Raw genomic sequence first — 72,089 nt, 5'->3', positions numbered from 1 at the left:
ATTTTTAGGAGTACAAACTATCCAGGTTCCAACAAGGAAAAATACACAATGTCTACCAGCCAACCAAAAATTACCTGGTACGCAGGAAAACACATCATGTAATGAGGAGACAAATCAGTCAACTGATACTGACCACAAATAGCTCCACATGTTCAAGAAGTTAGAGACAAGACTGACAATGCAGGGGGTCGGGAGTGGGTGAAATAGGTGAGAGGATAAGAGGTACAAACTTCCAGTCATAAAATGAATAAGTCATGGGGATGGAATTACATCATGGGGAACATAGTCAATAATATTGTCATAACTTTGTATGGTGACAGATGGAACTAGATTTATCACGGTGATCACTTTATAATGTATATAAATGTCAAATCACTATGTTGTGCCCCTGAAACTATCATAATATTGTATGTCAATACTTCAGTAAAAAAAAGAAAAGGCTGATGATGTTAAGTAGAAATATGGAAGATATGAAAAAGACCCAAAAACTTTTAGAGATGAAATGTCTGTAACTAAACATCTGTAATGAAAAACTTACTAGATGATATTAAGAGCAAATTAGTCAAAAGCTTAATGAACTTGAAGACATATAATAAAAACCATTCAAAATAAAATACAGAGAGAAAATAGACCAAAGAAAATGAGCAGAAAGTTAACTGCAGGACAACTTCAAATGATCTAAAATATGTGTAATCAGAAAGAGAAAGAGAAGAAAACAGAAAAAACAATTTGAGGAAATAATGACTGAAAATTTTCCATATTTTATTAAAAAAAAACTATAAACCCACTTATCCAAGACACTTAATGAACCCCAAGTCTAAGAAGTATGAAGACGGCACATCATAATTAAATTGCTTAAATAGGGTGATAACAAGATAATCATGAAATCAGACAGGAGATAAAAAGACCTGCTGAGTGCAGAGAAACAAAGGTTAGGATGAAGGCAGATCTCTTACTGGAACTGAGGGCAGAGCAGAGTAGAGCAAGGTCTTCAGAGAATTGCGAGAAAAATCTGCTAATTTATGATTCTATGCCTGGCAGCAAAGGGTACAAATAAGATAAAATATCAACTTTCTCAGACACACAAGAGCTGAGATAATTCATGGTCACCAGCAGATCAGCGCTGAGAGATGCTGAAGGAAAATGACACAATATGGAAACATTATGTGAAGAAAGGGATAGAGAGCACTTTCTGTGGGGTATGTAACACGTCAAATAAAACGTGTGACAAAGTGGACACGGAGGCTGCAGTGGGGGTGGGAGAGCACTGTTGTGATGTTGTTCAGACGTCATGAAGTGGTCTGATATTATTTGAAGATAAACTGTGATAAGTTAAAGATGTGTGCTGTAAACACTAAGGCATGCACACACACACACACATACAGCAAAGACTTATTCAGAATAAGCCAAAAAAGATGATTAAATGGAATCATAAAAAATACTTAAATTATCCAAAAAAAAAGCAGTCTAAGAGGAAAAAGGAAACAAAAAACAGATTGGTCAAATAAGAAACAAATCGCAGGATAGATTCAAATCTAACTATTATCAGCAGTAACATTATATGACAGTGGTCTAAAAACCCCATTTAAAAGGCATAATTTGTCAGATTGAATAAGAAAGCAAACTCAACTATATGCTGCCTACCCCAAACCCACTTTAAATATAAAAACACAAATAAATTTAAAATAAAGAGATTGAAAAAACATGCCATGCTAACACTAGTTGAAAGAAAGCTGGAGAAGCTATACTAATACTAGATAAAGCAGATTTCAGGCGCAGTGAATATGACCAGGAATAAAGGAGGTCATTGTGAAATCCAAAAGGATCCGTTATCACGAAGACATAATATAAACTGTTTATGCACCTAATAACCGAGCTTCATGGCACATGAAGAAAAATCCTTATCTGCCAGTTCCAACACCTGGGCCATCTTGGGTCTACCTCAGTTGATCCTCTTTTATATGTTTTATATTATCCTCTTAATAATGTGTTCCATTTACTTGATTTTTGGATGTTGGGTGATTTTGCACTGTGTCCTGGACATTAGGAATGTGGTGTGGTGGAACTTCTGGATTCTGTTATTTTCCACCAATAACTGTGTCTCTTGGTTCAGCAGGTAGTGATCTCAGCTGGTCTTGAACCGCAAACTGGCTCCTAGCTGCAGCTCCAGCCTCAGTTCAGATCTTCTGTTGTTAGCGGGTGGCTTGCGCATGTGTGGTTCAGTCCGTCAGAAAGGTGGGGGCAGAGTCTGAAGTTTCCCCTGCACATTTCTTCCCCTCCTGCAATCCCTCTCCCTCTTCAGTGACTATGTCCGGGACTAGGTGCCTGGAGAAACTCAAAGGTGGGTTTGGAAGCAATTAACTGTTTTTCCAAGCTGTTTCATTTCCTTTTGTAGGTTAAGGAGATGTAACCACCAGCCATCCTGAAACTGACTAAATGAGGCACTCAAGGGAGATGTAACCACCAGCCATCCTGAAACTGAACAAGCCACACAACAAGAGCTATGCCCATGACCTTTGCTTTATTTTTAATGCAAAGATCTCTCCAGGAGGAGCTTAGGCCTCATTATGTGGAAGCATGTTCTCGAACTGAGCTTGTGGAAGTGAATACCCACCTCTCCCTTTTGAATATTATTCTCCAACTGAAATAAAATTTCCTGCTTCCCTTAGTTCTGGGACGCCATGACTTTGGAAATGATTCCTCATGGCCTCCTATTTTCTGCAAATACAGTTTACTTTGTGAGACAACTTCCACTGGTATAGTCTTATTTAACTCACCAGGAGGTGAGCCCACTTGGTTTGGTAACAAGCCCACTTGGTTCGGTAACAACCACAGCCCCCCAGTTTCATTTTTCTCGTTCTTGGGCTGTGAAGACTGTGGTTTTCCCAGAGCCATTGCCTCCCATGCCCTGCTCTGACTGCACATGGCCCCAGACTGGAAGCCACAGGAATTCACTTCAAACTACTCCCCAGGAATCTGTCTGCTGCTGTTCACTCCCCAATGCCATCAAGCGGCTCCTGGTTGCATTATGTACAGATTTTCTAGTTGTTCTCTGCGGGGGAGGCAGTGTGGCATGATCTTACAAAATCATTACAGGACGCAGAACCAGCAATTACCTGTCCACTTTTAGAACTGCCTTGTGCACGAACCTCACATCCTTTGAGTCCCAGTTGGAAAAAGCGTACGTTTCATCTGTTTCAAAGGTCGAGATAGCTTCACTGCAGGGGACTTGAGGAACAGATTACCATCTTCCAGAGGACATGAGTGCAGCATAGTGAATGGAACCCTTGAATAGCCACGGGTGCACTAGACGAGGGTTGTGGCTGGCTACCACAGGAGGGAAGAGGAGAGGACAGCTGGAGCCTATTCTGTTTTCAGAGTCCCCATCTCAGCACAGCTGTCTGCTCCTGCCCAGAAGCCACCTCCCCTCCTTCTTTCTATGTCCTTAGAGAAAAATAAAGCCAACCTCCTTTTTTCCCCCCCATCCCCACCAACCCACCAGTCATTCAGTGTCAGCCTGACACCATGCCCACTGGTCAGAGTGGGGCCAGGATCCAAGGACACACCACTGAGCAATCTGGTCTCTGCCTCACAGCTCAGCAGAGATAGTCATGCTAACAGACGCCAGGTGAGAGGGAGATGGGTGAGGGTCAAGACAGAGGAGGTTACATCTGAGGGAAGTTGGGGGGCCCCCTTGTGCCACGGAAGGAGGGTGATCCTCACTCTGCAGGCAGCAGGAGCTGGGGCACCGAGGAGTGTTGTGCCAGGAGCGTTGTGATCCGACTGCATTTCACTCAACATTAACAAGTTCCCATCCAGCTTCGGCCCCTGACACGCCCAGTGCGTCTCCAGAAAGGGGTAGACGTGAGCCAGAAGGATCCTGGCAGCAGTATTTCCCCACCGAGTGCTGGGGGAAGGGCTGTGGTCCTGAGTTTGGAGCTGAGAGGAGGTGGAGAGATCCAGCATGGGAGGGCGGGGGTAAGCAGGGAATTGACGGGGAGCCCAGCCAGGGACATTACCAGGACAGGAAAGCGGGTGCAGGTCATGGTCCTGGGGGGCTCGGTGTTCAGGTGATGGTCTAAGGGCTAGAGGTCTCACCTGCACACTCAGTTCCTGTGGATGGGGTGGCAGGGCCCCAGAACCCGGACACACTGTTGTTAAGACAGTAAATCTTGTAACAGCAGCCACCGTGCATCGAGCGCATGCTCCTGCCGTGCTTCACCTGCACCACCTCCCCTTCTGACCACCTCCCGGAAGTGGGGATTCCTCTCCGTTTTTGATGCAGGGCAGCCATCAAGGTCCAGCTTGAGATGAACACATGGGGCCCACGGGAAGCCTAGATGCAGAGCCACCTCCGCCATCCCTGGCCTCAGAGGGTCAGCTTCCCCGTCTCCAACAAAGGGTTGACAGTACTGTGACCCTGTAGACCCCATGGGGTTGTCTGATGGTCCTGGTGAGCTGACAGGGTGACACGGTGGGAGGAGATGAGGGGGATGCTGCTGGCTCTGCTGGCCACGCCACAGCCGGGACTCAGGGCCAGGACATGAGCTTCGGGGGGGTGCTTGCCCCCCATACAGATGTGATGCCGTGACTGGAGCCGCTCAAGAACTTGGTCCAGCCATGTGGTTCCTGAGTGGGGAGCAGCCAGACTGGCCAGACTCGGGAGCTCCTGGAACATGCGTGCGGAGACTCTCCTCCAATTGTCTGCATCCTGGTCCCCTCGAGAGCAGCTATGGGAATCAAGTGCTCTCTCCTTCTTGAAGGATGACTGCACTTGTCTGAAGCTGGCGGACACAGTCAAGACGGTGGGAAACGCTGGGCATCGTGAGGGGGACTGGGCCCACCCTCAGAATGAGCACGTGTGTGTGTTGTGTGCCACTGCTGGATTAGACATGCTTATAAGTGACATACATATGCGCACATGCACACACACACACGCGCACGCACACTCACAGCTCCCTTTCACCGAAAGTGTTTCCCAGGGAACACCAGCCCAGCCATGGCGTGTGTCCAGGTCTCTGTCACCGAGGACATGCAGCTGGAGGGCGTGAGCTGAGACAAGGAGAGAGAAGAGGACAGAACCAGGAGAGGATAAACTGCCTGTTCCAGGATGTGTCAAGGAGAACAGCGCCCCATCTCTGAGGAAGAAGCTGGAGCCCTCTTGGGTACTCTGAGGTCTTGGCCAAGTCACTTTCTACAGAGGATTTGGGGTATCCACAGCCTGTCCAGGGCCCCCTCCCTAGCTCTACTGAGAAAATACAGACTACTCTGGACGGCAACGACAAGGACCATGGTGAGACATATGTGCGGGGCAGCAGCCTGGAACATGGCCTGTTCAGAGGGGCAAGGAGACATCACCATGCTGTTAGGGGGATGGTCTGGGAGGCTCAGAGCAGGATGTCACAGGGGTTCCATGCAACAGGTGCCCGAGGGAGAGGGAGAGAGAGAGAGAGAGACAGAGACAGAGACAGAGAAGAGAGACAGAGAGAGAGAGAAGGAGAGAGAGAGAGAGATCCCTGACCTCTGAGTCTCTGCCTCCACCACTGGCTGGTGCCACCTCACACGCCATCCCACTTCCAGCCATCACCCCCACGCCTGCCCCAGGGCCAGCCCCACCACAGAGAGGCCGGTTCCCGGTCACCTCTGTGCCGTCCCTTCCCGACCTGACCCCAGTGCAGGGGATAAGCTTCAGACAAGTCTTTCCATGTCCCTCTGCATGACAATAGACTTCCTCCCCTCTCCCATTCCACAGGCCCACCCGGGACATCCACCTTTGTCATTAGCTCAGGAGAGGATGCAAGATGAGAATCTCTGCTATTGTGTGGGGAGACTCAGTTTCCCGGGTTTCCTCCATGGACACATGTTCTTGAGCTGGGTCTGATTTTCTCCAGACAACCTGTCTTGTTAAGGATTTGGCCAGCCCTAAGAACCTGAAGGGAAAGGGCGGAGGGGGGTTCTTTCTCTGCCCCCGACAGCCCCGAGCTGGGTCGGTCCCTCAGACCTGGCCAGGGGCAGCCCGTCCCCCGGCGCCCTTCCCCGGGGCATCCAAGGGCAGGCTGGGCGCCAGCCTCACCCCGCTCGCCACTGCCACGACCATCGCCCTCCCTCGGGGGACCTGGGCAGGACAGGGACCCGGGTGTGGGAGGCCTCCAGATCTCAGGTCTGGCACACCGTTTACCAGGCTGCTTCCTCCTCTGACGGGGGCCCAGCACACGCCCCAGGAGACTTGGCAGCCGCCCCAGGGCTCTTGCCTCTGGAATTCGTCCCCTTGGAACGGGCCTGGCCCAGGTGCCAGGTTCGGCTTGTCGGCCAGCCTCCTCTGGAGAAAGCAGGCAAGCCGAGCCAGGCTTGCAGTGGCCCTGGCGTGACACCTGCGACCTCAGGCAGAGGGCCTCACGCGTGCCCTCCATGGCGGATTTCTCCCCGGAGCCGTGGCCTGGGCACTAGGAAGGCCGGGCCTCCCCGACTCCCGGGAGGAGGGGCTAGCCCAGTTCCGCCCTGGCCCCCAAACCCTGCGGTGCCCTCTGCCTGTCTCGGCACTTCTGACTCCACAGAGCCTTTCCTACACTTGGGCTGGTTGCAGTGGCAAAGTGCAGGCGTGGGGTGAGGCCATGGCTTTTTCTTTCCAGGAAGAAATGAGCCCCTGGCCGAAGCAGCTGGCCCAGGCAGAGCCTTGAGCTTGAAGCCCAGTACGTCTGTGGCCATCAGGGCCAGAGCAATGCTTCCAAGGCAGGGAAGCGGCCTCCAAGCCGCTTGGGAGTGGGGAATGGGAGGGAGACAACAGCTGAAGCCGAGTCCAGAAGGGCGGCGATGGAACAGCTGCAGCTGGGTCAGAGCCTGGAGGGAGGGCGGGGCCTTCACTGAGGACCCCCGAGGCCAGCCCTAGGCCCCGGCGGTGGCGCATGCGCCCTTGGCCTGTGCGGTGTGTGGGGCTTTGAACCCAAGCCCGCAGGGCTCCCAGAGTGGCCAGAGAAAGAAGGGCCCATGGAGAGGTAGGCGAGGTGGGCAGGGGGCGCCACCTGTGACCCCCGGCTGAGGGTCTCACGTGTGCCCTCCATGGTGGATTTCTCCCTGGGGCCTTGGCCTGAGCACTAGGAAGGCCATGCCTCCCCGACTCCCTAGAGGAGGGGCTTACCCATTTTGGCCATTGTCACACTGGCCAAATTTCTGACCTTCCCTAGTCAAACTCACTTCTTCCTGTGAGTCTCTGCACCAGGGCGCCTTCTCCTTGTCACATTAACTGTTCCCAGACCTTGGCAGGGGTGCTAACACTTATCATTCTGGTGACAGCAAAGTTCTGAAATGCCTCAGGGAGACCTTTCAGAAGAACCTAGCAAAGTCTGTACCATCACCGATCTCACATCAGAAGAGCATTACATGATTTCCGCATCCTTCCTCCCATAGAGATAAAATGAGTGCATGAGGAAGAGCTGTCTGCTTTGTCTGAAGCAGAGGCAACTCCTTCTGGTAATACCAGCCACACGACTGTCTCTTCCAGGCCAAATTTTTCCCACCACGAGTCCATTGTTTAAGGAAACTGTCATTCCCTCTCTTTCATGGGTCTGGTTTCCCCCAAGAACACAGTGAACCATCGCCTCTCCCTGTGCTGCATCACCATAATCCCACAGCCAGAAGATATGCACAAGGTTAAATCACCACCATATCCTGAATTCAGGCACTGCTGAGACCTTCCCATCAATGCTGTCATTCAATGGTGACTCCTGAGGACACCTTTCCCCTGAGACCCACTCCCAACCTGTCCTCAGCTTCTTACAGTAACACCGAAATTTCCTCAGAGTTCTCCCAACCTGGGCAAGAAACATTCTGAATTGTTCTCTGTATTAATTTTCAGGGACTGGGGACATTGGTAGACGTAATTTGAGTGTGTATGTGCAGTAGTTTCTACGCAGGTATCCTGTTTTTCAGACACATATAAAATAGTGTGGCTACTCAATGCACCAAGAAAATGGATAACTGATCAAATATTTTCATGATGTGAAGTCTTTAGAGAGTAAATGTCACGGTTAAGAGCGCAGACTATGGAGCGAACTCCTCATGTCCAAATTCCAGCTGCATCCCTTACTAGGTATTTGTATTGGCAGAGTTATTTACCTGATTGGTGCCTCAGTTTCTTCATCTCTCAGTTAGCAATAATGATCAGCATACCTACTTTGTAGGTTTATGGAGAGTATTAAAGGAGTTAATGTTTGAAAAATGCTTGGAACACCTAGTGTATTGCCAGTGCTGTACCTATATATTAGAAATAAAATTTAGAAATTCTTCTGACACTGCCTGTGTGCCCCAGAGGGTGAGACTGTTGCCTGGATGTATGTAGAAAGCACTCCATGACATACGATGACTAAATGAGTGAACAACATTGGCGAATGCATTACCAATATCACCTATGTCACCCTACAGGCATTCCCAAGGTGAACCACATGCAGACATTCCTGCTCTGTCCTACATCACATTCCCTGGAGGAATCACTGGGGCTTCTTAGACCCTGGTAACCGTGCCCACTAAAGGTTCTTTTCTGTCAGCAAACCCCAGTCTTTTTCCAATTGCTGCAGTTCACAGGGTCTGCACTCTGATCCTTGTCTTCACTCGAGGGAGAAGTGCCATCCCCAGAGCTGGGCACACGCAGAGGCTGAGCCTTGGATAAAATGATTCCCTGGCCCTGGGGCAGGTAGAAGAGCGCAGGGACAGAGTGGGATTTGGGGAAAATCCTCCAGGTGTTTTCAGAAGGGATGGAGGCAGGGGATGTGTCAGCAGGGACTGGTCTGGTTGGTGGGCCTTGGTGGTTAAATAGTAGGGGAGCTGGGAAATTTCATAGGTTCTAGCATAATACAATCAATATAATGGTCATGAAATCAGAATCAGCCTAATTAAGGCCAAGTTAACCCAATGTCAGCTGTTCCTTGACTCTCTAATCCAGTAGTGATTAATAATAAGGGTATTAGTGTTCTATCATCTCCTTTTCATTGATTGGCTAGAGTAATTATTCTTTACATAGCCTGTCTGTTTTTACATAGTAAAGAAAAAGTGAGTTTTAAAACAACTCTCCTTGGAAAAGTCTCCCTAACATATTGAATTAATAACAGAAGCCACGACAGGAAATTCACCACATATCTTGAGCTTTAGTCTCTGATTTTAGATCTTCCTAACTGGTAAATTACTTTGACTTCTGCCTTCTTTCTTGAGATTAGTACATTTAGGACTAAGTAGGAGTGCAACCTCATGCCATGTGAGAAGTGGTGACTCTAGGAAGAGGTTTGTTTCTTTCCGTCAGTGTGTGTGTGTGTGTGTGTGTGTGTGTGACAGTTTTTGCTGCATGTTGCAGTGTGGGCCAGTGTAGACTCCTTTTCTAGGGAAAAAATTTCGCTAACCACTTTCTCCGGACTTTCTTTTCACTGGTGGCTTCCTCGGCACTGTCCAATAGTAACATTAAGCACTCTATATTATAGAATTTAATTTTTTTCTTAGTAGCCACATTTTAAAAAATGAAAGCAAACAGTTGAAACTAATTTTAATAGTATATTTTAACCCACTAGAACCAAGATATCATCAATGTGGGTGCAGTCTATACAAAAATTAATAATGAGAAACTTTACCTTTTTTTCCTGGGTTTCATAAATCCAGTGTGTACTTCCCACTCCCAGCACAATCTCCATTTGGAAGTTGAGTTTTTTCATACATTCTCTGTACTGAGATTTAATGTTCACAGTCGTCAAATAAGAGTCACTAGGAGTGGGGTGGATGATAATTTCACTACTGATTTAAGCTCTAATGGAGCTATGAACACCAACTGGTCAGTGGGTTAATCAAATGAATAGTCATATAGTACAGAAGAATGGTACGATTTGGGATTTAGAAAAAGACTGGGGACCGTGTGTCCTGACAGGGAGCACCAGGTATTTTCTTGTTGAGAGTGACAAGGACAAAAAGAGAATAAAGTCATACTCATAAGTGTCTAACAACATGGGGGAGAAGAAATGACCTGCCGTAGTCCTGAGTTTTGACCTCGAGCTTTCTGTTCTTGACCCAAATCTCTTTGATGATGTCCCAGGACACAGGTCAGATTAATCCCCACAGGGAAAGAGGGAGGGTAGAAGTACAAGGCATCTGACATAATTGTCCTGGGAAAGCAGGCTTCATTTATCACTCTGATCCACATTCACAATTTATTTTTATAGGGTAAGAGGAAAAGAAGTATGGTGGTCAAATCATCACAGAGGAAGCGACATGATTGTGGAAACCAATCCAACCCAAAGCCTGGTTTGAGCATCTCCATCCCTTTGAGGATGTCCAGTTACATATACAAGAGGCCAGTTACTAGAATCACATCCTATCCTGGCAATGAGGTCAGATGTCATCAATGGGAGGAAACGTTGGAGCAGCCCCAACAACTCTGTTGGCAGAAGAGACTGCAAGGTCTCCAGGCCTGCAGAGTGCAGGAGAACTGTTAAGTCCTTTGGACCTTGCCAAAGCCCTGCTGAGTCTTGCACCTAGTTGCACAGATGCATCCCTGCCAGGTGTGTTCACAGGTGGTATGAACTCCAGCCCCATGCCCACCCCTGCCTGGTCTTCAGATTCAGCAGAGACGATCCCAGGAACTGGTCTGTACATCCCACAGCTCCTTTGCAAACAACTTCTGGTGACTGAGGAGGATATCAGTAAACAGGAAAAAAAAGGGAAGACGGCAAGAGAGAGACTGGCGGTAGCACTGAGGCAGAGAGACTCGCTAGCGAGGCAGGGAGAGTGAGGGGCCAAGAAGGACGTCCCGACAAACACGATGAAGAAAAGACAAGACGGTGCAGATGACATGGAGCTCACACTACATTAATGCCTCTGCAGGGCTCCTGATGTCTTCTTGCTTTGAGCTCTTGAGACTTTAGTATATACCAATAGTTTTCTTTTCTTTGATTCCTTTGCATGACAGAGAAGATACAGACAGTGAACCTTCTGAGGTGAGAGATTGGGTTTCAGGTGAGGAGAGAAAGGAGATATTTTCTTCTCATTTTGTTCTCTCATTTTCCTTTCCTGAGTGTTATGCATTTGTATTTTAAGATCAACAGAGAGTTATTACAGTCAGGGGATTCTTTAGAGTTTTGCCCTCACAGTCACAGAGAAATCCTAGCTAGTCGAAATGGATTGTCCTTTTTGTGTAATATTCCAATAGATTCCAACATATTTCACTAAAGAGCTGTTATATCTGTCTTCTCAAAAAAGACACCTACTTCTGGGTCTCTATTTTTCTGGTATTTGTTGCATGTTGAATCACAGTTGCATATAATGAAATACTGGATTGTCCCTTTTTTTAGATTCATATGTGTTGGAAATTTGATTCATGAAAATTGATATGCCATTGTGGTATCATGCTCTCAGGAGAATGACTGTTTTCAGCATCACAAGTCTCACAATAAGCCAGTGTGTTGGGATTTGTCTATTTGCCTGATCGAGTACGTTGCACTCTTCAAATCCTCTTTATCATTACTTACTTTTGTCCCACAGATTTATCAGTTTCTGAGAGCAATGTGTTAAACAATAATAGAATATCTTAGTACTTATATCTTCCCTAAAAAATGAGTTATTTTTTAGCTAAATCTTCTCTCCTCTATTCTTCCATGTGGTAATCATCTCGAATTTTGGTTCGAATGTGTTTTTAATGTCTTATTTTAAAACTAATACTAAATTAGACAGACTGTTTTTTCCTTTCCTCGTGACTCCTGTTATGTTTTCCTGGGTTCACATTTCTTCTTCCTGATGTACATTCTTTACCAGTTCTTTCACTGCAGGCCTGTGGGAGGTCAACTTTGAGTCTGTTTGTAGGTCAGATAACGTCTTTCTTTCTTTGACACATAGTTTGAATAGGTATTTAATTTAGCTTTGGAGTAATTTTTTTCCTTCTTTGTCAAGTTATTTAATATATCTGAGCCTCCATATCTTTAGCTTAAAATGGGAATAAAACCCTAAAAATGGTGACTGTAACTGAGATAATACACGCAGAGCATGCCAGTCATGTTGCTTAGCAGAAATTAAATAATCAATAATGATTATTATTAATCATTATAATGATATTACTATAATAATGTAATATATAATAATATATTAATGTATAATAATAATTATACGTTAATTTATAATTATAAAGTACAGTGTATAATGTATGCAATGTATAATAATAATATATTAATATTATTAATCATTATAATCCTCAGATTGTGCATTCTCAGAGAATCACTGCTTAAGATTGAGAATATGAAGCTCACACACAAATAGTCTGAGAGAGTGGCATGACCATGACTTTAATTCTCAGCCCTTGGGTATCTTCAGCTGTGGTCATCTGCACAGTGTGTACAGATAATGTAATCTGTTCCCACAGACCCACAGCAGAACAGCGCAGCCTGCCTCATGCTTGGGATGCTCTGGGCTGCTTTTTGGGGAGCCTCTGCTGTGAGGCTAGTTGTACTCTGTACAGAGAAAGATGAAAAAAGACTCTTTCTTTTCCCTCAGATTTCTCCCCCCGAGTTTTATTCACTTTTACATCCAGAGCAGATACTCTCTTCCCAGAGCCTTGGTGTTACTCTGGGATTCAGGCTTCCCAGACACCTAGTCATTTCAGCTCCCAAGGCCCAAGGTGACTGCAGAGTCATGTCTCACCCACTCCTCCCATCTTGGCCTGTTTCACGTCATGGAGGACTCATGAGTGGGGAGAGGAGCCATCGAGGGAGATTGATCTGGAAGTCCTGGTGAATCTGAGCTTCAGAGAATGAAGCAGAAAAGGGGAACTTGAGACTGACAGGCCTTCAGTGGGGGAGGAATATGGAGGAACCGAGAGGGGTGTGATGGCTGCACAGAGTCAAGGGGAGGGATGTTCCAAATTTTCCTAAGAGAAGGGAAACCTTGCACTGAAGTGGAGATTCGATTTTACATGATGGCAATGTCTGTGCTGGTTTCACCAATTCTGGTGTCCCTGAGGGATGAACTGGTGTGACACCACAGGACAGAAGTTGCAGTCACTTTCAGGACTTAAAGAAGGTGAAATCTTTCAGCTTAGGCCCCTGTGAGCCAGTCAGGGGCCAAGTCTAGAAAGGCTTCGAGCCTGAGTCCATCCAATGTGGTTTCGTTCTGTTCCAGCCAAGCTCCTCTGGACCCAAGCTGGGAAAAGGGGACCTCAGATCTAGTCAGATCTAGTCATCGCAGCTTCCATAGGTCGCCATGAGGCAGGTAATAGCCCAGGCGCCGTCACTGGACTCATAGTCGCCCTCCTTCTTCTGCTGGCAGACAGTGACTTGTGAGGTGAGGAGAGCACATCAGAATGTTCCAGTCAGTTGTCCAGTATGGGAGACTCCAGGGGAAGGAGATGTCAAAGCCACAGAGACCCGATGTCTCCTGTGTCTCCCTCTTCCTTTTGTCCACTTAATTTTCACCCTCAGTCCTTCTTTTCCTTCCCTTTTCCCTCTCTTGGCTCTCTCTTCCTCTCTTTCCCCTACATGTTCTAACTTAATTGAGGTATTAACGACATACAATTAACTGCATACATTTAAAGTGAACAATTTGATACATTTTGATTATAACTTATTCAACCAACACCACAATCAAGAAAAGGAATGCCCATCCTCCCCAAATTTCCTCATGCTCATTTTAATTCCTCCTTTCCTGCCGTTTGCAAACACATTCTCATTCCCAGGCAACCAGTGATCCGGTATATGTCCCTATAGATTTTCCTGTATTTCCCAAGGATTTTTATAAATGGGATCATATACTATGTACTCATTTTTTACTGGCTTCTTTCACTCAGCATAATTATTCTGAGATTTATGCTTGTCACTGCATGTACTATGAATTCATTCCTATCCCCATCCCTTCCCTGGCAGCACTGTGCACACACCCGAGCACTTCCCAGGTTGGCATGAGAGCCAATAGTACTGCTGCATCCCCAAAAGTAGGAAGGCGCCTTGGTGCAACACTGGGAGGGGTTGGCAGCAGCCCTGGACCCACGCATGAATGCTTTCCTGGATGGTTGGAAAGCCCACCGTGCCACTGGAGTCCCAATGATTGGCCAATGCTCAGAACCCTTGAAGAAGACCCACCCACCAAGCACAGAGGCTGGCATGAGCATAAGAAAAGGCAGCAGCAGATATATGTGCACATGCAAATGCTTTCCCAGATGGCACAAATACCCATAGTAGTGCTGTGGTCACACAACTGGGTACGTGCCTCTGTGTGGCGGCAACTCTGAGCCCAGTGTGAATGCTTTCTCAGCGGGTGGGAACACCCACGGTACCCATGCAACTTCCAGCATATGGGGTGGGATCAGAAACACAGCTCATGCTTCCCCCACAGTGGTAGCAGGTGGAATCTGTGACCTGATACTACCACAAATATGCAGGCAAAAGATTAGTTCATCAAACACCATAAGAAATTACAGTAAAAATTCAGAGCAGAAGGAAATGACAAGTCTCCAGAAACCAACCTTGAAGTCACAGAAATTTACAATCTAAATGACAGAGAATTCAAAATAACTGTCATAAAGAAACTCATCAAGTTACAAGAATGTTCAGACAGTTCGATGAACTCAAAATAAACTTAATGAGGAAAAGGAATACTTCAGCAAAGAGAATGAAGCTATTAAAAAAAAAGCAGAAATTCTGGATATGAAGAACATAATTAATGACATAAAAAAGAATCTAGAATCCTTAAAAAATAGATCTGATGTTATGGATGAAAGAATTAGTCATTTAGAGGATAGAAATATAGAAATGTTTCCAGTGGACGAGGGGAGAGGACTCAGATTTTTAAAAAATGAAGGAATTCTTGGAGAAATATATGACTCAATTATAAAAGCAGCCTAAGAATTATACGTATTCCAGAGGGAGAAAAGAGGGAGAAAGGAGCAGAGAGCTTGTTCAAAGAATAATAGCTGAGAACTTCCCAAATCTGGGGAAGAACCGGACTTACAAATACATGAAGCCAACAGAATGCCTAATTACATCAATGCTAAAAGACTTTCTCCAAGGCATATAATAATAAAATTGGCAAAAGCCAATGACAAAGAAAAAATATTAAGGGAAGCGAGACAGAAGAAAATAACCTAAAAATGAACCCCTATCAGGCTTTCAGCATATTTCTTGGCAGAACCTTTACAGGAAAGGAAAGAATGGAATGATATATTAAAAATACTGAAAGACAAAAACTTTCAGCCAAGAATACTCTATCCAGTGAAACGATCCTTATGATACAATGGAGAAATAAAAGTTTTCCCAGATAAACAAAGGCTGAGGGAGTTCATCGCCACTAGATCTCCCATACAAGCAATGATCAAGAACGCCCTCATACCTGAAACAAAAAGAAGGCAAATGTCTACAAAGCTTTGAGCAAAGAGATAAATAGACAGACAAAATCAGAAAGCTACAGCTCTGCTTCACAACAGGGTAGCAAATACTTAATTATAACTTAAAAGAAGCAGGGAAGGAAAGCATCAAAAGTAACTATAAACACTTCAGCTTAGTCACAAATGCACAACACAACAATAAATAACTTGTGACAACAATAACTCAGAAGGAGAAAAGGAAAGGGATGGAACCTGCTTAGACTAATGGAGATAAGAGTCTCTCAGAAGATGGACTATGTCATCTATGAGATCGTCATACAAACCTCACAGTAACCAGCAAACAAAAAGTCAGAGCAGAGCCATAGATCATAAAAAAAGATAAAACCTCCACAGAAAACCCCCAAAATGAAATGGTAGTCAGAAAAACAAAGGAAGAGAAACAATGGAAATATACATTAGGTGGGATTAAGCCCTCATGTATCAATAATCACTCTAAATTTAAATCGATTGAATTCTCCAATCAACAGACACAGAGTGGTGAGGTGGATTAGAAAACAAGACCCAACAATACGCTGCCTCCAGGAAACACATCTGAGCACAAAAAAACAAACAGGCTCAGAATGAATGGATGGGAGACAATACTGCAAGCAAATGGCAAATAAAAGAAAGTAGGTGTTTCCATACTTATATCAGACAAAGCAGACTTCAAGATAAAAAAAGACTATGAGAGACAAAGAGGGGCAGTATATAATGATAGAGGGGACTTTCCACCAAGAGGACATAACACTTATAAAGATATATGCACCTAACACAGCAGCACAAAAGAACGTAAAGCAACTATCAATAGACCTAAAGGGAGAAATTAACAGCAACACAATAATAGCAGGGGACCTGAACAACCCACTTACATCTATGGATACATCATGCAGAGAAAGGCAACAAGTAAATAGTGGAATTAAATGAAACATATGATCAGATAAACTTAATTGATATATAGAGAGCATACCCTCCCAAAACAGCAGAATACACATTCTTCTTAAGTGCACATGGAACCTTCTCAAAGATATACCATATGTTGTGAAACAAGGCAAGCCTGAATAAATTTAAGATTGAAATCATATCAAGCTTCTTTTCTGACCATAATGCTATGACACTAGAAATCAACTACAAGAAAAAAGATGGGGAAGTCACAAATATGTGGAGACTAAAGAACACACGACTGAAGAACCATTGGATCAATGAACAAATCAAAGGAGAAATCAAAAAATACCTGAAGACAAAGGAAAATGAAAAGACAACCAAACAACTCTTATGGGATGCAGCAAAAGCATTTCTAAGACGGAAATTCATAGCAATGCAAGCGCACCTCAACAAACAAGAAAAATACCAAATAAGTAACCTTAAAGTACACCTAATAGAACCAAAAAATGAAGAATAAATGAAGCCCAAAGTCAGCAGAATGAAGGAAATAATAAAAATTAGAGCAGAAATAAATGAATTAGAGATTAAAAAAACAGTAGAAAGGATCAATGAAACAAAGAGCTGGTTCTTTGAGAAGACTGAAACAAAATTGACAGACCCTTAGCCAGACTCACTAAGAAAAAAAGAGAGAAGCCTCAAAGACCTAAAATTAGAAATTAAAGAGGAGAAATTACAACAGATACCACAGAAATCAAAAGGAAAATAAGAGATGGGCCGGCCCCGTGGCTTGGTGGTTAAGTGCGTGCGCTCCGATGCTGGCGGCCCGGGTTCGGATCCCGGGCACGCACCGAGGCACCACTTCTCCGTCCACCCTGAGGCTGAGTCCCGCATACAGCAACTAGAAGGATGTGCAGCTATGACATACGACTATCTACTGGGGCTTTGGGGGAAAAAATAAATAAATAAAATCTTTAAAAAAAAAAAAATTGTTTGGGCCGGCCCCATGGCTGAGCGGTTAAGTGCGTGCGCTCCGCTGCTGGTGGCCAGGGTTCGGATCCCGGGCACGCACCGATGCACCGCTGCTGAGGCAGTGTCCCACATACAGCAACTAGATGGATGTGCAGTTATGACATAAAACTATCTACTGGGGCTTTGGGGGGAAAAATAAATAAATAAAATCTTTATTAAAAAAATAATAAAATAAAAAGGACAATAAGAGAATACACTGAACATTTTATATGCCACCAATTTCGATAACCTAAAAGAAATAGATAAATTCTTAGATTCCTACAACCTCCCAAAACTGAATCAAGAAGAAATAGAGAAAATGAACAGACCAATCACAAGTAAAGAGATCAAAATGGTCATCAAAACCCTCCCAAAAAAACAGAAGTCCAGGACCGGATGGCTTCTCTGGAGAATTCTACCAAATATTCAAACAAGATTTAATACCTATGCTTCTCAAACTATTCCAAACAGTTGAAGAAGATGGAACACTTCCTAATTCATTCTGTGAGGCCAACATCACTCTGACAGCAAAAGCAGGCAAGGACAGCACAAAGAAGGAATATTACAGGCCAATATCGCTGATGAACACAGATGCAAAAATCCTCAACTAAATATCACCAAATGGAACACAGGAATATATTAAAAGGATCATATACCATGATCAAGTGGAATTTATACCAGAGATGCAGGGATGGTTCAACATCCTCAAATCAATCAATGTGATACACCATATTAAGAAAATGAGGAATAAAAATCACATGATCCTCTCCACAGATGCAGAGAAAGGATTTGACAAGATCCAACATCCATTTATGATAAAAACTCTCAATAAAATAGGTATAGAAGGAACGTACCTCAACACAATAAAGACCATATATCACAAACCCACAGCCAACATCATACTTAATGGCGAAAAACTTAAAGCCATTCCTCTGAGAACAGGAAGAAGACAAAGGTGCCCACTCTCGCCACTCGCATTCAACATAGTACTGGAGGCTTTGGCCAGAGCAATTAGGCTGGAAAAAGAAATAAAAGGAATCCCAATTGGAAAAGAAAAAATGAAACTCTTGCTGTTTGCAGATGACATGATTGTAAATATAGAAAACCCTAAAGAATCCATCAGAAAACTATTAGAAATAATCAACAACTACAGCAAAGTTGCAGCGTACAAAATCAACTTACAAAAAGCAGTTGCATTTCTATACCCTAACAATGAACTAACAGAAAGAGAACTCAAGAATACAATCCCATTTACAATTGCAACAAAAAGAAAAAAGTGTCTAGGGATAAATTTAACCAAAGAGGTTAAAGACCTATACAATGAAAACTATAAAACATTATTGAAAGAAATCAATGATGACCTGAAGTAATGGGAAGATATTCCATGCACATGGATTGGAAGAATAAACACAGTTAAAATGTCCATATTACCTAAAGTAATCTACAGATTCAAAGCAATCTCAATCAGAATCCCAATGACATTCTTCGTAGAAACAGAACACAGTATCCTAAAATATATATGGAATAACAAAAGACCTCAAATAGACAAAGAAATCCTGAGAAGAAAGAACAAAGCTGGAGGCATCACAATCCTAACTTGAAAATATATTATATAGCTATAGTAATCAAAATGGCACAGTACTGGCACAAAAACAGACTCATAGATCAATGGAGCAGAACTGAAAGCCCAGAAAAAAAACCACACATCTGTGGTCAGTTAATCTCTGACAAAGGAGCCAAGATCATACAATGGAGAAAGGAAAGTCTCTTCAATAAATGCTGTTGGGAAAACTGGACAGCCACATGTAAATGAATGAAAGTAGATCATTATCTTCCACCATACACAAAAATTAACTCGAAATGGATAAAAGACTTGAATCTAACACTTGAAACCATAAAACTCCTAGAAGCAAATATACGCAGTACAGTCTTTGACATCGGTCTTAGCAGCATCTTTTCCAATACCATGTCTACTCAGGCAAGGGAAAGAAAAGAAAAAATATACAAATGGGACTACATGAGACTAAAAGCCTTCTGCAAGGCAAAGGAAATGATGAACAAAACGAAAAGACAGGGCTGGCCCCGTGGCTTAGTGGTTAAGTGTGCGTGCTCCGCTACTGGCGGCCCAGGTTCGGTTCCCAGATGCGCATAGATGCACCTCTTGTCCGGCCATTCTGAGGCCGCGTCCCACATACATCAACTACAAGGATCTGCAACTATGACATACAACCATCAACTGGGACTTTGGGGAAAAAAAAAGGAGGAGGATTGGCAATAGATGTTAGCTCAGAGCCGGTCTTCCTCAGAAAAAAAGTGGAGGATTAGCACGGATGTTAGCTCAGGGCTGATCTTCCTCAAAAAAAAAAAAAAGGAAAAGACAACCCACCAACTGGGATAAAATATTTGCAAATCATATATCTGACAAGGGGTTAATCTCCAAAATATATAAACAACTCATACAACCCAACAACAAAAAAACAGATAATCCAATCTAAAAATGGGCAGAGGATATGAACAGACATTTTTCCAAAGAAGATATACAAAAGGTCAACAGACACATGAAAAGATGTATAACATCACTAATTGTTAGGGATATTCAAATCAAAACTACAATGAAAGATCACCTTACACCTGTCAGAATGGCTATAATTCCCAAGACAAAAAATAACAAATGTTGGAGAGGATAAGGAGAAAAAGGCACCCTCACATACTGCTGGTGGGAATGCAAACTGGTGCAGCCACCAGGGAACACAGTATGGAGATTTCTCAAAAACTTAAATATAGAAATAGCATACCTTTCAGCTATCCCACTACTGGGTATTTATCCAAAGAAATTGAAATCAACAATTCAAAGAGATTTATGCACCCCTGTGTTCACTGCGGCATTATTTACAATAGCCAAGACATGGAAGCAACCCAAGTGCCCTGCTACAGATGAATAGATAAAGAAGATGTGGTATGTATTATATACAATGGAATACTACTAAGCCAGAAAAAAAAGACAAGATCATCCTGTATGCAACACCCTGGATGGACCTTGAGGGTATGAAGTTAAATGAAATAAGCCAGACAAAGACAAATATGCCTGATTTCACTCATATGTAGAAGATAAACATACACAGGGATAAAGAGAACAGATTAGTGCTTACCAGAGGGGCTGGGGGCTGGGGCTGGGGGTTGTGTGAAAGAGTTAAAGGGGCACATATGCATGGTGATGGATAAAAGTTAGACTACTGGTGGTGAGCAGGATGCAGTCTATACAGAAATTCACAGATAATAATGAACACCCGAAATTACACAATGTTAAAACCCTTTATAATTTCAATAAAATAATTAAAAAAGAAAAAAAATAATTCATTCTTTTTTATGGTTGAATAGTATTCCACTGTGGGGATATACCACACTTTGTGTATCCATTCACCAGTAGATGGACATTTGGGTTGTTTTCCGTTTTTGTCTACTATAAATTGGTTGTTATCAACATGTGTGTACAAGTCTGTGTATAAACATACGGGTTTATTTCCCTTGGATGGATTCCTAGGGGAGGAATGGCTGGGTAGACGTATATAATTATTAAAGATGCATCCAAGATATTTTTCACCAGCGCTCGATGAGAGTTTCAGTGACTTGACATCTTCAACAACACTTGCTATAGTCAGTTTTTTTAATTATAGCCATTCTCAACTATGGTGGAATCTCATGATGACTGTCACTTACATTTCCCCAATGACTCATGTAGTGAAGGAGAAGGCAAGCCACACACAGACTGGGAGAAAACATCTGCAAAACATATCCCTAGAAAAGGATGTGTATTTTTAATATATAAAGAGGTCTTACAACCCAATAGTAAGAAGACAAGCAACACGTCATGGCTTACCAGGAGACAGCAGATCAGGCCTGTGATGAGCACCAGGATTCCCGCCAAACAGCTGAGGATGAGGGCCCAGACAGGGTGGTCTGGGGAGACATGTGCTGGGGTGAGCCACCTCCTGTCATCGCCCCAAGGCTCCTGCTGACCCCACTGTGCCTCAACCATCCTTGACAAGGGTTGGCCAACTCTCCTCATCATCCAAGACGCTGTGCGCATGGTTCTGTTAGATGAGGCACAGCATCAAGATACTCGCCCCATACCATGGGCTGAGGCTTCCTGCAGGTTTACCAGGCTTATCAGTCAAGGTGTCATCTCTATTGGGAGAATATTCTGGAAATGAATGAAATGGAGAAGGCATGTGAATGTGTTTCACTCTTTTTAATTAAACTTTTTAGACGCAGAAAAATAAAGGGAACAGTCTCATAAACATCCATCATCTAATTTAATCATGTATATTCCATCTAATTAAAACAATATTTCATCAATGTATAAATTATTAACACTTGCCACCCTTGATTCATCCCATGTTTTCAATGAAATATTAAAGTCAAGCAGACATCATGATGTTTCACCCCATTTTAGTTTCCATCTCTAAAAAGTGAGCACACTTTGCTACAAAATCCAAGACCATTATCACAGAACAAAAGTGTAATAAATTAAACCAAATTCATACCTCTGGGCACAGAGGACTGAATTTGGGCTGGACTTTCTTATGACGGCCGGGGGGAGAATGGGTCATCACAGTTGGCAAGCCTATGGGATCTCTCTAAATTTGTAAATTCCCACTCAAAAGTGTTCTTCCATGCCTAGAAACACATTCATCCCCTTCTCCTTTATCTATTTGCTTAATATTAATTTTCTAGGATTAAGCTACAATGTAATATCCTGCAGGAAGTCTTCTCTGATTTCCACCTGCAAGTATGAGTTTGTTCACATCAAATAATTGATAAATTTCAATTCTCTATTCTTGTTATTGCCAGCTACAACATAAACTCCAGGAGGGTAGGACACACAGCACCCAGTGGGCATGGGGGAAGGGGTGCAGGTCCCCCTACTTGTACCTCTATCCAGACAACCTCTTAGAGGTGTGCTGTCTGATATGCAGCAGCAACAGGTCTCTTTTTTTTTTTTTTTTTGGTGAGGAGATCAGCCCTGAGCTAACATCCGCCAATCCTCCTGTTTTTTGCTGAGGAAGACGGCCCTGGGCTAACATCGGTGCCTATCTTCCTCCACTTTATATGGGACGTCGCCGCAGCATGGCTTACCAAGCAGTGCGTCGGTGCGCGCCCGGAATCTGAACCAGCGAACCCCGGGCCGCCGCAGCAGAGCGCGCGCACTTAACCGCTTGCGCCACCGGGCCGGCCCCAGCAACAAGTCTCTTTTTAAATTAACATTAATTTTAGTTACATAAAATACAAATTCTAGTACCTCAGTAACATTAAATATCAGTAACAATAAAGACCAGTCACAATACCATCCTTCGAGGACTCAACAGCCACATGCAGCTATGCACTGGACAGCACAGATAGAACATTCCACCACTGCAGAAAGTTCCAGCGCCTTGGTGCTCATCTAGAGTGGGACTTGGCAAACTATATCCTGTGGATCAGGAACCACATGACCCCCAAACCAGTAAGTCTGCTTCACACACAGCTGGAGTCCCTCACTGACCATCTGGCCCAGTGGCTCTCAGTGCAGAGATAAGGAAACAAAAGTCCAGAGAGGGGAGGTGATTAGTTTGAGGTCACAGAGATGTCTAGGAGAAGGTGAGGGCCTCCTATACTACACTGGTGTCCTTTTCTCTCTCTCAATGGTGGGTAAAGACTGGGGGACTATGCCACCTCCTGCCAGCCTGAGAAAGTTCAATGATCTCTCAGCCCCAGGCATCCAGAGTCCCCAGAAAAGCCTCACTTCCTTTTCCAATGACCAGGGAGCCTTACCATCCCCAAGGACACTCTTCCTGTCCAGAGTCAAGTTCTGCAGCTGGGTACCATTCTGGGTCAGCCGCAGGAATTCCTCATAGATGGCAACTCTGTCCAGTCTCTGTACCAAGGCGGCAAGGTACACAGGGAGTCCACTCCAGTGTGGTTACTGTGGGGGACAGACCTGGAAGGGCACAAAGGATGAACAAGGGTGCCTGGAATTCTACCCTGATTCTAGATTCCCTGCTTCTGGGTCCTTTCCAAGAGAACTTTTTGCAATAATGTAAACACTTGTCTGCACTACCAAATACACTCATTATTAGCCCCATGTTGTTATCGAGCACTTAAAATGTGGCTAGTGTGTGTGAGTGAGGAACTGAATTTCTCATGTAATTTCATTTCAAGTAATTAATTTATAAATAAATAACTACAGGGAGAACATTTTTGAAACTTTGGAGTAAGGACTTCTGCAAATGCATAAAAACAATGAGAACACTGGTAAAAATGGTCGAAATCAACTTTTCAGAAGTCTAGAAATTAATCAAAGTCTTGTAAGAATCTGAGGAGGGTTTAGTGAAGACACATGGTGGAATCTTGATAAAAGGAGCAAACTTTGTGGCATTATAACTTGCACTATTCCCATCTTGCTCTCACAATATCCTCCATAACTTTGAAAGCCATCAGTCTCAGAACCATGGTAGCTGAGACATCCAGCAGCCCAGCAGCCATAATGGGTTTGGAGCTCTGAAAAGACCCGTCCCCATCGAACTCTCACTAGCTGACCTGCCTGGCAGCTCCCCGAACAAGTCCCATGTTCAGGGCTTGTCGTTACTTCACTCAGAGCTTGCCCAGGGTGGAAAGTCTGTCCCCAGGACACTTGCAAAAAACAATCAGTGCTAATTGTTTTCTACTGTAGTTGCCTGAGGGAGTGATACCAGCCGAGGCAGGCAAGAGGTGAGCCAAAAACTTAGAAGAAAAATTGAGGGAATGAGATGTCCACAGGTGGCTTTGAAAAGCTCCAGTGTATTTGTGGGCATCTAGAAGGCCACAAGGGCTCAGTGATGTGGCATGCCCAAGACAGACTTGAGAACGTCTGAATCTCTCACCTCTAGTTGGAGGGGTGGCTTAATATCTGAAAACTAGATTATGTAATACACCATATTAATAGAATAAGGGCCAATACCACGTAATCTCGACCATATATATAGAAAAGAATTTCACAAAATACAAAGCCCTTCATGCCTAAAAAACAAAACACTCAATAAATTAGGAATAGAAAAAACTTTCTCAACCTATAAACAGCATCGATGAAAAACCCACGGCTAACACCATATTCAATGGTGAAAGACTCAAAATTTCCTCCTAAGACCAGGGACAAGACAATGATGTCTTCCCTCATCTCATATGTTAATCACAGGTACTAGAGGTTCTAATGAGGGCAATTAGGCAAGAAAAAGAAATAAAAGAAACCCAGATTGGAAGGGAAGAGGTAAAACTATTTGTTTTGCGGAGGAGAAGATATTGTATATAGAAAACCCTAAAAAATACACGCCCCCACACGCACAATATGTGAATCGTATCCCAACAGGTGTATAAAAAATTTAAATTGCCCCATGTGGTTAGTGGCTCCACTATTGGAGAGCACTGTTAGACCGCTTATATTTGTTGAAAGTCTCCAGAAGAGGAGGAGGAGGAGGATGCTGGATCTTGGTGGCCCCAAATGTTAATGCTTTTCTCAACCCCTGAAAACCTATGGAAGGAGATGGTAGGATTAGCTGACAGGGATGTGGGGGAGAATGGGCACCATGTCAGTGACTTCCAGATCAAGGATGTGTCACAGGAGCTCAGAGCCATCAGCCACCAACTCAGCCAATGCTTCCAATCTCCTCAACCTACATCAAGTTGGTGACAAGGCAGGAGTGGAATATGTCTCACAGCTGGCTGCCTCTGTAGAGCTTGGTGACCTAGAACAAATGCAAGGGACAGTGGGTGAGGTGGAGGTCTCCTGGGGATGCAGGGGGCCACTGGAGCCAGGGAAAGATCTCAGACCTTGGGGCAAGGGAGACCTGACTTCAAATCCTGGCTCTGCTCCTAACTCATTGTGTGATTTATGCACAATACTCCCCTTTCTGAGCTTCAGTTTACCCACGTGAGAAATGGGGAAGGCAGCTAGGACATCACCTCTGGAAAGTGAGAGAACCTAGACATGCAGGGAAAGTGAAGGATTGAAACAATATTGTAACAGATGTAAGTCAGGGGGAGGAATGAGGGTGCCCTCAGGGCAAGGAGAGATGGGGGAGGGGAGACCCCACCTGGTCCTGCGTGTCTCTCTGCAGGGCGGTGTACTCCGAGCATCTGGGCTCCGGGTTACTGAGGTTCGAGCTGATGCTGCGGAAATGCAGCTGGTGCTCTCTCTGCATGCATAAACTCCAGGGTGCAGAGCCTGGAGCCACCCATAGGAAGAGCAGACAGGTGGAGACTCTCAGCTCCCAGCACAGAGGCATGGAGGCCCACGGGATCAGGATGGTAGGTGCAGACAGTGTCCACACCAGTGGCTCCCCCATCCTTCTCAGGCCTGGGGAGAGAGGGACGTGGGGACTCTAGAGAGAGGTCCTGAAACCTCTGGGGGGGGGCAGAACAGGAAGGAGGAAATGGGAGGTCAGTAGGGAGACTGAGAGAGGGGTGGTCACAAAAGTGGTCATTTGGGGCAAATGCTCAGGGGAGGGTCTTACCTCAGGGAGACCAGTCTGCAACTCAAGGAGAAGAGGCCCAGGCTGCTCTTCTTGAACAAGGATCCAGCTGGGGAGGAAGAAGGAGGAGGATGAGAGGAGAGACAGGGGTTGGGGGAGGGGCTGGGTGGGATTTAACCCACCAGGAGCTGCTGGGACCAGGGTCTCACCAGGCTCTGCAGGACCCTCTCAGTGGAGTAGAATGTGGCTGAGCTGTTGCTCCTGTCTGATGAATACCAGAGGGTGGAGATGGGGAAGGTGACTGTGAGGGTCTTCAGGTTGGGCCCAAAAGCTGCAAGACGAGAGGGAGAGAGATGGCCATCACTGAGAGCTGGTCTGAGACCACACCAGAGTCCTGCACTCATTATCATCTGTCGTCTTCTCTCCCAGTGGCACCACCACCCACCCGTGTGGTCACACAAGTCAGAACCAACATATCTGCTCAGCTTCTCCTCCCTCCCAGTAACACCAATTCACCTTGCACACTGGTCTTCACATACACACCATCCCTGTCAAAGCTCAGGTCTTAATTTCCTTCACCCGGAAAAACACCCCAGCAGGCTCACGGCATGCTCTGTCTAAAGGATGTTCTACATGGACTTCTAGAAGTATCTTTCTGAAATGAATACCTCACTAGGGCCACAACTGCTCTGGTACCACCCATGGATCCCTATGGCCTTCAGTGTTTAGTTCAACCTTCTTGACCTGGCACTCAAGGCTCTACTCAATCTGGCTCCTTCTGACATTTCAGTCTCATTTTATCCATCTACTGCGGGATAAATATTATGCTTCTTGCAACCCACATTCGTTTCAATTCTCCCCATACGGCATGTTGTTTCTGGCCGGAGCCTTTGCTCATGGAATCCTCTCTGCCAGGAAAACCCTTCATCCTCTATTTGCCAGGGTCTCTCCTACTCATTCTTAAAGACTCCATCCTGGTGAAAATTTCTCTAGTAAGCTCTTCCCCTCCAAATTATTCCAGGTGCCTCTCCCCGAAATATCCCACATTGTATTATAATGGTGTGTTAATTTCACAAGACTAAGGGCTCTCTGAGGGCTGGCCTTAGACTGAATCGTTGGTATAATCTTTGTGATCAGCATGATTGCCATAAAACCAGAATTTCACACCCTGGATTCCCAGCTCCTGGATCACAACTGGCTCGTGGGGGAGTGGGGCCAGAGAGCTTCTCTTGGGAAGGAAAAGGGGCCCCCAGATACCTGTGGTGGCTTCTGGTGGCACAGGTGATGATCAAGTATGCAGGGACGTGGTGGCCGGCTCGGGAGTTGTGGAGAGGGCTGTCATCAGGGAGGGACAGAGTGGGAGGAGCCCCCAGGCTCACACGGGCTCCATCACTGGCTGTCTCAGGACCACCATTCACAGGTGAAGCATAAATGAGAGTGAGGGGACGGGTGACTGTGTGAGCAGAGGGATGAGCAAGCCTGTGGATGAGAGGAGCCTAAGAGAGAGAGATAGGTGAACAAGAGAGACTGAACATGGAGGAGAGACAGATAGACAGGCAGAAAAATGGGCAGATGGATGGGATACCTGGAAAAGGAGGACCAAGGGCGGGGCTTTAGCAGAATTAAAGTGAAAACCGCGTGTGGTCAGAATGTGGTGGAGAACATGTCTGTGTCTAAGGCTTTCTCACACTGGGCTGGGACTCTCCACCAGAACCTGGGATAAAGAGAAGAGATGAGTTAGGGCGCTTCCAGGTGGTTCCCTCACCAAGGACAGCAGGTGAAGGAGGACAAGTGCTCCCCAACCCCAAATGCAGATGGGACACAGGAGATCAGGGCCAGGAATACTCACTGGTGGTAGTCGGGGCCACGGCTCCATAGGTGTAACCTGTGGAGAGAAGGCGAGAGGAGCTGAGCAAGAGTTGGGGTGAACATAAAGAATTAAGGGAGAAGAAGGATGTAAGGACATTTGTGGGAAGAGCAGAGGGGAAAGCAGCGGGGACGAGTGGAGGGGTGTTCAGGGGGAAGGCAACTAGATGGAAGGTGGCTGGACCCAGTGATCACACAGTGATGAGAAGACTGAACCCAGACCAGGAGGATAGAGAGATGGATCATAGCACACTTTAGAGCAACGGAGGGAACACAGAACTCCGACTGGGAGAGAGAGTGTGGCTGTAGCACAGCCCCTCACCACTGACGTAGAGGCTGTCCCCGTCCAGGGTAAAGGAGCCCAGGTGGGTGATGCGCTAGGTCTAATGGCTTAGCTCCCAGTAGAGTCACTCTCTGTCCAGCCTGGGACCTGCGGAGGTCAGAGTGGAAGGTGCAGATGATGTCCACCCCAGTGGCTGCCCCACCCTTCTCAAGCCTTGGTAAGGAAGATCATGGGGATGTGGAATACTGAGCAGGGTCGTTCTGGGTGTGGAAAGCGAGAGAGGGGAAGGGAGGAGGCTGAGGGAGATGCTGAAGGGGCTACTCTGATGTCTGGAGGGGCTCTCCTCGGTGTCTCCCATGTGAGACAACCCCCTCACAAGTAAAGCCTGACTTATTTTAGGATGTGGAGGGGGTCCTGTGAGTGGCAAAGAGGGGTGAACACACAGACCTGGATGAGGGGGCGCCTGCAGGTCTGCACAGACAGCAGCGAGAACAGTCAGTGCCCTGTGCCATCTGACACATGCAGGCAAGAAAGTACCGTTATGTTCTCTCAGTTCTACACTTCAAGGTCTTTTCTTTCTACTTCTTTCCTACTCCACAGCCATCACCCAGGCCTAGGGAACAATCATCTTATTCCTAATCTTATTCCCAGCACCTCCCATCTTGCCTATTAAGTCTTCATTCTTAACCATGAAGTCCATTTTAACCCACGTGCTTAGACCAAACGCTAATCACATCATCCTTCTACTCGCATCTCTCCAGAGTCTTCCCACTGGTCTTAGAACAGAGTCGCAAGTCACCCCTGATCTGGTCCTGCCTGTCCTCCCCTCGCAAGTGTGGCTCACACCGTTCCCCCTGAGTTGACTCGGCTCGGCCATCCCTGTTCTCAGTTCATGGACACACCAGGCTCTCTGCTTCAGGGGTGTCCTCATGCGGGTCCCTCTGCCTGAAACGTTCTCTTGAACACACTCCCACACCCTCACTCCAGTCTAACCCTCCGACCAGCTAAATCCAGTCCCAACTCCAGCTCTGAAGCTAAATATCAGTCCTTCTCAAGAGGGCTTCTCTGCCCCCTCAGGTTGATTCCCCTTGTGCCAAACTCCCACATCACTCTCATCATTAACTTTTCAAAATCCAAATTCCCAAATACAATATATATTCCATGGAGGTGGGACAAGGTCTCTCTGGTTCTCCAGGTCCCCGTGCATGTGTCCCAGGGCCTGGCTCATGAGATGAGGAACCATCCCGGTTTGTCTAGGACTGCCCTGGTTTGAACACTAAACGTCCTGTGTCCTGGAAAACCCCACTGTCCTGAATAAACGAGGATGGTTGGTCACCATAAATTATACACTCAAAGACTATCTATTGCATGACAAGCACACATTCCCCTCAAGAACTTCACAGGAAAGCTAGAATGAAAAAGGCACACACACATACACACACAATTAGTAGAGGCCAACAACTAAATACAAAATTACTTAACAAGATTCTCTGCAACGTGAATCACCAGACCGTTATTTCAGAAAAGTTTCAGAAACAAAGTTAATTCCCTTTAGAAGACAAGGTGGAGAGGACAGTCTTTTTGGAGACTAGCGCCCTTCCCTGCAATCTACAGTGTTTCTTAGTACTCCTCCAAATGATTTGAAATGTCATAAAGAAAAAAATGCTCAAAATAAATCTGGCTACTGGCAAATTCAATTTTAAATTTGTTATTAATACAAAGAAGTTCCAATCATCTTTTTCCCTGAATGCTCCTTTATTTCAAATTTTTGTGGAGGATTTATAGGACTTTAGAAGTCAATTGAATGGTTCTAAGGAACGTTGCTGAGTATCGCTGCTAATATTTCATGGGATGTCTTCTAATACTACATACACACGCAAAACATTTCTGTTATTATACTATATATAAATCCTGACTTTTGAGTATTATGCAATGCAAGTAAATTTATATTTTCTACTATAATACACATTTGCAGTTATTTACATTTGTTTCATGTGTTTTTATTTGCATATAACTGTGCTTACTGAAATATTTACCATACAGAACCACACACAGCTTACCATCTTTCCATCCATCAAACATCAATAATATCTCTCAAGATACCCTCATTCTCAATGACTCCATGTGGTTAACAACCTGAGCCCAGGAAAGCCCACTGGCAGGTCTTCTGCACAGCAGAGGCTGCCGGAACCTGTTGGTACCAGGTCCACAGGGTACTCACCTGGTCACACAGAAATCCATGGATCAGCGAGGACAGGTGGACCCTGAGCCTGGTTTCACCTCAAACTTGATCTCCACGGATGCTTCTCGTGTCTGAGGGGGGAAAAAAAGGCGCAAACAAGCTTTTGAGGCCTTTTATAGGATGTTGGATGGAAAGTTCACCCCATTCACTTTTCTTTTTCGTATTTACTGATTTAACTGTAACCGTTGGTTGTGACTGGATTTTCCCGATTCCTACCCAGCCACCTGCTGCTCCCAGAGATGGGAGCAAGCAGCTTCGTGCTGTGTGCACTTGAGTCGCTCAACTCACTTGGCTGGACAGAGACTTTTTGGTGACTCCGGACCCTTTAAACAAGCTTGTCATTTAGGGACCCTGTAAGTGACTCGCTGACTTGTCAACAATTTCCACACTTCATTCAGGGCTCGGGAGATTTTCAGGCCCTGGAGCAGGTTTCCCAACGTCGGCACCACTGACATTTGGGGCCGGATAATTCTCTGTTGGGCCGTCCTGGGCCCTGGAGGACGCTGAGCAGCATCCCTTCCTCCCCCTCTAGATGCCAGGAGCGCCCCATTTGTAACAACCCAAACACCGTCTGCAGACGCGGATGAGCCCCCTGGGGACAAAAATCACACGGAGGACGATGACGGGGACTCTGAGGAAGGGACGACGGCGCCGGGAGCCAGGAGGAACAGCAGCATCGGGGGCCCTGAGCGAACAGCCCGGGGAAAACGGGGCTCCGGGAGGACGGAGGGAAGCCGGGCCCTGACGAGGCTGCCCCTGGCCCAGGCCCCTACCCGGACCGCGACTGGATCCGGGACCGCCCGCCGCTCACTGAGCCCCGGTCCTTTGGGCGAACGTCCACGGGAATGTGGTCCGCGCCGAGAAGACGGAACACACCACGCAGAACGCCCGCTCCATCCAAGGCGTCGCCCGCGCTTCCGGTTCCGGTCTTGGGCGGTCGTTCGGGAAGGACGAACGTTTGGGGGCTGCGGGTTGAGGCGGCGGGCGTGGCGATGCCGCGCACCCCAGCCTCGGGGGAGGTGTCTAGTTTCTAGAGTGAGTGAGAAGCTGGAAAGTGGGCTGGGTCAGCACCAGGGACAGGGACAAAATCTAAGGGAGGGGCTGTGTGCGGGAACCAGTTCTAAGGGCGGGCTGTGGGTGGGGACAAGGCTGTGAGTGACAGCAGGCTGGGGAGGCGGTTCTGTGGGCGGGAACAAGGGTGCTGGCAGGGCCATGATCCGGGACCAGGCTGTGGGCGGGGACGAGGTTGTGGGCGGAGCCAGGCCCGAACGTTGTGGGCGGAGACCAGTTCCAGGGGCAGGAAGAGGCGGGGGTGTGGCTGGAATAAGTCAGGCAGACTTCACAGGGGGAGGAAATCAGCTCCAGGGGTGGAGTTGGAGGCGAGGCTTTCCGTGGACCCCTAGACTGTACAGGTAGCTGGATGTTGAACAGCTGTTCTTCACTCCTTTCCCCACCTTTACACAGCCTCATAGAATGATGTGCCCATATTTAGAATTCTATATATTTTGTGCGTTTGCTGTTCTTAATTTCATTAAAAAATTGGATCATATATTCACATTTCTCTACAACTTACTGTTCCAAGCCAGTAGATAAGGATATAATGCTATTTTAATTTTAAAAATCTGGGGGGAGGGAGGCCTACGTCGTAGGTGCATGTATAGGAAAACTTCAAAGAGTGGTGCAAAGTCAATAAAATATTCTCCCTCTACCACTGTCTCCCGGTACTTTTGCACAGAGATAAACATCCTTTCCTCCTCTATCCTTCCAGACATACTGCATATATGTGGGACTGTGTATATGTTCAAGCCCAAGAGTGATGTCCCCAAGCAAAACCTGAAGCCCATGAATTGTCTCATGCATCAGAAGTTAATGAGAAGAGATTTAATTTTCTGGTGGAAGGAGATGAACCAGTGATGAATCCATAGGAAGACAACAAAGAAACAAGAGACTTTTACCATTTAAAAGGTCAAAGGAAAAAGTGAGAAAGAAAATGTATTCATACTATCTGACGTAGCACATCTCTGGATAAGATTCATTTGCTATAAAATGGTAAACACTTATGTCATAAAACAGTAGACATTGAATTTTGATTTATCCTAATTCATTAAATAGTTATATTGGGCAAGGGGAATTATGTTTTTAACATATGTAAGAACTCTTCATGCTGATTTTTTCAGAGAAGAAAGAAACTATAAATAGTCAAAATCTGAAAAATGAAAAAGCTGTATGAGTAGCTAATTTAGAAATATAGATTTTTCAACCAGAAAATTAAAGAAGTTGTTTTTGGAACCAGAGTCAAGAGTGGGGATGTTAGCTTTTCATTATAAGGCTTGGAGTATTATTTGAGAGATGTGCGCATACATACACACACACGCACACACACGGGAGCCTGAATTTGTATTCCAAAGGGATCCTCTAACTCTACAAAGAATTTGTAAAAAAGATTCACTTTATAACAGTGGAACATATTTTGAAAACTACAGACTTCAAGCATTAAAAAAGCTGTCATCATCCAGGTGGAAAAATGAATGGGGCATCACTTTCCAACCCACATGGTGATAGGCATTTTACATACACTATTCTTGAGTTTTCTCACAGCAACTCATAAGGAAGATGGTATTATCTATCTCCATTTTGCAGATGAGGAAATTGGTGACAGCATATTGCTAAAATTTTCATATAGGTTCTCAATAGATATTGTTTTATGTTAAAATTATTTATTGAATTTTCTTTTCATGAATAAAATGATATGTGTCACTCTTACAAATAAGCAAAGGCTGTGTAAAAACAATTTAGCAAAACTACAGTTTTCTTTTGATATCATTAAATATAACAATCACTTTATTATTTTTCTGCTCTCTGTCTCACATCTACGAAGATACTTCCTATCCTAAAGGCTTACTAGAAATCTCTACTAAAAATCAAGAATCAGGGAATACCCATATTATGCAAGGTTCCTGAATACATGCAAAAAAGCCATTATAACAAATTTTTGTACAAAAATCTTAGATCATTCATGAACTGATAACAACACAAATCATGATTAGGCAAGGTATTTCTGTAGAATGACAAATATTTAAACTTTAGACAGTTAGAAAGGTAGATCATTACAATAACTAATGTGTATAAGAAGAATTTTTTCAAACTCACTAAGTGCCAGGAAATCATTTGACAAAATGCACTGCAATATTATTCACAATAGCCAAGAGATGGAAACTACCTAATTGTGCATCCGTGGGTGAAAGGATGAAGAAAATCTGGGGCATCTATTCAATGAAATATTATTCAGCCTTAAAAAGGAAGGAAATCCTGTATTCAGAATTGCTTGCCTGGATCATTTCAGTGGCCATGTGCTTTCTTCCTTAGTAACCTCTGATCCATTTGCCAACCAGGAACCAGGGTGATCCTCACAATGTAAGCTCCACAACCTCTAATGTATCCCTAAAAGAGATTTTGGAAGTGGACTGCCTGGGTACCAGCTGTGTGACCTTGGTCAATTATATAACCTCTAATATTCCTCATCCATACAATAGAGGTTAATAGTATTCTCTCCATGGCATTGTTGTGAGGATTAAATGAGCGAATACATGTCAGATGCCTAGCATGTGCCTGACATATGATAAGGCAACATGAAAAATTTAACTGTAATTATAACCAAATTAAATATTGTGATGGCCTATTAATTAAGTTGAACCATATGAAATTTCTAATATTCAACCATTTTGACCCATTATTATTGTTGAATAAATGATAAAACTCAGTCTAGGCAGGTTGTGTAGAGTCAAAAAGGATTGGATAAATGAAAATATTATTAGAAAAAATAAGCTGAAATCGATTGCTTTGCAATTTACAAAGCAGTTTCTCATACTTTTTTTCATTTAATCTCTATAGAATGCTTTTCAGGGTATTATTAGCACTGTCTCTGAAGGAGTAACTGACTTTCCCCAAATCACACTACATTAAATAACACAATTAGAGTGGAAGCATCATTTCAAGTATAAATCCCATATGATATTTTGTTTCCCCTTCATAATATCATCGGTCCTCTCAAGAAAATGATGAAATAATGCTGAACATAGGAACTTAGTCTTAAAGAGACATGCTCTCAGATGATAAACACTTTGTCTTTGAAACAGGGGTGTTGCGAGAAGAAACTTGGGACCAATGCTTTCTGGGTTTTCAAGTCCATGATTAGACTTATGGTAAACAGTCAAAGAAGGGAAAGGGTGAAAAATAGTCCAGAATGAAAAAAGTTTGACATATATGTAACTTTATAGATCACCTCAATTTTTTCTTTTTCTTTATGTTCTGTGTCACTCTACTAGAATATAAAAGCTCTTAGGGTAGATCACTGCTACCGTGCAGCAAGTGGTAGGCGCTGAGTAAATATTTATTAAAGGAATGAAAGTGGCCTTGAATACATCTGCTCTTTACTCACCAGAGAACAGCCCCATAGCAAGCAAATGGCATCATTAACAAAATTTTAAAAATCATATCCTTATTAGCTCATAACCATGGATACAAGGCTCCCATATATTTCATACTTTCTAAGTACTTCAGCATTCTGTTATATTAGGGAGTGTTTCCACAGCCTTGCTGTAAAATAAAGCAAGACTTTTTGGCCTATTGATTGCTGTTTCCAGCAGGGCCCATCTCTATACTTACCTCTAAAGAATGAACTATAGATTTGTTATCCCAATGAACAGCGATTTGGTATGGAAACTATTTTATCAGTGTCATGTGAAAGTAGACTTTTGATATGTCTTTAAGGGGTGATATGGATAATAATGTTGATGCAGAAGAAGACAAGTGAAAATTCTCTCTGGTCTTTGTCAAGTGCATCTGAGTGAAGGGTATTTTTTGTCACTGGATTTCAGAACTCAAAAAGACTCGTCCAACTCTTCATGTTACAGGTGAAGAAACTGAGGTCTAAAGAGGTTGAGAGATTTGACCAAAACTAATTCCTGGGACTAGAGAAAGATCCTCTGATTCTCAGCTGGCCACATTGTCATAAAATCTCCAGCTCCAAACAACCAAGAGAAGCAAGTCTGTTGATTTCCAGGCAGAAATGATTCCCCTTCACATTTTTACTTTTTCTCCCTTAGATGCCTGCTCTTCCCTGACAAGGAATTTATCTGATGTTTACGCTAAACTTAAGAAGAGGAAAATGCTCCTGGCAAACACTTGTGATTCAGTGTGGCACTGGCGAGCACAGTCATGAAAAAGTGAGAATCAAAAGAATAAGAGGTAAATAATATTAGAGAAGAAGAGAAAATCTATTATTTTAGTGGGACATAACTTATAAAGTTTAGAACTGGTAAATAAGTGCAGTAATGTATAAGGAAGCTAGATTCATATATGAAATATCAAAAATACTGTTACATGAGCAAGAATAAGTTTAAACATGTAAATAATTATTCCATTCATAAGAGCAATGAATTATTTAAGATGAGTAGTGAAAATAATTGGAACTACACGTTAGTTATATGAAGAAGATGATAAAGAGATACAAAGCCTGTAAAAACTCTGATTAAATGGAGAGATATACTATACTTGTGATTGAAAACAGTGTTTCAAAGATATGTTTTCAAATATTATTCAGATTCCATATGCTTCAAATCAACTTTTAAAATGATGTAGTGTTTGTTTTATAGACTAAAAGATATCCATTTGTAAAATAAAACGCTGAAACTTCAACTAACATTATTCACAAGTAAATCATTCCAAATGGATTATAAGGGCTAAAATTAAAAGTAAAAATCCCCCACGTATAACAGTAGTGGATGACAGTATAGAAGAATATCCATAATCTTAAAATTAGTGAAGATATTCTTAATATATATGCTTAAAGATGTCTGGTTCAAAAGAGGAAGGAGAAAAAGTAAAATGGAACGTGATATGGTCTCTGATTTTCTTTCAGAGACTTAATCTAGAGACGAATATTCCAGTCTACGATATTGGATAAAGAAATAGAAATCTGTGATAATTACACAAATACTGAGATGACATATATAAATGGTAGCATAATGTATCAGTTAGTTTCTGCTGTATAACAAACCATCCTAAAATTTGGTGGCTTCAAATAAGAATAGTTGATTTTTTCTCAAGATTCTGTGGGTTAACTGGGCAGTTATTTTGATCTGGACCTATTGGTTGCTCAGCTAGGATTGGCTGGTCTAGGACGGCATAACTCACATATCTGATTGTTGACTTGAAGTCACCTGGAGTAATGGAGATGTGCAGTCTATCTAGACTCATTCACATATTGATGGCCTCAGAATTCCCAAGGGCAGCCAGAGAAGGACAAATACCAACAATGAGCAAGTGTTTTTCAAGCCTTTGCTTATGTTATTTGCTAATGTCCCATTGGCCAAAGCAAGTTACAAGGCCAAGTTTACCCAGAGTCAACGTGGGATGCTACGACCAAAGAGACAGTAGGAGAAGGCTAATGTGTGGCCATTTTCGCAATCTTTCACACATAATTTTAGAGGAGAATTAGTATGAATGTTTGTGTATTTGTTCATTTGAATGCCCGAGGAAAATTGTACAAAGCCAAAAGTAACGTAAAGCAAAAAATTAAGTGGAGATGTAAGGTAAGTTTTGTTGGTACTTAAAGTGGGTCTGCACAAATGTGGTAGTTTATTTTTCAAGTGTAGGCAAGTTCTTGTGACCTATGAAAATAACTTACATTTCGATTATTTTCTCGCTGAGTGTGTTTTATTTGTTAACACATTTGATGTGTTTCTCTCTGGCCTTAGGAAAATAACGTAGCACTTGGGAGCAAAGATGCAGCCTAATAGCCCCACACTGGAGGCCAAGATGGAGCGGACCACCACGGCCACCATGACCTTGCCCGTGGTGCTGTGGTAGATGGGGAGGAAGGTGACCCAGACACTGCAGAACACCAGCATGCTGAACGTCAGGAACTTGGCTTCATTAAAGGTGTCAGGCAGGTTCCGGGCCAGGAAAGCCACAGTGAAGCTGCCCAGGGCCAAGGAGCCCAGGTATCCCAGGACACAGTAGAGTGCAGTGACTGAGCCCTTGTTGTGCACGATGAAGATGTGGCAGAGTTCAGAGTGTGCATCTGTGTCAATGAAGGGAGGAGAGGTTCCCAGCCAGATTCCACAGAGACTCAGCTGGATAAAGGAGCAGATGGGAATGATGAAGTTAGGTTCCTCTGACACCAACCGCTGCCTCATCCTTCTCCCTGGTGCAGTGACCTTGAAGGCCACAGCCACAGTCATAGTTTTGGCCAAGACACTGGAAACAGCCACAGTAAATACAACTCCAAATGTGATTTGTTGAAGAATGCAGGTGGCTGTCTTGGGATGACCAATGAAGAGTAAGGAGCAGAGGAAGCAGAGGGTGAGGGAGATGAGCAGGATGTAGCTGCGAGTCCGATTATTGGCCTTGACTATAGGAGTGTCTTGGTGCTTCACAAAGACCCCCAGGACCACAGCTGTGAGGACAGTAAAGCACAGAGCTGTGCAGGCCAAGGCCATCCCCAAGGGGTCCTCATAAGCCAGAAAGGTCACAGCTTTTTCGAGGCAGCAATCTCACCCTCTGTTGGCATACTGATGATCTGGACACTTCACGCACTGATCCATGTCTGGGGAGAGATGCAAAGTGTCCTCAGCCCAGGTTCAGTCATTCTCTCTCATTTGCATGCCCCCAAAGAAGGCATTGGGTAAGTTTAGCCAATTGTATTCCTTTGTTGCTCCAGGCACCAAATAACAGAATACTCTGCAGAGAACCATTCCCAGTTAATACTGCCCATCTTCTTTCTGGTTAAGTAAACAAAGCTATTATCCTTCTCAATATTTATCTTGCATATTCATGAAAGCACTTTTTTCTCAGCAGAAAACCTAATGTCCTCCCTGTCTCTCTGAGCTATACCGCTGTAAGCTATGGCTTAGATTTACTCATTCAATGAGCAAGCAGTTATTGGAAAACCTCCATGAGCCAGATAATATGCTACATTCTAGGGAAACAGAGATGACCAAGTTATAGACCTCACTCCTTGGGAGTTTCAAAATGAGACCATTTCTACCATTTAAAATGTTCTCCAAAAGATTTCATCTTGATTTCACTTCCACCACTTCTGTTAAGATTTTAGTCACTTCTCTCCTACGTTATCATAAGATCTTATTACTCTGGTTCCCTGCCCTTGTCCTTTATCACAAGTGATACTTCTACATGTAAGTGGGATCATGTTTATCCTCCATTAAAAAATCCGACAAACTCTTAGGAAGACCAAAAAGACTGTATAACCTTGGTCTTGCCTACCTCTACTACCTCTGCTCTGATTTTTAAGATTCCCAAATCTTCATGTAGTTCTGAATATGTTCCGTGCCCACTCATCCTTGCAGGTATCAATATATGCTTTTTCCTTCTACAGGGGCATTGCTCCTTCCTCTTTACGTCCCTTTAAATTCTCTCACTTTTCACGTTTAGAACTACAATCTGCCTGATAACCTTTTCTGTGGATGGTGTGAGTTAGGGTTGGCGAGTCATTGTCTTCTCCATGAAAACAACCAATTTACCCAACATGGTTTATTGAAAAGGCTTTCATTTTCCCACTCCTCCTCAGTGTTTCCTTGTAAATCAGACGTCTATACGTGAGTCCTTATATGAGCAGCTTGTATCTGAACTTACCATTTGGTTCCGTTGAATTTCTTGTTTATTGTCTTGATGAACCTCCTCTATTGTGATGCTGTAATACTTGATGTCAGGTAGAGTAAGTCCTCCCACTCTATTCTTTGTGTTCAAGATTTTCTTAGCTAAGTTTTTCCTTTCCATAAGAATTGTATCAATTGTAATTTCCACAGAACGGCTCATCATTTTAGCTGCAATTTTGTGGAAGCTGTAGATTAATTTGGACAGTTTTGATATCTGTAGAATTTTGAGTCTCTTCAGTCACGAATTTGAGTTATCCCTCCACTTCTTTCAGTCTTCCTCCATTTTTCTAAATGCTGTTCTATAAATTTATGGACAGAAATCTTTTGAAAATCTCATTAAAGTAATTTCTAGGTACTTCTTACTTTAAGATGTTGTAAATGTCATTTTTTAAAATTTAAATTTTGAATGCTTATGACAGGTAGATGGAAGCAAAACTTTCTATATTAACCTTGTATTCAGCCACCAATAAACTCAGTTAATACATTAATTTATATGGTTTTACATTTATACCATAATATCATCTGAAGATAACATCAATTTTACTTCTTCCTTTGAAGTAAATTATTCCTTTTATTTCTTTTCCTGCCAATATTGTATCAGGCAAGACCTCCAGCATAACGGCTTATAGAGGCAGTGATGTTGAACATTCTTCTCTTATCCTTGCTTTCAACAGTGCACCATAAAGTTCCATTCTGTGAATACTGTGTATGGGAGTAAGAGAGTTTCCTTTTGTTCCTGATTTGGTAAGTGTTTTTTCTGTTGTTGTTGTTTGTTTTAAAATATGAATAGGTGTTTAATTTTACTAGTTTTTCTTACAGTTATTGAGATTATTATTTCTCTTTTTTCAGAGATTAGTGTACTGAATTACATTACATGAATCTAATTTGGTCATGATATGTCATTCTTATAGCTAGATATAGCTAGATTGGGAACCTTGATTTGATTTGATTTTTTTTTTTAGGATAAATGAATTTAATCCAAGAAAGAGAGTGGCCTGTAATTTCCTTTCCTGCAATGATTTTGTTAGATTTTGATAGCAATGTTAATCTCGTCACTCAAAGTGAGTCAAAAAGTTTTCAGTTTTTCCTATTCTCTGGAAGAGTTTGAGTAGATGTATATTATTTTTTCTTGAATATTTGGGCAGATTCATCAGCTTTGTACCAAATAAATAGCTTACAATAAAATTTTGTAGAAATGTTTTAAAGGATGGTCTCAATTTCTGTAATAGGTATGGCAATATTCAGATTCTTCATTTTTTCTTGAGGCAGTTTGGTAACTTTTATTTGCCTAGAAATTTGTGAATTTCCTCTAAATTTTCATTGTATCAACATGATGTTATTTATGTTTTCTTCATGTTAAAAATTTTCCATATGATCTGCACAGATCACTCCCTTTTCAACCTTGGTATTATTTTGTTGCAATTTTTCTCTTTTTTTGAACACTAGTACTAGGATTTTATTGAGCATATTTGTCATTTATTAGAATCTAATTTAGTTTTATTTATCTTTTTGATGTTTGTCTTTTATTTTGTTAACACTTCTTCTAATATTTATCATTTTGTGTTTTCTCTTTTCCTTGTGTTTACTTTTCTGCTCTTTTTCTAGTTTATGATGAATGCTTAGAACTTAGAAATTCAACTTTTCTTTATTTAAATATATACAATAATATATAAATATATATAATCTAGTATTATGTATTTCTCTTTAAGTATAGATTTAACTCCACCCCATAAGATTTGATGAATAGTATTTTTAATTGGAAATACATTCTAATTTCCATCATAGTTTACTCATTAATCATCGGTTGTTTACAAGTATATTTATTAATCTCCAAGCATGTAGGAATTGAAGTAAGTGGACGTAGTGGTCTTTAGATGTGCATATGGAACATATACCCAAACTTACCACACTCCAAATGTGCACGTGGAAGCTTTATCCAAATTGACGATATGCCAGACTATATCATCAATCTCAGAACATTTCAAAAAAATTGAAATTATACCAAAGATGTTGTGAAATTAAGCTTAATATTAATCACAAAAATAAAATTAGATAATGCCAACATTGAGGGGATTCCAGCATTGCACCATTTAATATCATAAATCTGAGTAATTCCAAGATGTTAATTATTGTATGAAAAATCTTCAGTGTTGGTTTTCTGTCCCTCTTCTATTTCATGACCCAACTCCCGTACCCACATTGTCTGTGTTCTAGTCATGTTGAACCTCTTCTCAGCTCCCTAGAATATTAAATGCAGGGCTAATTTGCCAGTTTCTGCCATTTCTAAGAATTCCACCAAGAATTTAATCCGCTTTCATTAGTCTGATATAATACTAATGCTACTGCCTCTGTGAAGGTGTCCATGACGCTTCCCTCCCCACAAACATATATACTATCACTTATTTCATCCCATGGGTCTCTGCATACCTATATTGCAGCCCTATGTCACCACCTTGAATTTGCATCACTGCATGTTGTCTCCCCTACTCACCTGTGAACTCGAGGAGATCAGAAACCAAGCTGTACCATAAGCTCACTGTACACCATGGAAATACTTACTTCTTAAATCAAACACAACCTTTCTGTGCTCCTGCTCTGTGCCAAGAACAGCACCAGACACTGGAAAAATAAGGATTTGTTCAATGTGATCTAAATGTAGCTTTAAAGAAGATGAAAAGTAAGGACTTACAATACCATGTGTTAGATTCCATGAGAGAGATTTAAGTTAGTTACTGTGGAGTGGTCATAAAGGGTTTCCTTGAGATCATAATGCCTGCAATGATGCTAAAATGAGACAAGCAAGCTAGTTCAAGGTAGAGAGAGAGGGTATCATTTTGGGAGGAAATATTATTGGCTATAAAATTTAAATTACTAAATGGAGGAAGGCAACATTTTGACCCTGCAGTCCTCATCAAAGCTTTTTCCTTTCTTTGGGAGAATGGTGCATACAAAAGAGAGGTGGAGAGCCAGCCCTGATAGCCTAGTGGTGAAAGTTCAGTGCTCACCACTTCGGTGGCCCATGTTGGATTCCCGGTCATGGAACCACACCATCTCTCTGTGAATTGCCATGCTGTGGTGGTGGCTCACATAGAAGAACTAGAATGATTTACAGCTAGGATATAAAACTATGTACTACGGTTTTGGGGACAATAATAAAAGAGGAAGATTGGCAACAGATGTTAGATAGATCAGGACAAATGTTTCCCTTCAAAAAAAAAATAGAAGTGGAGAATGTCGCTGCAAGGCATATACTCACCTATCTGATTGGAAATCACATTCTCTGGGCAGGGAATGCAAACAAAACAACAGGCAGCCTTGCTCTCTTGAGGGCTCTTCCTGAATCCCGGACTGCAACTCTCACTGCATACAGAATGTGGAGTCTGGAGAAAATCAGATAACACTTGGTAACAGCTGTGACTTTTACCTAATTTTCAAGTAACTAGAGTGTTTTAGAGTATTGGGTCTTAACAAACTTAATCTTGAAATATCTAAATCCAATTCATTGGTTGGATCCCATGCTTATTATATGATATAAAACACTGGTACACCTCAGAAATACTGTGGGTTTGTTTCCAGAGCACCGCAATAAATCAAATATTGCAATAAAGTGAGTCACACCAATTTTTTGATTTCCTAGTGCATAAAGAAGTTATGTCTACACTATACTGTAATGTACTAAGTGTGCAATAACATTATCTCTAGAAAACATGTATATAACTTAATTTTTTTAAATCATTATTCCTGAAAATTACTAATCACCTTCTGAACCTTCAGCAACTTGCAATATTTTGCTTATGAAGGTCTTGCTTCCATCTTGGATTGTTGGTAAATGAAAAAATTACTTCAGTTGGAAGTGAATTGTTAAATTCCCATATGTGGTCCTTTATGAAGCTCTGAGGGGACACAAAACCCCAACAAGATTTTGGTTATTCATGTGTGGTTAAGTAATTGTGATTGGGTTCAACCCACCTCAGTAATTCCTGTGTCCCACTTTATCACCTCCTCAGATAAAGACAATTCTTGACCACGTGGAGCATGTTGGGAATATTCTCCTACTTTCACCTTAAGTCCAAGACCGTCGGGAAAATTCCAAAAGTTGAGAATGGTTTACTCTGAATCTGATTTTCCTTCATCAGCCAAATTCACTGAGTCACCAACAGGATTGTTAAATTCTATGTTCCTCAGAAAGGGGTGCAGCTAAAAGAGACACATCATCCTGTGGTGAAGTGGGCCCGGGTGTTAAAGAGAAAAACCCTGAATTGGGGACAGCCTTTCATTGTCTGTAATCCTTGCTTCATAATGTACCTTTATTACAAGTATCCAAAGAAGTAAAGCAAATGATATCATACGGAGAACTAAAATATAATGTTTCTAAAATATCAGTTAGTTTCAAGAGAAAATGCCTAAAGACGAGAATATCAAGATGATCAGTGGTGATAGGATTCAGACAAATCTCGAGTACAAAGTCCAATCTAGCCACCCTCATGCACTCTCTGAATTTTCCCAGACCATCAATCTGCAAAATGATTTTAGCAATACCTAAAGTTGTTGCAGAATTAAATGAGATCATTTATGTAAAGTATTCACTATGATGTTCAGCACCAGATAGGCACATAAAGGACAAGTTCTCTTCTTGTCATTGAGGTGCTTCATGGGAGAAGACAGGATATTCCCTATTGAAATATTAGGCAGGCAAGATGTTGGGATCCTTTGTAAAACAAAGCATTGATATTGACTCATAGCTCACTTCCTCGTTGCCATTAGAACCTTCTTGTAGATGATTTACTACCCAGGACTAGATATACCTCCTAGAGAGTGAAACAAGTATAGAAACTCTTGTGCTTTTCTTGGAGAAAGAATCCTAACTGCTTGGTTTGTGCACCTGTGGAACCATAAGAAAGTCATTTTTACGAGTGTACGTTCTGTTAAGTCGAAGAGACTTTACCTGCCAGGGACAAAACACCAGACCTTCCCACTTCGTATTGACTGCATTTCTGCATGTTGAAGAAGCATCTTGTGAAGGTTCCAGGCCACAGCATACACAGCATTTTACATACTGTAACTCAATTCACTCATGCTTGTGTCAAAAAATCTGCCAAAGCAGACATCCTAAGGAGGCATTAGGTGGACAATGCTCCAGTGTTTTTCAGTAAGACTCAGAAGTCGTGCAAGGAATAAAGGGAAACCACAACATAGTGAGGTAAATGTCTTCTGGATATTTGGAAGGGTTAACTGTCTGGATAAAATTTTCAAAGCCAGGAACCTCACTACGGTGGTGTGAAAAAATGATAGTCCCATGGAATGAGTCAAGGATGAAATCTCTCTCACTGTGGTTAAAATCCCACTCTGATGTCGTGACCCAGACTTTCCATATCACTAAATACTCCCAAGTAGAAAAGCTCAAGCTTATGAGAGAGTTGGCATCACCAGAAATGATAACCACATTCCCTTCTGTTTCCTCTACTTGGAAATTGTATGGCTATGTCCTGGAGTAATATGACTTTTCAGTCAGAGGAATCTTTTCCACACAGGCTGCACAGATTCCATTACTGTCCATCTCTCCTCTCAAGTCTGAGAGAAACACAACACCTTTCTTGTCTTCCGAGATGACCAGCCCTATCCAACTCCAATTGAAATGAAGCAGCAAAGAGTCCATGCCAATGGCTAGAGATGTGTCCCTGGGGGCCATCTAATAGAGAGATGGAAACTGCTCATCATCATTCAGGGTAAGCTCAAAAGGACCATAGGTAAGCTAAAACGAAAAGACAATTGGAAGCAATATGAGGAAAGGGATTGGCAAAAATCGCGCTCTCAGTCCTGAAGGCTGTTCAGCAACACCTGGAGTGGTAGAAGGGGACAATTGCTCATTTCATTTTCTAATCATTTTCCACTCCCTGAAAGCTTTCTATAAAATAAGATCAGTCAGAGTTCCAGGAAACTGCTTTATCTCCTTCCCCCTCAAACTTCTCTCTACTCTAAATAAAGGAAATGTCATACTCCATCGAGGTTCTGTACACGGACACTTTGAGATCATATCCTTTGAGAGATGCACAAACCCAGTCTCCTCCTTTCTTCCTTTTTAGGCCCCTGAGAATGGCACCAAAGGAGACGTGGTTTCATCTCTCCCCATCCCACCCAGTCTTACTTGTGGAAATTTGTACAGTTCCAGCAGTGTTCCAATCTGGGCAGAAATTGCCCAGGTGGTTCCTGTAAGGACCGCTAGAGACTTACTCTCTCTCCTGCAGTCGTAATTAGGGATGTCCTTGCCCAACCCTGAGAGCCAAATCAGGGAACTCTCCAATGTCCTCCTTTCACTGGGTAGGGCATTATAGAGATCAAATCCCAGAGACATGTTGTGCAAGATATGAGGGTTCCTGTTGATTTCCTCAATGGCAAAAACCAAGGACAGAACATACTGGTAGTTCTTGTACTGAAACCTGCATAGAGGGATGAGGATCCTTAGGGAAAATACTCAAAATGATTTCCTTCAAATGCAATACAATGACTTTATTAAAATGAATTTGCTATTGATTCGAATGTCTGTGGCAACAGATGGTACTCCTGAAACCTTAGAATTTATAACTAAAGAAATTAACATGACTCCAGCTGTGGAACATCCTTACTGAATTCCACACTCATGAAAGTAACTGGTTAAATACACAGAAGAAAGTACAATGAATGGAAAAACAGATCACATTCAGAGTAGACTTGTAAATGGCTCTTTGGCTCAGGATCCAAAATGCTTGCTAATGTGAGCACACCATTAAATCCTTCTTAGAAGAGCAACAATATTAGCATGAAATTGGAGAAAGCCCTGAGGAGGAAGAATAATTGTAACTGGAAGATACGTGACAAGCATAGACGCATGACACATGCACGTTGAGAATGGTGCAACAGAAGGCTATCAATCAAATTGCCTAAACCTCTGTCCCCTCAAACCTGTGCGTCTGCCACCATCAAAACCAGGAAACTAAGGTGAACTTCAGAGATCCAATGAAGGAGGAATCATCAACAGGCAGAAACAATTGAATGAATCAAGAAGGACTGAAGGGACTAGAAACACTTAGAAATCTAAGAGAGAGAACATTGTCAAGTTTAAAAAGCTTCTCATCCATTTCTTATTTTAAAAATATAAAATTAAAATTAATCATTAACGTCTTTAACGGTACCTATTCCTGATAGCCCATATTGTCTTCATCTTTTCTACAGATATTCTAAACACAAATAACACCTAGGCCAAAGAAAATTCTCTGCATTTCTATTGCCTGGGATTTGTAATAGCATCAAGAATAAAATAGAGCAGTCACTTGTATTTATTTCAAGTGTTCTATTATTTGAGGATTGATTAGTACCCTAGTTCATGCTCACTGCTTGTTAATGCTCCCCGTGTCCCTGTGAAGAATAGTTGTTCTTCACTTGTTGGGTATAGGGTTCAATGTGTATCCATTAAATCAAACTTGCTATTTGTTTTTCAAATACTCTATTATTAGATATATGTTATTCTTTGTCTCAGAGGAAAGTTGAAATTCTCCACTATGATGATATATTATGTCTACCTCTCCTCCTCCTCTGCCTCCTTCTCCTGTACTTCCTCCTCCTCCTCCTCCAACTTTTTCTTCTTGTCTTCTTCTTCTTCTCCTTCTCCTCCTCTTCCTTCTCGTCCTTCCTTTCCTAGTTGAGGCTATATTATCTTCACATGACATCATGTGTAGTATAACGACTATATCTTCATGATAAGTTGAATTTATATACCAGTGGGGATTAACCACTTAATTCTTAATGATGCTTTTTTCCTCATCTGTTTTATCTCATATTATTATAGCTACCCTGGGTTGATTTTTGATTGATATTTTCCTAGCTTATCTTTATATCTTCTATTCTGTTTTGAATTTCTAGTTTTCGATGTTTTTTAGTTTTCATAAGTCCTGTAAACAAGATACAGCTAAATTTATCATTGTCACATCAAATTTAACAATCTGTATTTAACTGGAGAATTTATTCCATTTACATTTGTTGTGATTATTTATATCCTTCTTTTGCTCCCACTATATATATGTTTTCCTTCTATTTTTTCCACAAGTTTTATTATGTTATTTCTCTTTAAAATTTATTGATTTATACTTGTTTTCCATATTTTATTGTATCTCCTCTATTTGGGTGACAGTTATATTCTTTACTTCTATTTTACCACCAGCCCACATTGCCTGAAGTGGATATAGCTTCTCATCTCCTGAGAAATTTATAGACGCTCTAACTTTCAGTTTTACCCTCATGACTCACTTGTTTTTGTTGTACAGTACTTTATTTCTCCTTTTTCTTTACTCTATCTCATCATCTCCATATCTAATTTATCTTTCATGTTTTTTACTTCCTTGTCTTTCTATGCTGCATTCTATTTCATTCAGAATTCAAATTTGGTTTTATATTCTCTCTTCTGTTGTAGAACCCATCTATGAAGTTTTAAAACTCAACAGTTATGTATTTTTCGTCTCTTAAAGTTCTGTAAGGCCGTTTGCCATATATGTCAGATAATTTCTAGAGTCTCCTGTTTGATTTTGTTATTCCATTTTTTGTTGTTCCTTTTTTTATACACAGTTATTTTATATCTTGAAGTTGGTAAGTCTAATAGTGAAAGTTTTAGTGTTTAAATCTATTGTTTTATTTTTAATTTTCTTATGTCTTATGACTCTTATCGACAATGGCATGTATTCCTTATTTGTTTGCAGAACTTTGATTATGAGCTCATTTTTGTCTGATTTTAATGTGTACAGAATGTAAGGCTTTAGTTTAGATTCTTTCCTCCAGAGAAGAATGTCACTGGTTTCTGCTCACAGTCATGTGAGATGACACCAAGTTAAGTGCCTTTTTTGTGTGACTCACAACTAATCTGTGAGTCCCAGATTCATTCCCTCAAGTCACTGGTGACTCAAAGACAAATCCTTTCATTAGAGGATCATACTGGCCTTTCACCACTGGGTGAATCCAAATTTGTCTAGTGCTTACAATTTCCTTCTTCTGTCCTTTGAGACTTGGCTTACATCATGTGAACTCAAGAATGCAATAACATTATATTTTATGGAAAATAGTGTTATGTGGAGGGAAATCCCTTTGAGGTATCTAGTCCTCCTTACTCCTAGTATTTCATTCTTTTGGATACTTCTTTGCATTTCTTTCTTTTAATAAAAATTCTTTCTTTAACTTGAAAAGAAAATAAATTTTAAAATCAAACGTGTGAGCTTGGGGGTATAGAAATAATTTACATGCTATTCAACAAAATAAGTTTAAGATATAGAAAATTTTACAGAAATGTATGTATGGATTAGGTACATTTAACTGAAACTAAGAGCCTCTATTTAGAACATATTTAATCAAATTTTAGGAGAAGAATCATTGATATGCACACTCCAGGAACATTCTGTTTCTGTGAGGAGCACACATACTACACATATACCTGATCGTCATGTGACAAGCCATGATATGGCCAACTTTAGTTCAACTTAGTTCAGGTGTGATATGATCAATTAAACTTGAAGAAGGGAGAGTGTCCAGAATGTCCAGAAGCCCCATGTGTTTCCAATGTTAGAGCATTAAATACTGAGAACAAGGAAGAATGGTGCAGGTGTTGTATCAGTAAATTGCAATGTCTAAAGAGCAGAGAACAGCATCCACATTAAACTTATTGCAGATGGTGTCACATTTCTGAAAACAAAGCACCCCTTTCAGAGGAAAAATGAAGAACGTTTTTGTGTCAGTTGGGGCCTCCAAATGCTGAGGTAGAGTTAGGAGTACAAGAAGATTATTGTGGCATAACATCTGTGAGGAATCAAAGGATTGGGTAGGGACAGCCCACAGACTCAGATACGGATTTTACTGCCTCTGAAATGAAAAAAAAATAAGGAATGTTAGGCAGAGGAGCTTTGAATCACAATGTGGAGATGCTAGTCTCCACCCGAGACCTACTGAATCAGAATTTTTGGGGTGGGGTACAGCAAATCTTCTGTGTTTTAACAAGCCTTCCAGATAATTCAGATCCATAATCAAGTTTGAGGTTGAGGGGTTTCAAAAAAAAGCACCGTACCAAAGAAGTGAACACTGAAAAATTAAAACAATTGTCTCAGTACTTTGTGTTAATGTGATTTTTGAAAAATGCAAAACACAAACTACTTTAAAGAATGTGCATAAAATTTAAAACCATCTTGATCCAAGAGCTTAATCTATACCTAGAGACACTGGATTTGGAGAAAAAGAAAAGAAGTAAAATACTAATTAATATTTCATCTAATATTGAGGTGGCAGTGAGGCAAGACTTCAGATTCTGGGTTCTTCTTATTTCTCAAATTAAAAATATTGTGAAATAGGGGCCACCCTGGTGGCATAGTGGTTAAGTTTGCACGCTCTGCTTTGGTGGTCTAGGGTTCGTGGCTTCGGATCCTGGGTGCGAACCTCTGCACCGCTCATCAACCATGCTGTGGTGGTGTCCCATATAAAGTAGAGGAAGATGGTCATGGATGTTAGCCCAGGGCCAATTTTCCTCAGCAGAAAAGAAAATTCTAAAATAGAATGTGAAAAAGATGTATATATCCAACATAGTGGAGAAAAGTTTAATAAGGAAAATTACTTTAAATGGAGCAAAACAAAGGAAAAAAGAAAAAAAGCAAAGTACAAAATTTAAAAATAGAACCACAGAGATAATGCTACATATAGCAGTTATACTATACTGAAGTTACTTAAATCACTTTTTCAATATTGAATGTTACTCTACATTCCACGAAGACAAAGGAAACTAACACTGAACATAGATGCTGAAAGAAAGGAGATTGTCAGTGATATTCCATACACGTGCTCACAAAAGTAAAGCCACAACCAATATGAAACTTTTATATATGAATGTGTATAATGGTACACATATCTGAAGGCAAAATATTTAGGGACTAAAAGGTGGTTAGCAGTCAAAATGTATATGTTCAATTATAGTATCATATATTTTAAAAAGGATTTTAAAAATATGAAGTAAAGCGAACCTAACTGCAACCAAAGTAAGAGTATTCAATTAACTTCTCAGTATTTGTCCAAAAAAAGTCAATATAGGAATCATATATATTGTTAATCTTGATTTATCATTAAATATGTTTGGAGCATACACACACATGCCTGCATATAAATATCAAACATCCTACTCCAAATCAAAGAAAGCATATTATTATAAAATTATGTCCTATCCTTGTCCAGCAAGCAATTTCGACATAGCAATCAATTCCTGAAGCCGCCAGAAGAGAGATACATGGCCAACCACAGAAATTCGGACTCAGTAGCGCATCAGAGGATCGGGCAGATTTGAAATCCAGTTCCTTAACCAACTTGAACGCAAAAATGCTCATTAACTGCCAACATATCTTAAACAAATCAGACAATTTATAAGCCAATAAGCACTCTCATGCATAACTGTTTGGTCAAACAGGAAATCAAACCAATGATTAGAAAGGAGTGGTGATGGTTTGTAATTGGTATTTGAGTGGTGAACACGATGTAATCTATGCAGAAATAGAAGCATAATGATATACACCTAAAATTTATACAAGGTTATAAACCAATGTTACCGCAATACACAAAAATTAAAAATAAATAAATAAATAAATGAAGGAGTAGCAAGGAGCCCAGGAGACAGAGGAGAGAGAAAGGAAGAAGAGAAGAAAACTGTCTGTTCTGAGAGAAAAAATCTGGGCAAGGGAGGGGGAGAGGGGAATCACCTCCCCCAAACCTGGAGGAGGCGAGAGAGGGGGAGGAAAGGGGAGAGAGAATCCCCCACTTACCGTTCCCTGTAGGTTCTTAGGCTGGTCAAATCCTTAAAAAGACAGGTTGTCTGGAGAAAATCAGACTCAGCTGAAGAACATGAGTCCATGGAAGAAACCAGGGAAACTGAGTCTCTCGCCACAATGGCAGAGAATCTCATCTTGCATCCTCTCCTGCACTAATGACAAAGGTGGATGTCGTGGGTGGGCCTGTGGGATGGGAGAAGGGATGAAGACGATTGTCATGCAGAGAGACATGTAAAGGTTGGTCCGAACAGTTAGCAGTAGCCAGCGGTGGAGGAAGCTACTCAGAGGTCAGGGTTCTGTCTCTCTCTCCTTCTCCCTCGGGGACCTGAGGAGAGTAAGGTGGCGCACCCTGCCCACCTCGCCTACCTCTTCCATGGGACCTTTCTCTGGCTGCTCCAGGAGCCCTGCGGGCTTGGGTTCAACCCCCCACTCTCCCGCACAGGCCAAGGGCACATTCGCGACCACCGGGGCCTAGGTCTGGCCTCGGGTGTCCTCAGTGAAGGCCCCGCCCTCCCGCCAGGCTCTGACTTGCTGGCGCCACCCAGCTGCATCTGTTGCATCGTCCCCCTTCTGCACTTGGCTTCGGCTGTTGTCTGCCTCTTCTCCCCCACTCCCACTCAGCTTGCAGGCCACTTCCCTTCCTTGGAACCATTGTTCTTGTCCTGATGGCCACCAGCTTACTGGGTTTCAAGGTCAAGACTCTCCCTGTGCCAGCTGCTTCATCCCGGGGCTCATTTCTTCCTGAAAAGACAAAGCCATGTCCTCACCCCATCCCTTCACTTTGCGACTGCTGCCAGTCCAGGTGTAGGAAACGCTTTGCAGAGTCTGAAGAGCTGTAACCGGTGTATGGCACCCCAGGGTTAGGGATCCTGGGCCAAACTGGGAAAGTCCTTTCCGCAACAGATCCCTGCCTCATCTCTGAAGTCAGTAAGGCCTAGCCTTCCTAGTGCCCAGGCCATGGTCTGGCGAGAAATCCGCCATGGAAGACAGGCGTGAAGCCCTCTGCTTGAGGGCGCATGTGCCACACCAGGGCGGCAGGAAGGCTGCCACAGATCGCCTGCTTTTTTCAAAGGAGGCTGGCCTATTCGCTCATCCTCCTGCTCCAGGCGCATTTCGTTCTGGACCAGTTCCGAAGGAACGAGCCTTGGTGCCTGCCGCCAAGTTTTTTTGGGTGTGTTCTTGCCCCTGTCAGAGGAGGAAGCCACTTGGCAACTGCTCTGCCACACCTCGGGTGTTTTAGCCTCCCTCAGCCGGGTCCCTGCCATGCCCATGCCTGCCTCCATGGAGGGACTACTAAGGTCTTGGCAGTTGCCAGTGGAGATAGTCGTTAGAGACTTAATTTTGGGTTGTAGTAAAAGAGCATAACATAAGAGCATTGAGCTTGATCTCTGCCATTTATGAGCTGTGTAAACTGGATGAGTTTTCTAGCCACTGTACCCAGTCTCTTCATCTATATAATTGTGAAAAGACCAACATCTACTACGTCGGGATATTTTGAGGATTATGTGTGTTAATATATGTTCAAGCACAGAATTAACATTCAGAGTGTAGTGTCTGGCTCAGTAGAAGTGTTTGCTGCTGTTATTATAATTATCATTATTTCATGTTCTTCACTTCCTCGTGAGTTCCCTGTAAAACCAACCATGGTCCATGGTGTCAAAAGTTTTATTCCAGGTTCCTGCTTAATGGCCTGCAGAGGGAGCCTTGGGCTCATAACCTCCTATTTTTAAACCAGTCCCTAGAGGGATGCATTTACCTCTTTCTTCTTTGCACTGAGGCACTGAATGGGGTCCAACACTCAACTCTGCATGTCCTCCTTTTAATATCCCATGCTATTGAAACACTGTTTAGTGTTTACTTGGTGGAATATACTCCCTGACATGAACAACGCACAGGAGATAGGATTTAGGAAACATTGTTATACTGATAGGTAATAAGCACGTGTACAGATAGTAGAATTATCAATTTCATAGAGAATTCCTTTAACAGTTGTTCATATCTTGTGTTTTGCATCATTTATTAGGGTAATATTTTCATCTTTACTTTTCCTTGTGTCTCTATCTTTCTCAATTTTTCCAAGAGATATATTTATATTATCTTCTAAAATTTTAGGGAAAGTTAAGAAAGTTACGAAACATTTGAAGTTGTTGATTTTGTATATTGGAGGCCAACTAGATTGCAAATGAATTAGTGATATTAGAGTTTTATTTTGGTAAAAGATGGTAGTTGGAATTGATGCCAGGATGTTTGTAACCTAGTTTTTACATCATTATTTGATGTAGTATCTAAAATGCCAGAACTGGTAATTTTAAATATAATAACTTGTCTCATTTTAAAATACGTGTTCTTGGAGAGAGTGACTGAGGTAAGTAGACAATAATTTACTGTAGTGACTTGTTTTTCTCCAATTAATCTGTTATAAACCCAGCAGCCATATAACATTCTTTTGTCCAAATGACCTGATGGCACTTTCTTGAATTTTCTTGCTGTGACTCTAGCAATCTAGGGTCACACCACCCTCTCGCTCCTAGTCATGCTTTCAGTTGTAAGAGTAACATTGTCAGTAATATGGTGACAAATTTGCACACAGTCTACTATTTATTAAAATATATATGTCAATTGCAAACTTTGGTAACGTAATTTTAAGGAATGAACAATTTGCAGTGCACTTAGCTGATTGCTACACATTATTGTGTACTGACATCATGGTTAAAACCATTATTTGCAACATGTGGCCCCATTCAATTATATTTTAAAGGAAAGGGTTCAATGGCTTTTTTCTTTTTGAAGAAAGACTGGCATTTCCATCTTAGAAAATTGAGAACTTCTTTTTAGCCCTTTTTCTTGTCTTCAGCTCTTCTTTATCTTGGTTACTAATGCACATGTCCAGTTACTTCAGAATCATGGTGCTATCGCCTCTGCCTTTTTCATGGCTCTCACATTAATTTTTCCATAATCCATTCTGTGAAAAAGGTTTATCTCCACCTTCATATATTGAGGAAGGAACCGACGCTCCTTTATGTGAACTTGGAAAGAAAGGCCAAGGTGATGCCTCGGTGCCCCTCCCCAGCAGTGAGCTGCAGATGGGCTGCAGATTCCTGTGAATCTTTTGCTCACCTCCTGGTTCCCTACATACTTGGCATTGTCTGCACGGAGAAGTCTATAGAAGCTGGCTGAAGGATAAGACTGGCTAGAAAGGACATCAGCAAGCAGTGTACTCCAAAAGTTGTTGGCAGAAACATTAATAAGGAAAAAACCTTTCCATTTATCTTGTTTTCTCTTTATCTTCTCTCTCTTCATTTTCCTTTACTCATATGGTATAAACCCTATCCACCCCCCATAGTGTTTTTTTTTTCCTCAAAGCCCCAGTACATTGCTATATATCTTAGTTGTAGGTCAACCTATGGTGGTTCTTTTTCCTGGAGTCCCATGGCATTTTATTCATATCTCTTTCAATCAAATTATTTCTATAGAGTAATTTATCTCTTTATACATATCTGTCTTCCTTGCAGACCCCCAATATTTCAAGACCTTTGGGCACATAATATATACTTAAGTATTTGAGTGATTCAATGAAGATCTCTTGTTGAATAAAATCTAAATAAATACAATACCTACTAAGCACATGAATTCAAGCATTTGAGAGAGAGTTTTGTGTCTGCTGAAGCAGGCTGTGGACCAATTTAGGGGTTCAGTGCCAAGGTTACTCAATAGGTTGAGACAAAATGAAAGAGATAATTAACTCTATTTTTAAAATTCATGGAGAACTGGAGCAGGATATCTAGGTATGAATCAGCACTTTATCATTCTTGTTACATCTTTGGAAAATCCAGTCCTTTATTTTTCTATGAAAATGTGACAGACCAAGAGGGTGAACAGAGGACTGGTTTTTAGAAAGGCAATTTTGTCACAGGAAATCCTGGAGGAAAATATATGGAAAGAGAGCTGGTAGAAACATGGCAGAAACTTTTTGCATAGAAACCCTAAAACTTGAGTTTACATGCTGGCTGAAAGATATGTAACCCAACATTTCTCCAATATAGGTTAGAGCAGATTTTAAATATCTAGGTATACAAAAGGAATACAAAGGAACATAGATCAAACTGAAAGGAGTTTAGGATAGAACAAAGAAATGAAGCTAAAGTAAACCAGCACACTAAAATGTGTTTCAGAAGGACCTGCAGTTTTTAAAGGTAGTTGGAAATTTATCACTCAGGTTTAAAGTAGAAAGGGAAAGGGGAACAATTCTCTATCATTTCATGTCCATGAGATTAAAGCTACAGTCTGTCAGAGAAGCAAAACTTGTATGGACTCTAATGTCCAAAAAAAGTGTTTTGAATCGTGCCTAATGAAAGAGAGTCTGTGTCATGTAATGCAAATACAGTATCATCAACTCATTTCCAAGTTTATTACAAACACTTTAGCACACGTTTAATTGAGGTAATGCAGAATTCTATTAGGGGCCAAGGAAGAGGCTGATAGTATTCTCTCTTTCAGCTTCTCACTTGACCAAGGGAGAAAATGTTCTTGAACAGATTGACCACTTCTCCTAAAGACAATGCTCATTTTCAATTTTTCTTTTTATAAACTCATCCTGCATTTCCCCTTACATATGCAAGCTAAAGCGTGTGTGTAGACATCCTTCATTGGCAATGAGGAGCAGATCCATACTATTAAATAATCAAATAAGCAGAACATATGGTTGGTGCCTTTTAGGAAAATTACAGGTTTAAGCCCACCTTCATTGGTGGGAGGACATGGCATACCCAAATTAAAATTTCTACCATTTATTATGCAGCTAGTCATGTCATGCTATTTAAATGAAACTTAATGAATACTTCTTCTATAAAATTGATTATATTTTAGTCAAACTGATGTATAATTTTATATAAGTGCATTTTTACTTAAAATGTAAAACTCTTTAGAGTCTGCTTCATTCAGTTTTAGAGGCATATTTTGTATATTTCGGTGTGATTTTATTTATTATCCTTCATAGCAGAGAGGCACATCCTACTCTTTTTCTTGCTGTCCTCTCTCTACAAGATAAAACTCATCCAAGTTTATTTTGCTTCATAAGGTATAGGCTTACTTTGTGATGAAAAACAGATCATTTCTGAAACATATTTGGAACTGTAGGGAGTCCAGAATTTTAGACTATGCTCAGAATGTTGTGAGGTAACTTCAAAAAAGATGGAACATTTAAAGTTTACCAGGAAAGTTTTCTGCTACTTTGCTTAACAGTAGTTTTTGTCTTTTTTAAACAGTTTAGTTTGTTAATTCTTTGGAAGGATGAGTGAAGGAGTTGGCAGGTTTAAATGTACACTTGATAGAGCTCTCTCTGGGTTACTCTTTCAAAACAACCATCCCAGTTGATGAATATTTAATGGGGACTCTGTCAGTCCCAGAGCTGAGAAAGGCAGTTCTCAAAGCTCCAGCAGGTCCTTGTAGAGGAGAGCGTTGGTAACCAGTGCCATCCGAGTTTAGATGAGGCATGGTCTTTCTCAGGATGTTAGAAGTGAGTGGAGTTCTCAGATGCAGCCCAGTGACTCTAGACCTGAGCCCTGCTCAGAAGCCAGTTGACTTGTCATTCGCTCTGAGCCTGGTGTCTTCCCTCTGCTCGTGCCCCTTTCTGCCATTTCTCATGCTTTTCCTGACTCTCTCTCTTTCCTACACCTTCTTTCTTCTTTTTTCTCTTTTTCTTAGTTTTACTCTCTATTATATTCCTTCTCTTTATCACTTTTTCTGTCTCTTATTGTTCTCATTCATTTTCTTTGTATTTTGTAGTACAGTTACTTTGTACATCACTGTCATCTTAAAATCTTGACCCTCTACAACTCCTATACTTCAGCTAGCTATGTTTTTTAAAGATTTTATCTATTTTTTATTTTTTTCCCCCAAAGCCCCAGTAGATAGTTGTATGTCACAGCTGCACATCCTTCCAGTTGCTGCACGTCGGACGCTGCCCCAGCATGACCAGTGAAGCAGTGCGTCGGTGCGTGCCCGGGATCCGAACCCAGGCCGACAGCAGCGGAGCGTGTGCACTTAACAGCTAAGCCACGGTGCCGGCCCTCAGCTAGCTATTTTGAAGAGAGTATTTTGATAAATTTCTATTAGATGTTATAACATGCTGATTCAAGGAAATAAAAACTATCACAAATGAGATGGGGATGAAGAGTGAATTCAGTTCAAGTAGCCATGGAATTAGACAGAGGGAAACTGAGAGCTTAGGTCTAGGTGTTCAAAATATTTCCTGATACATATTTGTAGTTCATTGTTGTGGTAAACTGCACAGAGTCTTATTTACTGCTGGAGCCAAGATGTTTGCTCCTTGGGGCAACTCATCAGACCTCGGCCTATAGAAAAGAAGCTAGGAAACATTGCATGCATATCTAATGTGAATATCTGTTAGTGTTCCTCCAGGAGACACCTTGGGCTCTTCCCTGAACTATCTGACTAGAAAAAGAGGAAGAGAAGGTTTTCTCCATCTGCACAAAACCAAGACCTTATCTTGAGTTTGAGAGAATTGGAGGTGACTGAAAACAAAAGTGTTCCCGAGTTTGGATTTGCTTTAACAAGAACTATTGGCTGGCTTTGATGTTAAAGGTCTTTATTCAAAATTGACTACCTCTAATGCTAAGTTCAGAGTGGAGATTTGTCAGAAGAATCCCTTTTTGATTAAGTCACTGAAATACAGTATTTGGGAGAACGGTTATATTTGAAGGTCACTTGTTCATATTCTGTTGCCACAATGACATCTGTTGGTAAGTGACTACTTCATGCTATTCTCGATGATTTCTGTTTGAAAGACATACTGAGCTTGATAAATAAATGGCAAGCAATAGGATATATTGGAACACATGAGGAAGCCATTTGGGGTAAAGCTAATTCAGCCTGAATTTGTTTTTCCAAAAGGGTCTGTCGCCTGCACTGTGTATCTGCTTTGCCACGTCCCAAAGAGAAGAGTAAATGCCCTTAAGATAAGAATGTATCTTCCCCCTCATTGGCATTTCCTTAAGGATAAGCATTTCTCCCTAGGCTAGGATTTGATTGCTGCAGTCATTCTGTGACCACCCAGCTCCAGACAACAGACGTGACACCAGCCATGACCATCGAGACAGCAGATCTGCTCCCCCGCTGTGTCCATCAATAGCTATTCTGGCAGGGCAATCTGGCAGAGCTGATCTCATGGCTATTGTAAAAGGGACATTGCAATCACTTGCGATACATTCTCTTTGACGGTATATAACTGCTCTGTACACCCCAATTCTTCGGTGCTCTTCCTTCCTTAGGGAAGGAAGGCCACAGGTCATGGTCCTCAAAAGTTGGCTCATAATAAACTCACCCCAATTTTGATTTATAGATTGATTATGGATTATTTACGTCGACAAGCTGATGTGAAGGAAGTAGTAAAGGCACAGTTGTACCCGTGTTGCCTGACATAAAATCTTTCCTCCCTCTTTCCCTTCCCAGGATGCCCACTCTTCATGGTGGCACCTACTTCCATGGTGTCATCATTCTTCTGATCACTCCTTTCATTCCCTCTTACAATTACTCAACAAATATTTAAACACCTACTGTATGCCAGGCTTGGGATACACTAAGGAAAAAATTTTCTACAAAATCTCTGTCTTCACAGAACTTGTTTTTGTTGGTTAAGTGAGATAATGGATCAGTAGGCAGACAAGTGAATTACATAGTCTATCATGTGATGATCTGTGTCAAGAAGAATACAAGTGACAGGAAATGGGGAGAGCTAGAGAGTGAGTGGGTTGCTACTTTAATTAGAGAGACCAGGGAGGCTGGAGCAAGGCCCAGAGGGAAGGGACAGAGCAGGAGGACATGCAGATATCCCAGGGCTGCAGAGATGCTGTGGAGGAATTGTGACTCGGATGTTGTTGGGCAGCAAGAAGCCAGTGTGGCTGGAGCACAGTGAGCAAGAGGGGAAACACAGAGAAGCTTTGAGATGCCGGGGAGGGTGAGCAGATGAAAGAAGGCCCCTGGGCCCATCAAAACTGTGCTGTAAGTGAAATGAAAACTTTCAGTGTCATTTAACTATACGTTATACAATTTAAGTAGTAAATACCTTTTGTTTTTCTATAGTCTTGTCAAGTACATCAACTAAAATGCTGCTAAATTGGGAATGTCTAAATTATCCCCAGGAGTGACTGCTGTATCTTGTCAGCCGTCTGGTCTGCACAGCAGTCGGGGGTGGGAGTGATGTGACAGTCAGGAGAGGAACTCTACTCTTCAGGTTGTCACCAACTGTTTGTGTTATGTTTCATCTGTAAAATGCGGAGGACGGAAAAGATGAGTGGTTTTCAGACTCCGATCCATGGAGCGCTGGATATTCCTGAAGGCTCTTGGTTTTTGTTTGTTTGTTTTTGTGAGGAAGATCGGTCCTGAGCTAACATCTATCACTCCTCCTCTTTTTTCTGAGAAAGACTGGCCCTGGGTTAACATCCATGCACATCTTCCTCCACTTTATATGGGCTGTCACCACACCATGGCCTGACAAGTCGTGCGTCGGTGCACGCCCAGGATCCGAACCGGTGAACCCTGGGCCGCTGCAGCAGAGCGTGCACACTTAACCGCTTGTCCCACCCAGCTGGCCCTGAAGGCCCTTTGTTTTTTTTCTTATGTTTATAAAGTTCGATGTAAGCTTCACGTAGAAGAGAGTGTCCCCTAGTTTTAAAAAGATTCTTGGACTTGGTCCTCACTTAGGTTTTCCAATATGAAGAATTTGCAGTCTCACAGACTCCCAAAGGACAGACAAAAGGAGCAAGATCCCTTTTTTCCGAGTGTCTCTTGTGACAGTGCTCATTGTCTCTCATTCAAACCAGAAGTTGATTTGTCAATAGTGAGATATAGCATTTGAGACCCCATCCTTCAAGATGGCTGAGTTGTCGTCCATCATTTTACAGATTTATGCTAAGTGAATAATATAAAAAGTGAATGTCTCAGCAGGTACTCTCTGACACAAAATAGAAACTAGGAATTGAGAAAAGTAATTATGATTGATGTCTGTCAATAAGGGCATAGGGCTAGTCTAATTCAAAAGTAATTAAAGGCATGAGTGTTAGTCACTGTACATATTAAATATATTGAAAAGTATTCATGTTCTCATAACACAGAATTATAACTGGAAGATAAACTGGATGTTTTTGGTACTTATGGTTAAAGATATATTTTATTTAGTTTTGTTTTCCAATTGAGGAAATGAGAAAATTTATTTTTTAATATATTGCCTATCTTCTTCCTTTCCAACTTAGAATCTCAATCTGCTATTTTGGAAACTCTGAAAAATATATTCAGATGCTGTTCAACAGGTAAGAAAATCTTGTTAGGATGTCAAATCCTTTTCTCTCTTATTTATCATAAAATTGTGACAGACTCTCATTTACCTTCCTGTCTGCCCATCTGACTAGGCCACCTTGTTTCTCTAAGCCTGCAGGGGAATCCAGTCAGGTGGAAGGGGATGTTTTCTTCCACTTACACTTTGCAGAGAAAATCAGCCTTGAAGTGGAACTGAGCACATGCTTTTCAGAAGCTGCATCATTCTCTACCCAGCCGGAACATTGGGCCTGACAACAGCTGGATCCAGCAGAAAACTGGGCACTCTAGGAGATGTCATGTGGAGATGTGCCTGGCTGGACTAATAGTCACATGGATATGAGTTTTAAAAAAAATCTCTCAGAGCTTTTCCAAAATCCAATAATATTCTTAAGTTGCTGTAGTAGATGAAACATTAGTTAGTGTCTTTTTAATTTCAACAGAAGCTTTTCTTTTTTGTTACTAAAGAACCCAAATTTCATGTCTTTTTTTCTTGTTACCAAAGTGGACTTACTATTAAAAACAAGAAACCTTCAAGAAAGGAAACACTCATATGGAATAGAAATTGTGGGTAGCAATTGCTACTTTTTTATATAAAATCATCTGTTTTATTTATTTACACTTTCTCGCAACTGTGCTTTTGAAAATAACTTAGTATTAGAAATTACCAGTAAGAAGAGGATGTGCTCCCTTGAGTGTGGTCCAGTAGAAGTCAGGTGACTCAGACCTGAGTTCTAGGCCCAGGTCTGTTTCTGGTTAGTGTGTGACAACGTACTTAGGCTCTCTGGAATGTAGTATTCATTTCTGTAAAATTAAAGAATTTGATGATTTTTGAGAACTTTCCCAAATATTAAATGACTTCTCTTTTAAAAAGTAGAAAGATCCTTCTCAAACTTATAAATTATCAAAAATTTTTTGTGACCTTTCACTTACCAAGAACAATTGATGTCCCTTCAATTGTATTGATTGAAAATAAAGATCATAAAAGTATATATTTGGTAATCTAATAAATGAATTAGCATAAAAATGAGCCAGGAATAATTCCTGATCAATCAAGATAGTACATTATGAAAGTATTACTGTTTGTTACAGTATACAAAATTATGACTGTAAAATAGTATCTTTTTGCTGTCTGTAAGTTTATATTGTTACTCATATATCACCATTAACCCTATTATGTTTTACAAGAAATAAAATGTCTTGAAAGGAAAAAACAATAAAGCAACAGCCCTGCATTACACATGAAAGTTGTGCTCCCCCTGGAAGGAAAATGAGGATACAACATTGGTCGAGTACTTCATTTTGTAATCCACTGGCTCCTTTCAAAAATATAGCTATTATTGTAAGAGTAAAGATATTCTTAAGAATAGTGCCACAAAACAGTTTTTCCAGCTTCTTTTTGTCAGAGCTGAGACCTACATCAGGCTGGGGCACTTGAAGAGGCATGGGGGACTCAGCTGAGAGTGGCCTAATTACTGTGAGATGATTAGCCAATAACAGATAAGATGGAGAAAGATTAAAAAGAAGTGAAGGGAAATAAAGTTGGAAATAATTAAGAAAAATGGTGCCTTCAAAATATCCTCTCATTATTTTTATAGCTTTTTATTTATTTTACTTATTTTTTGAGGCATGACTAGGATAGTATGTTAGATTTTTCTAAACCCTTATCTCCAGGGCATATATTACTGAGTTCTTCGTTATAAATGATAATGCCAAAGAAAACCTTGACAAAAGTATTCTGTACTATCCACAAGGACAAAACATGTACAACATTGCTCTATATATTAAGAGTCGAGCTGTAATAGTCAAGATATATATTCATGTGTGTAAAATTATAAAGATTTTCTAATTTTCTCGGGCTGTGAACCGTGGTAAAATATACAGGAATAAGCAGGAAACCTGAAAAACCAGGTGATTTAAAACACCTAATATTACAGCTGGACCATCCAAGGGTGAAATCAATTTAAATTTCACACCTTCTCCTTTCCTCGTAGCCAGTGATTTGTCTGGAAGACAGAAAACACATAAAATTAATTGAGAGTTAAGAGTATTTGGAGGCAGTTGAGGTTAAGCACTCAACAATGATGTCCCTTACTTCAGGAGCCATTGACTTTTTGTCATACGTTTACTTTATACACGGGTTCTCTTCTTAGATTATTTCTGTATGTTTCTTAGAAGAGAGACAGGGAAGGAGACTTAACTATCAATCTACTGTGCGCCAGTTCCTTTACTGTATTCCCTTATGCAATTCTTACAGTAATCCTTTAAAGTAACAGTTATAATTCATATTTGATAGAGAAAACCATGTTTACAAAATTGATCAAGGGTAAGAGGGAAGATCTGAACATAAGTCTTTTGGGCTTATGCCTCATATTCTCTCCACTGTGATAAAAATGGTGCTTCAACATGGGTACTCACCATCTGGCTATTTAATACCGGATCCTGCAAACAACATTGGATGAGATGAGATGAGAATTTATTTCCAAAGATATTCTATTATATTTAAACTGTACTATTTATGAGTCAGATGTCAAGACATGTTTTAGAGGCATAGAGAGCAACTGATTAGTTCACCTACACATTATTAGTGTTTACTATAACTTTCGTGTGCCACATCGTGTCAACTTTGTGTCAACTTTACCAACTTTAGTGCTTCACTGTTCTTTTTGAAAAAACTCAGAATGTCACTTTTCGTGTCAAACACCTTGCTGTTTTCTTCTTATTCACTAGATGACAGTTCTGTATCTCTGTAAATTACCACTGCAGCAGGAAACGAGAGGTCTTAAGCCAGTTTGCTCTGCACAAATGATGGACATAGGAGGACTTCTGCTCCATCAAGGCTGCCTGTGTTATTCCATGGCTGTAACGGGGATGTCCAGGACTGCTTAGTCAGAGGCACGAAGCAGAGTCAGAAAGCATCCTCTAAATTCTTCTTCAGATGTGAGTTCAGGCATCTGTCCTCTCACCTGAGCACACTGGAGTTTATTGACTGTGTTCTGACTCTTACTCTCTCCCTGTAGTTAATAAGTCTGGGAGCTCCATACCCCTAGAAAAAACATATGACACATAAAGCCTTTTCTCAACTAAACGGAGTTGAGAGCTATGGTGTTGCCCGAGAGTATGATGCTTAAAGAAAATACAGCTGGTGCTCATGTGGAGGGAAAGAGCGTCAGCCACTCCCGGAGGGCTTTTATTGATGCTCCCATGGAATGAGCAAGTTTAAAGTAAAACCACATTGTTTAAACCTCACTAACTGATTGTTTTATTTTCAAGTAATATGCTCTGAAATCTGCTATGTCTAAAAAACCATTTCAGGCCGGCCCCATGGCTTAGCGGTTAAGTGCACGCGCTCTGCTGCTGGCAGCCCGGGGTTCAGATCCCGGGATCGCACTGACGCACCGCTTCTCTGGCCATGCTGAGGCCGCGTCCCACGTACAGCAACTAGAAGGATGTGCACCTATGACAGACAACTATCTACTGGGGCTTTGGGGGAAAAATAAATAAATATCTTTTAAAAAAATCAATAAAAAATAAAAAAACATTTCATAAAGCTTAACCTTCTGTTTTTTATTCTCTGGTATTTGAAATTATTATTAAGACTGTAAATCCTTTAACATTCTACAATATACAAATAGACAAATATCAATTATATTCTCTAAAATGGTTTGCTCCCATGTTAAAGATTAATATATGGTAGTAAAACTGGTTACCATCCAGTTTTTAACTCATTTTTTGCTTTTGAAATTACATATAAAATTTGTGTTTTGAAGTATTTTCCTAAAACTCAACAACTTTCTGATATAAATCGACTAGATGGAAGGTAACTAAAATGAAATTTGATCTTTAAAACTCGAGCTTTGTGTAAGAATTGATAATATCAGGCAGTTGAAAGTTGGATCTCTCCACATTATGATATTTATTAATTGTGAATAGCCACATCTATTACAAAGTGCTGAAAAATAAAAAGAAATTGAATAATATCAACACTCTCTTTCCCCACATGTTGTACAGTTTATATGCAAATAAATTCTCAAAGGTCAGAAAAATGTTTATGATTTCAGATAACTGTTAAAATACTATCTCATTCCAGTTTTAACCTCATTTGAAATGGACTGAAAACTCTTCTCTTAGGATTTTTCTCTGATCAGTGCCCCCAGGTCCCCTCAATGCCTCATTTGATTGTAAACTTATCTGAGGAATTGAATATTCTTTTCCATTTGTTCTCTTTAAGGTATCTGTGATAGTGCTTTTTATGCAACAACCACATGGTACAATTTATTATTAGTTTCAGAAACATGCTTATTTAGGAACAAATCAAGAAAACAAATGTGAGGAATGTGGGGTCACCTAGCTGATGGTGTTCGAGGGATTCCTCATGTGAGTCTTGGCATAGAAACGTTCAAAGGGTAAAGCAGCATTGGTCAGATAAAAAGTGTGGGGTGTACATAATTCTGAAGGAATAATGATGGAGACGTAAAAACAAGAAACCCCTTGAATTGCATTGGAAGGTATTAGACACATCAAAGAGCTGGGAAAAAACATTGTTCAATGTAAGTTCTTTCTAAACTCTAAGGCAAAAAGTAACATGAATTTACATGGTAATTATAAACCACAAAACAACAATTCACAAGACAAGTAAACAACTAAAGTAGAAACCAGAGTGAGAAAAATAGAGGTTAAAGGAGAGATGGAAAGAGATGGTTGGGGTCAGAAAATATGGCTTAGTCATCCTTGAGGTCTCCCTCAGACGCTGATCATTCCTAGTGCTCAGTAAACACTTTGACCCCATGAGCCTGGGGAGGAGCAAAGTGACATGTGGTTGGGAGGGGAGATAATGCAAAGATACCCTTGTGGAGGCACTGACATTGAAAATCAGTTACATTTCGCAAAGGTGTTTACCATAATATATTAAGGATAATTCTGGAAAGATAAGGATTTTTCTGGAATGTACGTTTTCATTTTATAGAAACTCCAACAAGCCCAGTGAAAGATTTAGACATTTCAGCTTTAGAAATAAAGAGAGGGGCCATCCCCGTGGTGCAGCAGTTAAGTGAACACACTCCGGTGTGGTGGCCTCAGGTTCACAGGTTCGGATCCCGGGCACGCACAGACACACCGCTTGTCAAACCATGTTGTGGCGGCATCCCATATAAAGTAGAGGAAGATGGGCACAGTTGTTAGCCCAGGTCTAATCTTCCTCAGCAAAAAGAGGAGGATTGGCATCAAAAGTTACCTCAGGGCTGATCTTCCTCACACAAAAAAAGAAAGAAACAAAGCCAGAATGGGAAATTTTTTCTGTCAGTTTTACAATGAAAACCAGTTAGCATTTGGAAATCGGTTGCAATTTGAGATGAGAATGTGAAGAAAGAATTAGATGTCACATGTTGTTTATCCTTTTCTCTGAGGCAGTAAGGCTTGCAGGGGGAATGAAATTCCATCTTTGCTCTATTGAGTTTGAGAAGGTGTAAAATTCATTTGTGCTGGGCAACACTGTTGACCTGTGGAGAAAAACAAATGGTTTAAGCAGCTGATTTAAAGGAATAACTGAGCTCATAAAAGTTCTTAGCTTATAAAGGTTGTTTCTACTTTGCTCAACTTTACTGGACATCCATTGACATATATGTGCAAGGTATTTGTGGTAGGTATTGAAGGAAATACAAAGAATTATAGGGTTCCAAGCTCCTCCACATACATGACATGGTTTGCAAGATGTAATTTGATTCTGCCAAGGTATTTAGTGTATGTTGCATTACAGAACCTAAAAAAAATGGCAATGTTATTGAGAAATTGTAATTAAAGACAGCTTCTTAGGAGAGATGGACTAGATCAAGTCCTCAAAGGGACCACTTTTGGTCAGGTGGAGGGAAGAAAGAGTGAGGATTTCAGATGGGGGAAGGGAGGAAAGGTACAGAAGTGGAAAGAAACATGGCATTTGGGCATGGGGGTGGGGAGGCCATGACAGGCACAGTCTTCCCGTGACTGAGAGGCAGCTCAGTTTCCTCCTGCAGGAACCCAGCACTCCTTGCCACCTCCTGGCCTCCTCCACCTGCAGACCCCACGCCTGAGCCAAGGCCTATCTTATCTGGATCGCTGCCTAGTCTCCCAACAGGTCCCTTTACTTCCAGTCTTAATTTCTTCTAATCTTTCCTCCACCTTGCCTGCAGAGTTACATTCTAGAATCCAAATTTGCTTAAATCTGATATCTGCTTCGACTTCTTCAATGACTGTTCAGAGTAGCCTAGAGAACATTCAGACTCCTGAGCTGGACACGAAGGCTTTCCCTTGCTGTCCTCATCTTTACCCTCATCACCCACTCTGTCCTACATGTTTGCTTTGTTCCAGCCTTAAAAATACCACCCATTTTCGGAAAGATTTAGCATCCTTTATATCTGTCTTTTTATATGTGCTTCTTCTGTCCTCCTACCCAGTTTGTTAATCAACTTAATTCCTATTTCTTAATCTAAACTCATGTCAAATATTCCTTTCTCTTGGAGACTTTTCCTGAGAGGTCTCCACCTAGAGACCCATTTTGATGTCCCCACTCTGGGACCATATACTTATCTACTTTTCCATAACTGTTGTTTTATTCGTGTCTCATAGACAGCAAGCTCCTTAAAGCTGAGACTATCCTTCTTCTTGATAAATAAATGACCAGCAATAGGATACATTGGAGCATATGAGAAAGCCATTTGGTGTAAAACTAAGTGGGCCTGAAATTGTTTTTTTTCCCCCAAAAGGGGCCTGTAGCCTCTGTTCATCCATTGTATATCTGCCCTAAGCAATTAACATGTCCCAAAGACAAAAGCAATGTCCTTAAGTTGTAAATGCAACTTCCCCCACATTGACATTTCCTTAAGTATAATCATTTCTCCCTAGGCTAGAATTTGATTGCTGCACTCATCCTGTGACCACCCAACTCCAGACAACAGCCACGCCCATGGAGACAGCAGACCTGATACCCACTGTGTCCATCAATGGAGGTGCTGACAGGTCAAGGTTGCGGCTATTGTAAAAGGGACATTGCAATCACATGTGGTACATGCTCTTTGATGGTATATAACCACGCTGTACACCCCACTTCTTTGGAGTGTTCCATTTCTTTGTGAAAGGACTCTCCCGGGCTATATGGTCCTCAAAGGTTGGCTCATAGTAAACTCACCCCAAGTTGGTTTTATAGATTTTTTATGGATTATTTGCGTCGACATTCTATTTGTTCCTCCAGTGTCTGAACACAGTACCTGACACCTTGGGGGCACTCAGAAAATGTTTGATGAGTGAATAAGTATGTGGGAGACCACACTGGCTGGAGCAGAAGGGGCGTTTTGGGGAGTGGTAGAAAATTCACTCACGTTCCTACCATAGTGGTTGAAGCTGTGGGCTTTGGACCAGTTTGTCTCAGCACCAATCCCAGTTATCCCGCTTTTAACTGGAGAAGCTGTGTAAAGTATTTAGTCTCTGTGCCTTAGTTTCCTCATCTATAAAATGGGGCTTCTGAGAACTCCTGTCTCATAGGGTTTTAGTGAGATTTAAATGCATTAACTTATGTAAAGTGTTTAGAAGAGCTCCTGGCGCATAGTAGGCATTAACGTGTTAGCTGTTGTGTTATCATTGTTGCTCTTATATCTGAACGATACTCTGGTTTTGAAAAGATGTTTTCATAATATAGTTGATCCTCATTATTTGTGGATTCCGTGTCTGCACACTTGCCTACTAGCTAAAATGTACTGGCAGCCCCCAAATCAACACTCACAGGGTTTCATGTCCATTTGCAGATAAGCGCAAAGTGGTGAAAATTTTGATTCACTCGAAGTGCACGTTCCCAGCTGAGGGGAACAAGGTGACGCTCTGCCCTGTTTTTTCAGCCCATGCTGTAAACAAGTGTCCTTCTTGCAGTCTATTTAGTGCCTCATTTATTATCTTTTTCTGCCTTGTGTTGGTGACTCGGCTGTTTAATATGTCCCCCATGTGTAGTGCTGCAATGCTGCCTGGTGTTCCTCAGGGCAAGAGGCTGTGACGTGTCTTTACAGAGAAAGTATTTGTGTTTGACAAGCTTCTTTCAGACACGAGGTACAGTGCTATTAGTCTAAGTTCAATGTTAATATATCAACAATATATATTAAATAAGGTGACTTTAAAGAGAAACACACAGAGAAAAAGGTTATGTATTGATCAGTTGAAGAAAATGTGACTAAGGTTTGCAGGAACCTAACCCTGCATTTCCTGTAGGAGCAGTGGGTCATATTCACTGATTCAGTGTTCACAGTGACTTTGTAGAATGTCACACTGTGCATAACGAGAACTGACTGTATCTTATGTAATCCTCACATACTCCTTTATAACAGGCAGGGTAGGGAACAGGGTGTCCACATTCTACGGGCTATTACAGACCTTATGAACCAAGTAGAGAATTTAAAAAGTCTTGTGTTCAGCATAAGAGCCATGAGTTTTTGAGCAAAGAAGATCTATGATGAACTGATGTTTAAGGAAAAATTACCTGGCAAGAGACTGTAGTTTTGAGAGGAAGAGGGAGAACTGAGCCAGAAAGAAGGACCAGTTGTTAAACTCTCCAAGTATTCCCATTGCTTCTTGAGGAGATTCGGAGCTAAGGTGCTGATGTGATAAAGGAAAAGTAGCAGCCACGGGATGAAATAATGGATTTGGTAACCATATATAGGGTGGAAGTTAGGCTATGGTTCTCAAAATGGGGTCCTGGACCAGCAGCATCAGCATCACCTGGGAACTGGGAAGAAACGCAAATTGTCAGGTACTGCTGCAGACCTGCTGAACTGGAAATTCTGGGGTGGGGCCTGGCAATCTGGGTTTCAACAAGGCATCCAGGTACTTCTGGTGCCCATCAAGTTTAAGAGCCAAAGAAATAGAAAAATGATCCCAACACGTCACCATGCCCAGGTAAGCCACAAGGCAGGGAGGTGGTATTTGTTTGAAGGATAAGACACATTTTAAATTTTAGGAAAAACTAATTCAGTGTCTGTTTCATCATGAGGATTCCAGAGATGCCATTTTAGCTCTCTGCATGTGAAGCTCTTTTGTCCACAATATGTTCTCCTTTAGAGAGCCCTTGGTAAGTTATTTACCAATTACCACATGTTCTGAGAGTCCCTTATTTCTTGAAATCCCCTTTCAGACGTCAAAATGTACTTTATTTTTGTGCACAATCTCCTCTATTTAAAATCTGGAATTCTCTTCCTATGGGATGATTTATCGCACATGCAGCCTTACTGTCAATTTGGAATGCCATTGGTTTCTTCCAAAAGCTTAGAATGTTTTAGAATTTAGAACCTGATGAATAGAGAATTTATATGCTTCTGTGTAGGATTCATAGTTTTAGATGTCCAGAGGTATCCCAACTTGCCAGTAATGTGGCCTTAAGATTTAGCAGAACTTGAAAATCTGAATATAGTAGAAAATGAATTCCATCTGTAATATTAACATTTACAAAATAAATGATCACATTGTTAACGTACCAATAAGCACTTTCTACATTCTAGGTTCTGAAAGTATCTTGCTTACGTAGTAAGCCTGATAAAGTTTCAAAGATGAATCAACTAACTTTTCAGCAAAAGCTTTACTTGAGTGTATCTTGGCTTCCTTTTTGACAGTTGTAGCCTTAATGTCACAGTAATGTTTTCTTTTTCTGGGAATCAGATAATCTTCTATTTGGTGAACACTTTAATTTTTAATGGTCACTTGTATTTTGTGATATGCACATCTTCAAATAATCTGTAAGAACTAACCATTACCACCCACATATAAGATTATACAGGAATGGAAGAATGTTGGCTGACTTACTGTATATAATTGTTCAGCCAAAGCAGATGGTAGACTCTACTACATACAATGATTTAGGGGTTTGAAGCAGTATCTTTAAATACAAATAATCTCAAAAATGCTAATATATAGAGTATATTACTTACAGTGTTAACTAACCAAAATAGTTAAATTTGTTATCTTTCCTCCCTTTATAAGGATGCACCCATTATATAGATTCTGTACAAAGCTGCAATGATCACTTTTTTTCCTTTTCAAAATTTATTTATTTTAATTTTTAATAGTGAGAACCTTAGTGTTGGGTAAATTGCTGCACAATTACTGGACATGCTGAAAGTCTTTTGAAAAAGTGTAGAAGTCTAAAGATAATGAAAAGTACATTTCTCCAATGTCAAGTCCTTTGAGCTTCTGTCTAGTTGTACTATGAAGAGATGGAAGATTAAGTACCAGCACAAGACACAAGGGAACAGGCTGCAAACTTGAGGGCTTCCCATGGACCACAGAGTGCCTGGCAGACACTTGGAGATTGAATCTGGGCTTTGTCCATGGCTGGGCCCTGAGAGGAGGATTTTGTTTAAATGATCAGAGACTAGACCACCTTTTTTCTTGTTAATAAGTAATATTTACCATGTAAATTTCTTTATACATCTCTGAATAAAATAAAATTATAACCCGTATAGAAATCAACTCTTACTGACATGCCCCACAGCCTTCTTTAGAGAGCTCAACAGAAAATGTCTAAGCTGACTGTGAATTGGTCTTCTCTGAAAGCCAACCAGCCCTTCATTGATAGCCCTGGATAAGGAAGGTCAGATACAATTCTTTCAAGATGTTGAGCTGAATTCAGAACCAAAAATCCTACCTCCAGTTGGCTCCTCTGTGAGAATGGATGGCCAGCCTTATTTCACAGGCCGGGCAGTTGAGGTTTCAGATGAGTTTAATTGCTCTGTTACACAGGGATGGAAAAGGAGGAATGTGACATTGATTCGGTGCTCAGATTTTGCAGGTAAAGATAGGGTCATAGAAGGGAATAAATATTTCAGCAAATTGGTTTTTTGTTGTCTACAGTGGAAATAATTTAAGAAACAGATAGTCTCTCACTCCAACTTCTCTTCCCTGTTATCTATCTGTAATATTGCTGTAAAAATTCTCTCTTTAAAGATTTCAGTCTTGGGCCAGCCCCGTGGCTTAGTGGTTAAGTGCGTGCGGTCCGCTACTGACGGCCAGGGTTCGGATCCCGGGCGCACACGGATGCAGCGCTTCTTCGGCCATGCTGAGGCAGCGTCCCACATACAGCAACTAGAAGAATGTGCAAATATGACATAGAACTATCTATTGGGGCTTTAAGGAAAAAAAGGAGGAAGACTGGCAATAGATCTTAGCTCACAGCCAGTCTTCCTCAGCAAAAAGAGGAGGATTAGCACAGATGTTAGCTCACGGCTGATCTTCCTGACACACACACACACAAAAAATTTCAGTCTTTTTACTTTGCAGTCTGTTTATTATCATCTTTACGAATGCTTTGATTTCACCATCTTCTTGGCTCCACAACGGTAGCCATTGAGAAGTTATTATAGATTCAGTTTTGAAATTTTATCATCTTATCTCTAATTCCTCTGCCATTTCTTAGCTTTAGTTCTTACTGCATCTTATGCTTGAAAATATTTGAAGCTTATAGTGTGTATCAGTTTCTTATTTTCTCAACTTTTTATTATCTAAGGGCCCTCAACTATCACTTTTTTAAAAAAAGAAGTGAAATATATAACAGAACAATACACTGTAATAAATTGACCAATTATAAAATTAAGTTCAACCTGAAATCCCTCCCCACTTAACAGAGACCATCTTTCATAATTCACCATGCTTTAGTTTGGGTAGGGTCAGTTTATCAATGATTTTTGGATGTTTTAAACCACATGAGACGAATACAATATGGTAAAATTGTTAATCTTGCAGAAGTTGTAGAATTTCCTGATGGTTAGAGAAGTTGATGGCGGAGAACCTGAATCATATGAAAAGTAGTTGATTACTTGGCACCTGACAGAGTTTGTTAATTTGTTAAAGATGATGATAAGACATACATGCTGAAAAGATAACTTTGCATATCAGAGTATTGTCAGAGGCCACTGGGAAAATTCATAATGTTCTCAAATACTACAAAAAATGACCATTTTTTCATAAAAGATGTCATACATGATGGCATCAAATATTTATGTCAGAAAATTTGGAATGAAGAAAATTAACACTTGAGTCATTTTAATTCTAACAATTTGTTCATGTTTACTATTAGGTTAAAAACAATTTTTAGAAATCAAGTGATAAATGATGTACTTGCTTAA

Source organism: Diceros bicornis, assembly GCF_020826845.1.
Source record: "Diceros bicornis minor isolate mBicDic1 chromosome 13 unlocalized genomic scaffold, mDicBic1.mat.cur SUPER_13_unloc_1, whole genome shotgun sequence".
Taxonomy (NCBI): Eukaryota; Metazoa; Chordata; class Mammalia; order Perissodactyla; family Rhinocerotidae; genus Diceros; species Diceros bicornis.
This window is presented reverse-complemented; position numbering follows the sequence as displayed.